Source organism: Coturnix japonica, chromosome 2, assembly GCF_001577835.2.
Source record: "Coturnix japonica isolate 7356 chromosome 2, Coturnix japonica 2.1, whole genome shotgun sequence".
Classification (NCBI taxonomy): domain Eukaryota; kingdom Metazoa; phylum Chordata; class Aves; order Galliformes; family Phasianidae; genus Coturnix; species Coturnix japonica.
Genome location: NC_029517.1, coordinates 28645535 through 28715961, shown reverse-complemented (window position 1 = coordinate 28715961; position 70427 = coordinate 28645535). Strand labels below are relative to the sequence as shown.

General features: G+C 41.8%; 4 protein-coding genes across 12 annotated transcripts in view; 1 reads left to right on the top strand and 3 right to left on the bottom strand.

Moving 5' to 3' along the window:
• The window catches only part of STK31 (serine/threonine kinase 31), a 29814-nt gene extending 11125 nt beyond the window's left edge, over positions 1-18689 (bottom strand). Inside the window, exons 1-16 of one of the 4 annotated variants that reach the window (XM_015853874.2) lie at positions 18595-18689; positions 18352-18411; positions 17852-17904; positions 16355-16453; positions 15364-15438; positions 14488-14646; positions 13118-13461; positions 11239-11425; positions 10525-10649; positions 9837-9996; positions 6077-6199; positions 3543-3722; positions 2032-2148; positions 1426-1545; positions 800-931; positions 189-290 (exon numbers count right to left, since the gene is read on the bottom strand). In XM_015853874.2, the coding sequence (XP_015709360.1) occupies positions 189-290; positions 800-931; positions 1426-1545; positions 2032-2148; positions 3543-3722; positions 6077-6199; positions 9837-9996; positions 10525-10649; positions 11239-11425; positions 13118-13461; positions 14488-14646; positions 15364-15438; positions 16355-16453; positions 17852-17904; positions 18352-18403 (2028 nt within the window). In that variant the 5' untranslated portion in view covers positions 18404-18411; positions 18595-18689. Of the gene's footprint in view, positions 1-188; positions 291-799; positions 932-1425; positions 1546-2031; positions 2149-3542; positions 3723-6076; positions 6200-9836; positions 9997-10524; positions 10650-11238; positions 11426-13117; positions 13462-14487; positions 14647-15363; positions 15439-16354; positions 16454-17851; positions 17905-18351; positions 18412-18520 lie in introns of all 4 variants that reach the window. The other 3 variants (XM_015853873.2, XM_015853875.2, XM_032443185.1) reach the window with 3 other exon arrangements.
• Positions 18690-19681: 992 nt separating this feature from the next.
• On the bottom strand, positions 19682-25554 carry FAM221A (family with sequence similarity 221 member A). Its single transcript, XM_015853894.2, has 7 exons — positions 25139-25554; positions 24223-24396; positions 23529-23719; positions 22542-22748; positions 22066-22176; positions 21515-21603; positions 19682-20160 (listed from the first exon to the last, which is right to left on the bottom strand). Exons 1-7 carry the CDS (start codon positions 25471-25473, stop codon positions 20098-20100), a joined length of 1170 nt encoding a protein of 389 aa, XP_015709380.1. The 5' UTR covers positions 25474-25554; the 3' UTR covers positions 19682-20097.
• A 4410-nt stretch (positions 25555-29964) lies between these two features.
• CCDC126 (coiled-coil domain containing 126) lies at positions 29965-39896 on the bottom strand. Of its 4 annotated transcripts, none has more exons than XM_015853860.2 (5): positions 39770-39875; positions 35210-35313; positions 33254-33383; positions 32345-32741; positions 29965-31632 (listed from the first exon to the last, which is right to left on the bottom strand). In XM_015853860.2, exons 4-5 carry the CDS (start codon positions 32580-32582, stop codon positions 31451-31453), a joined length of 420 nt encoding a protein of 139 aa, XP_015709346.1. In that variant the 5' UTR covers positions 32583-32741; positions 33254-33383; positions 35210-35313; positions 39770-39875; the 3' UTR covers positions 29965-31450. The 4 variants fall into 4 exon arrangements, with proteins under 4 accessions (XP_015709346.1, XP_015709347.1, XP_015709345.1 ...); XM_015853861.2 differs by having other exon boundaries at positions 35214-35313; XM_015853859.1 differs by lacking the exon at positions 35210-35313 and having other exon boundaries at positions 39770-39896.
• A 2862-nt stretch (positions 39897-42758) lies between these two features.
• On the top strand, positions 42759-64437 carry TRA2A (transformer 2 alpha homolog). Of its 3 annotated transcripts, none has more exons than XM_015853733.1 (8): positions 42759-42998; positions 51015-51148; positions 52008-52179; positions 54933-55121; positions 61772-61887; positions 62411-62518; positions 63238-63305; positions 63475-64437. In XM_015853733.1, the coding sequence occupies exons 1-8, from the start codon at positions 42963-42965 to the stop codon at positions 63483-63485; spliced, it is 834 nt and encodes a 277-aa protein (XP_015709219.1). In that variant the 5' UTR covers positions 42759-42962; the 3' UTR covers positions 63486-64437. The 3 variants fall into 3 exon arrangements, with proteins under 3 accessions (XP_015709219.1, XP_015709220.1, XP_015709221.1); XM_015853734.1 differs by having other exon boundaries at positions 42782-42998; positions 50424-51148; XM_015853735.1 differs by lacking the exon at positions 42759-42998 and adding an exon at positions 46228-50735.
• Positions 64438-70427: the final 5990 nt, after the last annotated feature.

Genomic DNA, 70427 nt, shown 5'->3' with positions numbered 1-70427 from the left:
CCCAAATACCTGCTTCCTTTCCTTCCCTCAGAGATTTTGCCAAGGAAGAGCAACCTTAACATTCAACACTAGAAAAAACACCTTTTTTTTTTTTTTCCTATTTTATCCACAACATAAAAAAAAAAAAATCATCTGAAAAGCAGATGGGGCTCAAATAGCTTTATTTTAGTTGCCTAACTAATACTTACATATTCTTCTTGTTCCTTATATATTTCCTGAAAAAGCTTATTTCGCAAAGCAGCAATTTCTTCTTTTATTCTTGTAATTTCAAGCTCACTGTAATCATCAGACTGCATCAGGAATAACAAAGTTAGTGTATAATTCTCATTCTGCTATTACACCAAACAACAGTTATCTACTATATTAGGATTAAAAAGCAGCTCCCATGTTACAGTTCTGGAGCCTAAAGTTTTAGTTTCTATCCTGGAAACCCGAAGGATTCTCTTAAAAGAATTGCTATCCTTCCTAGATGGGCTCCCTTCAGAGCCAGCCCAAGCTTCACAACAGCAGTATTTGGCGAGGGATTTCCTATGATTTCTACATAACTGTAGTTCCTAGCTTGACATGAAGGGAATGCAGGTTATTCAGCTCTAGTTAAAAGCAATGGTAGTGTGGCTGGGGAAAAAGAATGGCTATGCACAGTTACAAAAATCCAGATCAAGCAACTTCCTAAATGAAACTGAAGAACACATCTTCAAAGCACCAAAAGCACATTTTGTTCTGCCTAGTTGCCACTGATTTTAACAAAACTTGCATTTCTAAATAAACTTGGGAAAAAAGACCCCTAAGATTTTCATACTTCCTCAATGTTCTTTTTCTCAGTCAACTTCCATCTTAACTGGGCCTTCAAACTTTTCACTGTTTTTTTGATTGATAGTAAGTTGTCAGAATTAGGTCTTTTATTCAGCCATTTCTCAGCTTGTTTTTTGAACTAGGAAAAAAAAAGAGTAATTAAAAAATAAAAATCAGAAAACATTCAAGAATTCTATTTTAATATGCTTTAATCCGTGCACTAGAGAAACTGCCTGAAACTCATCTGAATTCAGCTTTTCAGAATGTTCCCTGCAAAAACGAGGTTTTAATTGTGTTTAATTTTAATTACATTTACAACCTGCTGGAAAACATCCTACTGGAAGTTCTCTTGAGTTACATACTACAGATTTGCAATGAATCCACAGATTCCAGCTCCCACTGCCTTAGCAAAGCAACACCATTCAAACCACCCAAACACACAACACTGTATTCATACAAAACAAAGCCTTTTCTAACTCTCTCAAACTTTAACTTAACCATCCTCTCACCACCAGCATACACTATAACTCCCATTGTAAGAGAGAAAAGATAAAAGGACATATTTTTTTAAGAGGTACATCAGAAAACATTACTAATGTAGAACAGCAAGGCACAAATAAGACAAGAGCTAACCTCAACACTGGCCAAGTATGTTTTTTGTATCACTGTGATCAGATTTTGCTCCTGACGAACTTCATGCATAACTTTACTGTATGCACTCTTAATTACTTCTTTCTCTTTCTCATCATGTTCCTAGATTGAATTACAAAGATTAAAGTTTAAGAGTCATTCGCTATTTATACGCACTAACATTTCATATGTAACAACATCACTTAAATTCTGCAGCTAATGGAAAAACTCGCATATTAGATTTTTCATCATAAAGATACTGAAAAAGGAAAGCTACTGAGTTTAAAAGATCAACCAGTAGTTTCAGTAAAATAAAGATAAATAGCACTTCTACACAGAGAATCCATTTCATGCTAAGAAAATAATTACTTCAATATAGAATATTAAGTACATATGGAGCACCAAAGTATACAACCATTCTTTCAAAGCAGACACTGGTTCTGTTGCAGGTAGCAGGCACAAGCTACAATCCTGTAACTCAAGGCTGCCCTCTGCCTGTTGCCTGGAAAACATTCTTTTTTCTCCAAGGAACAAGCGGAGTGATTTTTCATCGCATCCCCCCATTCCCCGGCCCAATAAAGAAAAACAAAATTAAGAAAGAAAACATACCGTTAAGTCTGTCTTCAGCTCTTTGCAAATACACAACTCGGCTTCTTTGAGAGCTTCATCCACATTACCAGGAATTTCCTCTGTATTAGAAGACTCTTCTGAGCTCAGGTCAAAACACTTCAAAAGAGGGGGGAAAAAAAAAAAATAAGCTCAGCCTTGCTATCTCCTTGCTGTATTTTAGCTTTTAATTACAAGAACAGACAAAAGAATACAGAAGTCATCACTAATGGAGATCTAATCAGAATGTATGTCAAATATCACCTTTAACTGCCTGACTCTTCAGTGATACACCAATTTCTAGAACTAACATAACTGCAAATTCTCCAAGAAAAGTTGACTCTTGCCTTGATCATGTTTTACTTTCCTAATCTCACTATGACTAAGGAAAAAAAGAAATATAGTAGACAAATCCTAATCCTCACACTATTGGGTCTAATGTGCAAAGCAAACGTTAGTGCTGCCCACAGAGTGACACACAAAATGTTGACAGCAAAGCTCAGTGTGGCACTCTCAGTGCTGAGTGGGTTTTGTGTTTTTTTTAATACACAGCTGCTTGAGATAAAGATGCACCTTGAGATCTATTTCACTGCTGATAAACAGAGATGTAAAGTTTAAGATTACCACAAAGAAACCTTGGATGTTTCCATACAAGACGGAACTAACAGCTTTGAAATAAAGACGTAGATAACACTAGATGGAGTAAGATCAGTTTATAATCACATTGGACGTTGTTTTTGGCAAAAATTTATTACTCTCATCTACACAAGAGATAGTACATCGGCAACCAAAACTGCAATGAAAATTTGTTTCTGAATTTAATGTGCAATATACACCATCATAATCGGAGGCAGTAAACTCTTCCTCATTCATTTACCTGTCAAGCATGGGTATTTTACTACAGATCACAAAAATACTTTGTTGTCTTAAATAAACAAAAACTTCTATAGTCATGTTCAAATGGTATATTGCTTCCAAAACCTTTGAGTTACACAGTGGAAAGGAACCATTCATTCTCTAAAAACGAAAACCATTATCATTCACTGATCCTATTCCATTTTAGATTTTGATGGATGTTACTCCTGATTACACACATTAATAGAATCACAAAATGGCTTTGGTTGGAAGGGACCTCAAGGATCATGGAGCTTCAACCCCCCTGCTACAGGCAGGGCCTCCAACTTCCACATTTAAAATAGGACATGCTTCTATCCAAAGGCTACTTTAATCCTTTAAAGTATTTCAGTCACAAAAGGATTAGACAGTGCACACACAAGATACACAGAAGCACTTCGCTTAATGGAAAAGATGTCCTCTCATACGAAAGCATAAACCCTTGCTTTGTATGTGTTCCTCAAGGTACATCTTCTCCCTGTGTACTGTGGCTAAGGCTTTGTGTACATGAACAGTAGAACTAGCTCCCTCTCTGCTAATGACTACTGCACACAAGCTTGGTTACATACATCATACTTAATCTTCTTCAGGAACAAGAAAGACAGACTTGTTTGCTTTACCTTTAGGATGCCACTGAACAAGTCAGTGAGAATTTTCAAAGCAGCATCTGTATTATTTCTAATATCAATGAACTCCTCTATTTTAGCACACTTCCACTTAAGGAACTGTTGAAACACCTCTTCAGAATCATTCACTTCACAAACTTGACCATAAGTTGCCTCCAAAGAAACAGACAGTTCCTGTGCATTAAGCAAACAAAAACAGCATGTCAGCACATGAAAAGTACTTTTTTTTAACCACTATTTTATTTAAAACAAACAAAAAAAAACCAAAAAACACTTAATGCAGAAAGAGTAAGAAATAGCCTGATGTCAGCAAGCAGCACTATCACAAAATCCTCTTACAGTGAAGTTCTTTTCATATTCCACTTTCCTGACAAATTTCCTGGCAGCATGTCTATCAGGAAACACGACGCAGAAGAGAATCATGCATTACTGACTCTGATACTCCCTTCAAAATATGGAAGGGAAGGATCACAAAAAACAGATCTTAATATGACAAATGTTCCAGGGGCTTCTACTTACAGATTGGACTTCGACACCACATTCATCAAGACAAAAAGCAAGAACAGGTTCAGTTCACAACGCTCCTCAAAACAAATTGTACTTGTACTAAGGAGCAAGGTGAGCAGCCAAGTGTCCAATGAATGATTCTGGACACTGATACCTCCCATTAAGAGTCATTAGGCAAATCTTTTCTGACACACTTTCATCACCACATTGATCTCCAGATGCAACCAAACCCATCTGTGTGTCCAGTATCTCCAAGGACCTATAAAGTTATTTTCACTGTCTAGAAACATTTACTTCCACCTAGATGCCAAGTTTTAAACACCTCCTTTTGATTTGCATTGGAAAACATATCAGTGGCACACATACAGGAAAGGCACAACAGGTAAAGCTCAGGGCAAACAGAAATAAGACCAGTCGAATGACCTCAACAACAAGCAGGTCATTATGTCAGTCAGCACTTGAGATAACTACTTTACAGAAGGCAGCCTTCCTTGTATCCAAGTAGAAAGTCATGCAGAAAAACACTTGAGCTACAAAGATGTTTAAAACACTATTTGCCACAGCTCAAAAGGTTGAATTCTCTCTGAAGGATGGGATTTGACCCATGTCTACCAGGACCCTGAATCTCTAGGTGAGAGTAAGGAGAGCAGATTCCATCTGAACAAGTTCAAACAAGTCAAAGACCTCCTCATGCAATTGAATGTGTGCAAGTCCACAGGACCAGATGATAACCATTGTAGGGTTCTGACAGAGATGGCTGATGTGGTTTCTAAGCTGCTCTCAATCATATCTGAAAAATCATAGCTGTCCAGTGAAGTCCTCGGTGACCGGAAAAAGGGAAACATTACTCCTGTTTCTAAGAAAGGGAGAAAGGATGACCTGGGAAACTACAGACCAGTGAGCCTCACCTCCATGCCTGGGATGATGATGGAGCAAATCCCCCTAGAAGAGGGGTCTCATGAGTCCTATTTCTTCCCATTTATCTGTTTTTTATAAACACACTTTTCTAAAGCATTAGCAGCTTTACTGGCAGGAGGATATGGGAACAGATTTCAGAATAACAAGCTGCCAACCAAAGACTGTTCAATGGCCCACAAACATTGAAACCAGCCACTATATGCACACATGGAATTGAAAGGGCAGAATTCCAAGGGAGAGGAATATACTACCAGAAATTAACCACGTGCTTTTGGACAGGTTAACATGGAAAAGCTCACAACTGTTCAGCTCATCCTGGCCTACTGTAAAGTAACATACAATATGTATGCCTACACATCTTGTTTTTCTCAACCAATGCAGTTTTACCGCTTAGAAAGCAGGGATCTAAAAAACAACTGTTTATTTGGATCAGCTGGATTCAGCTGAGGTGGAAGCTGTTTGAATTTGTCTGTCAGAAACCCAGTTCTGTACATTTGGGGAAGAATCATAGAATGGCTTGAGTCAAAGGGGCCTCAAAGATCATGAGGCTCCAACTCCCAGGAAGCATCCAGGATTTGTACAAGCTGTCAAACTAACAACCTTTTTTCCTGTCCAAATACATCCGCACAGTCAAAACGAAAGTAGTATTTCTGCAGTTAAAAAGAAGAAAATAGATTATTTCCAGTAATAAAATCCCCAATACCAGTTTGGTAGTACTTCCATTAGTAATTTTCAAGAGTTCCTACTGCATCTATGAAGATTAATTCCTCCCTTATAACTTCCTTGAATTGTAGGTTTTTATCAGCGCTTGTCTTTTGTGTTCTCTGTGCTTTGTGAATTCCTGTTAGTCACCAAACACAGTATGTTAAGATAAAACCCTTGCCCAAACCCAGGATCAACATTATTTGCTTCTAGAAACAAAACATCCCAAAGACCAGGGTAGCAAGAAATGCTGAGAACCACAAGTGTCAGATGTACAGCTTAGCTCAGAAGTGAGATCTTAAGCTTCAGCTTCTGCTTCGGTCTACAACCATAAAATGTTTAAGAAGCATTCCCAAAGGTTCTCAGTGTTTCAGACTCAGTAATTAGACGCCCTGCCATACCTGTAATACGTCTGAGCGCTCACAGATGAACAGCTGATCCACTTCCAAAATAAATTCTTTAACTGCAGAATACAAGTCTTGCTGCACTCCATTTCTTTTCGTAATCAACTCATCTCTTTCATCCTATGCAGAAAGAAAAGCACATCAGGAACTTGCTCACAAATGCCACGCACAGTAGTGATAATAAAGAAAATACTAAGTTTTCTAGGAAATGAAAAGCTCTGTCTGGAGGACTGGCAGCATTAGTTCTGCTGTTGGAAGAAGAATCCCGCATTCCTATCAGACAAGGTACCTAACAGACTAATCAATATCGAATCTCTTGAAATGGCACTGCATAATAATGTCGAAGGACACCTCATCATAAAGAATACTTTCCAAGAAAAGATTCCTGAAAAATACTGCTTTAGAAATGGGAACAATAGAGACTTAAGTGCAGCAAGATTCCACCAAGCAACCAAACTCCAACTAATGCCAGCTCAAGCACCGTCAATTCAACAGTCTACACAGGACAGAGCCCAGGAAGTCAATACATTGTTCAGGAGCCACAAGTCCCCTTCCTTCCCATGTCTGCCATGTCACTGGGTACATACAGAAGTGCACGCCTCAGGAAATGCCTGTTATTTAACTCCAGAAAGCATTAACTGTTTTAAAAGCTGACATTACAAAGACTTAAGCTCATCACCACAGCAGACAGTGGAATTGACTGAGGGTGAAAACTCCTCAAACTACACCTAGAAAAGTGATTTATCCATCTCATACTTCAAACAGACACATACAAAAACCCCAGCACCCCATTGGGCTCAGTCACACCAAACACCAGTACTCTTCAGCAACTTGTTTCCAACAACAGCAATCTTTATTATTAAAGAATGTGAGAGCAGGATAAAATAGTGCAACAACTTCATCAATGCCTTCTCGCCTTAGTGACCCCATAAGCAAGAGGAAAATGCATCCCTTTCCATGGATACTTTTTAATCCATGTTTTCAGCCCCTTCCTACTTTTGGCATCAGATTTTGGCTTTTTTAGTGCAAATTATTAACTTGCAGGATGTGAAATAGTTAAAACTAGCACTGGAATCAGCATCTTCATTAAACTGCTCTATTTATCCCACCTTCAAAATGCAAATCTTGAATCTATTTCTAATACCAAAACAAAAATTAAGCAACACTCCATAGAACAATGGCTACAGTGTCTGAGTATGCGATGCTTGCATTCCAATGTTACACTATAAGCATGCATTGCAATCAGAGCAACTTCTAATTATCCATTCCTTTACCTGTAGAGCTACCACTCTCTCAGAAGTTTCACTCAAGAGCTGCTTAAGTAACCAGCATCAGCATCCTTTCTATTTCAGTCTATCCCTTCCCATGTTGAGCAGACAGTTTACATCCAATTCTACAATGACTTTCACATACATTTTCAAGCCCTTCCACTCCAGATGAGCAACCTACACTATTTTTATGCAAATCATACCTCAGTACCATCTCAGTTCACTAACCGTTATGTTTTCAAGATATCCATTACATAATCACCTTATTCAAGATCAAATAATTCCACCATGCATCTTCATTTGAGGATATTTAAACTAAGCAAAAAAAGTATTAAAAAACAAGGACAAATCAGAAGTGACCAAGTTAAATCAGCAAAAATTAACTATTAAACTAAAGAATGTGAATACTGAAACACCACTTACTCTACATTCAAATTCTACTGGGCTTACACACCTGTAATGCTGTTCAAGATGTACTAGGTTTCTCCAAAAGCAAGATAACACATTTACTTTCAAGTGCTGACAAACCTGATTTGTTACAGGGAGAGAGGAAAGTTAAAGGAAGAGCACACTGCTCAGGTGACCTAATAGCAAAAGCTATCTTTATAAAACTAATTTTGATAGCAAAGTTAACAGCCAAAGCAAATAGAGTTAAAACCATCTGTTATAGCTCAATAGGCAGCTATTTCTTCCATCTATTTGGGTTCAGTGGGCTTCCCGTGCATTGGTATCTCATTTCCACTAAATGGGAAACAAAATGCAACTGAGTATGCTGATGTTGCTGGCTATTAAAAATATTTGTTAAAATACTTAATTCATCATCAAGCAGAATAACACACAGACCATTTTACTGTGAGCTTCTTGGACATTTCTTATGTCTGCAGGTAAATTCTACAAGAGCCTTGGAATATCCCGCTTCCAGCAATTCATCTTAAAAACTAAATAAACCCTTCAGGGAGCTCTGCTCCTCAGCACACATTCCCAGTCACACACCCTGTGCAGTTCTCAGGCACTCTAGAGGACACCTGACACTTAGAGATCCTGTCATTTCTCCTTTTCCCCTATTTAAAATATGAGTGACACTGCCATGACAACCTTCCATAGCAGGAATCTTTGAAAGCCACAGAAGGCTCTTGAGAAGTCATAAGAGTTTGTGCCACTGTTCATTAATGCCTTAGTTTAAGCAATTAGGAACAACGCCAAAAAGGAAGACGGGGGTTTCATTTCTGAACAGAACTGGTTTTCAGACTGTTGCGAGGCCACACTTTGCCAACACAGAACATGGGGCTGAACAAACAACTGGAAGATCACAGTGCAGTCTGACCATAGCATTTCAACTGCTTTAACAGTTGAACACTACCATGCATCCTGTAGACAACATCATTGTTAGCCATTCACAACTAAAAACAACCAGCACTGTCAAGATGGCCAAACATATTCCAGTAAATTCATTCCTATATATATATATATATCCTGAAGCACTTGTCATAATTGAGACCTCTTCTCACGAAGAAGTATCTTCCTGCTGCTTCCTGGGGTTGGTGACTCAAGAGGAGAGAAAAGAAGAGGCAGCAGCTATTCTTTGATGTTGCCAGCCTATACAAAGCAAGCCCAAACTGCTGTATGTTTATTAACACTTATCTTAGACATCTGACTAAGTTTTCAGTAAATAAATGAATCGCTTCTCACCTACAGCAACTGAATGTGTGCTGTGCTACAGATGTTCTACTTCTTGCCCCAGCACAGAAACAGAATGTATTTTATTCAACCAGAAGGCTTATTGTTTTTCAGTCAAATTTCATAAGCTATTAAATTCACTGAAGCGCTGCAACATCTCTTCAGCAAAGACATTTAAAAAGGTTTCAGGTTATATATATGAGAATACAACATGTTTGCTGCCATCTTCCCAGGGTGCTGCTACCTTCCCAGCCCCATCACACCACACCACTTGCCCCAGAGCACAGAACCCTCCTGTTCCCAAAAGCAGCACCTCCACTGAGAGGCAGTACATAAGCATATTTATCATCACAGCCGCTTGTACATACTCAGGCAGGCTCTCACTGATTGTAACAGCTGAGAAGTTGCACTAGATGGCATATTTCCCCCGTAGAAGCCCATCTTCCTGCACTGTTGCTATTTGCATACCAATTTCCCTACACACCCCCGCGGGAGGGACTTGCATAATACTGTAGTGGCATAACGCTTCAGGAAAGGTTTTAAAGACACATAAGCTGCTCAGCTAAAGTGGTTTGCAATTATTACAGAATAGAAGCCCTTTAGTTAATGTGTTCTGACATCTTCAGATGTCTTCATAAATACCAACGGTGTCAAAGAAGTCTACATTAACAGAAAAATAACGCTTCATAAATATACCAGCTGCAGCAGGTAACAAAGCTCTGATGTCTGCCTTTTGCCAGGTAGCGTTTCCTTTCTGTGCTCATGACACCCCGGTACACTTACAAGACTAAAACACTCTTGTCAAAACTTACCTCGTTTTTGCATAACTGAATCATCTCCTGAGCCAAGTCATGCTCTGTCCAAAGCTTCTGCAATTTTTCCAAGGAACATGGAACGGTGATATTTCCTTCTGTAACCAGTTTTATGGCTTGTGAAAGCTGCTCCCCAAAACCAGCGTTCTTTTTCGCATGCCTGAATATTAAGGAAGAAACAGACTTTTTAATCCAGAAAATATTTATGTCTCCCCGGAACTCAAAGCATTTTAGAACTCAATGCTATTCACACACCTTTGACATACGGAGCTTGACAACTATCATGTTAACCTAGTTTCTACCACAAGGCAGTAGCAGAAGCGTGCCTCCCTCAGCTGTTAAATCCCAATTTGAGGAAGAAGGCAGTAACAAGAATATGTTCATTATACCACAAAATTCTGCTTTTAATTTCTCCTGTTTTATTTCACCCCTTTACATTTTCTTTACTCAACTGTTACAAACATGTGAGTATATATTATATATGCTCCTTCTTACCAGCACTGACAGTCATTTCTATGTCTCAGTCCCACTGCAGCTTTGTTCCTTCTTTTAATACTAGAGAGGTAACTTCAACTACCCAATGAAATGTATCTCTACCAGAAATAAAGATACCTAAACTAAATCGTTTAGTACACTTTCAGGGGATAAACAGGGCAATAATAAAAAGTATTAGTTTTGAAACAAATACCTTGTTTCTTTCAACACCTTCACGTTAGCAGCCAAATCTTTCATTTTTGTTCCAACGTACTTATGCAGGGTTTCCTCAAGATATTCAGCTCTTTTCCTGGATGCTTCCTTCTCTTGATTAATCATCTGTCAATTTTGAAGTAGCATTTCAGACAGCAAGATAGAATCAGCTGGTATGACTAATATACAGACCACAGATTAGACCTTAATAAGCCTAGCTGTTATTGAAACACTAACTAAATGTGTGGGGTATTTGCATCTTCTCTATTAAGCAGCAATTAAGAAAACATTTTCCTCCAGTCCTAAAATTCAACAGCTGCTATGATTCCATGATGCTTTGGAGTTTTCAGCCTAGTATACAGAGTTTTATGTAGCCTTTAAGCGAGGAGAAAAAAGCATGACAACATCCTTAGAAACAAAGCACATTTTTAAATCACAAAATGCAAAACTCAAAGCTCAAACTGCATGAAGCGCAGCAGCAAGCTGGTACGTGCACCCAAGGGAGTGATGGTGCAGCCTGGACCACAGTGCACATGACAGTGCTGCCAGCATGCCCTGCACTGGAGGAAACCAAGTCTCTGTCTAAAGACTGTGATACTGCTGTATTTCAGCACTGCCCTGAACTGCAGCCCAAAGAAACTACAAGACAGAAGCACCATGAAAAACACCTGAAACCAGGGAAATAGTCTATTTTTTTTTTTTAATGTCCACACACCTGAAGTTCACCTTTCAGATGCTCAACTTCCAGTTCTAGTTCCTTCTGTTTTCTCAATAGATTGACATTCTCCTTTCTGTTAGTTTCTTTCTCCTCTTCAAAGACACCATTCTCTTCAGCCAGGTTCTCATCTCTTACACGTGTAAAACCTCTGTTAAACACTGGGGCAGAAGCTGGTGGTTTTTCCCTTTAAAAAAAAATTAAGGGGAATTAAAAAGGCAAAAGCCACCACGATGTGCATTCTTTCATGCTATCACAGTTTCAGTAATGATTACGAAACACCCCCCAAAAGAGACTATAAAAGCATCTTAATCATGCTTTACTTCTTCACAATTTATAACACTCTCCACTGCAGTCTTCAAAGACTGTTACAGAACACCGAAGAAGAAAACAAACAAGAAGCACAACACACACACATCCTTTGAAGAGAACCCTTTATATGTTTTACTATCACCAACTCAAAGGCCTTCCCTTGAGGGAAAAAAAAAATCCTGCTGTATCACACATCAGACCCAGAATAGCCAAGGTCCACCATAATTCCAATTTTATACCTACAGAATAGGCTGAAGTACTTTAACAGAAGCATTTTGTATCTCTACCCCTGCAAAGTATTAGTTACATCACAGCTTTTCTTTCCACTTCATTCACCTTCATGATTACGTCCCTCCTGCAACATACGAACATCACCAGAATATGTGGAAATGGAATAAGGGACCTGCAGCTGCTCAGACCAGACAGGATTCTTTGGGGTACAGTGCCAGCTCAACAGTGGAGACATATGTTATAACAACAATATTAAATAATGATTATTATCTCTATTTTAAAAATTAGATTTGGAGTGTATATAACTCAGAAAACAGGCCAGATTACTTGATTCATGATAAAACACTACATTATAAATTCACACTCCTTTGAAGAGCACTTCATCTCGTGTTAGTATTTTTGATTAGCAGCACAGAATCACCCAGGAGATTTAAATGTAATTTTAAACAACTCGGGGTGTTTGGGGTTGGGTTGTTTTGGTTTGTTTTTCCGGAAGAACAGAATTTCTTACATCACTGCAGCTCTGAATGAGAAATACCATCTTTTCCACCCACAAACATCTTCCCCAGCAGCCTGTTGCCATGGCAATCCGAGCAATTGTAGGACAAGTTTATTTTAAAAGATTTCTGACAACTCTAAGTGCCAAGTTACCACTAGCTCTTGTCAATGTAATTACAAGCTTCAGACATCACTACCCCCTAAAGCTCACATCAGATTGCAATAGATGCTTTATTTCCTATAAGCACACACAGTTGAGCTCCCGCACAAATAAATAACCAAAGTATGTTTGTCCTGCCAGGTGAACGTACTTTCACATTCCACATTTGAGTCCGATGAGCTTTTAATACATGTAAATAAACAGGGAGTAGCGACAAAGAGTCTCAAGGACAAGCACGTAGCAATTACGCAAATACATAAATGAACATCACTGTCAGTGCAGAATCTCAAAGAAGCCCAATATCCTGCAACCTTCACTTCCAACTATGGTTCACTGTTTAACAGATGTTACACTTCCTACGTTTTCAGAAGTCTCACATTAAGATACAATCAAAATTCTCTGTGGAAAGTAAATGAAGAACAACATGCAACAACAGTAACCAACAGGTTTTGTACAGATTTCTGTCCTAACTCCCATCACCACAGCACACCACACACATCTTGTATACATACTCTCCTTCCACTCAGTACCAGCATTATTGGGTGCTGGGAAGACAGGAGAAGAACCTTTCATTTTAGATACTCATTTACCCCGCTGCTTTCTCATATAAACATATCCCAACAACTACACCCATCACAACACTCACACAACCCTTTCCCTGATATCCCATTGCCTTACTTTGTAAGAACCATATGGTTTCCAGCAAAAACCTCATTCCTCGCAGTGGGACCCACAGGGTCCAAGAAAGCTCTGGGATGGTTGCACAGCGCATGACCAGGTCTGTTCAGCCACAGCTGGGCAGGAGACTTCATCTTCTTACGCTGGTTTTGCAAGGCATCTTCCACATCTTCAGTGCTTCCTGGAGATCTGTTCTTTTCAGCAAATCCCGCCTTAGCCACCTCTTCTCCAATGTCTACTTTTTCACATTCAGCCTGGACAAGAATGGTATCACCCTTCTGCTTGGCCTTCTCTCGGACTTTTATTGCCTTTTCAAAAACTAGGCTACCCAAGAACGTCTTCCCCTGTGAAGTGAAATATACAGATATTGTGAACTGCTCATTTTGAGAACTTACAACTCAATTTAGACAACTTCCTGCTACGAAACCAAAACAAAACAGAATTTAAGTCTAAAACCCAAAGAGAAACACAAATAAAGCTTCTTATGTTTAACACACTTATTCTGAAACAATAGTGCACCTATACAACTCTGACTGCACTCGATCTAATCCCTGTTAATGCCAGACTGGACATCAACACCAACATTTCTCCCTCATTATTCAACTTTGAAGAATTTGGTATCATTCATGGATAACAAGTCCAAAATGCCATCAACTAACAGGTTTTATTTTTGTTCAGCCACGTCTGAACATAAGTTGCTGCCACTTAAAAATTGAGACTGGAAGAGACTGAAGGAAGGAAGGAGGTATAGTTTCAACACACAGCAAGCATAGAAAGCTTTACTGCAAGAAATACAAAGTGATGGAAAGACAAGCAAACAAAAACCAAACAGAAATCATAACAGATTTTCACATTTTCATCACATTAAGCAACGTGAACAGGACCACGGAGAAAAAATTCTATACACAAGCAGTCTCAGTATCTCCTCTGAATGGCACAGAGGTACAATGCAAACAAGACGGCCATTCCCTGCTCTCAAAGCAGCTGCTGGTGAAGCGCTGGCAGCACCAGCAACAAGAGCATAATTCCAAGAGTGCAGAATGAGTGGTGTCCACAAGAGAGAGATCACCACTCAAAACTGGATCGACCGGTGCCACTCAGAACAGCTCTGAGCTGTTATCAGTCCTGTTGGTAACAGCTGCTGAGCACGCAGAACTCAAAAGCACAAATGCATACTCTTAAAATCATTCCCTCCCAACACACCATGAACCAGACCATTTTAGCTTCTGCAGTTAGTTCAGGGCAAGCAACCAGTGCTTCTCAGCATGTCCTGCTATCACAACTGAGCACTTGGCTCGTCAAAAACTCCTCAAGACACTACGTAGATATTTGGCACCATCTGTTCCAGGCACATCATATCTGCCACTCACCTGGTCAAACATGTTTAAGTTCTGGTCAGCTGGTAACTGCAGTCCCCAGAGTCTGTACTTCTTGGCAACACCTGGATATTGCAAGTTTTCGGGAATTTCAACTATTTCTGATCTATTTATGATCTCAGAATTTCCATAGTCAATGTATAACACCTGACACTGTAACAATGATACAAAACATAATTAAGCAGAAGTTGTGTGAACCTCCTACCAAAACATGAACTGAAAACAACTACAGCACAAGCATTTTAACATGTGTGACACAGCGCTACGCCTGACATCAGACCCTCTCATACTATGTCTAACAAACCCTTCAAAGAAAGGCAGTTGAGTTGAACAAAAACTGAGAAAACTTGGAGTTTTCATATTTACTGGTGACATCCTTTAACCCCTCCAGGAACTACAGTTTGGAAGTAATATAGAAGACTTCCTTCCATAGGCAATCTAAGGTGCTCAGAAATCATCACTTTAAAAAGGACCTACAAACCTTCTGGGTCAGCCACCCAAAAGCAACAAACAACCCTTTGAGTGCAACTGGATCAGTGCTAACACAACACACAACAGCTACCATTTTCACCTCTCAGCAGCCTGAAATTAAACTGCATCGTTTAACAACATTAACTATCGCTTGTGATCTTCTTTTTTCCCCAAGACATCCCAACAGCACTTTGCAAGTACGTCACATCAGTCTTCTCATCAGCAACATTCAAAATTGCAGGTTGCTTGGATTTGTGTCACACATCCATATTCATTGGTTTTTCTATTTATTCAGACAGGGAGGTTAGGAGGAGGATGGAGGAGTCGCTTTTATTTCCTGCAAGAGTGTAGAAAAGTTGATATATTTTTAAAACTGGAGGGGAAAAAAATGGTTCCTGCCTTTTCGTTGTTGATCATACGCTGCACCATACATCTGTACCAACATCTGTCTTCAGAAAAACAGCCACCATAGATCTGAAAAGTAGGAAAAAAAAGATCAAGAACAGCATTTTGAAAATACAAGCACAGATCAAAATGATATTCCTAACACACTGCAAATCTTACTTTCACTCTGCTAGAATGATCTCAGCAGCACTATGAAAACAAAGGGATGCATTTGATGTCCCACCTCTCATAACAACATACACTGCTTCAAAAACTATAAACCTCTACTCCACAAACAATAGCTCAAAGATAATCCTCTAACTATAAAAACTGAAGTTTTACACAGCGGGTTCATACATTTTTTTTGTCTACAAACATGTCGCTACAACATTTTATTGGCATTGACAGCTCAGTAAGCTGAGCTAAGGAACAGACGGTCACACCACAAATGTGATGAGTTTGCTGTCGATGTGCTTTCTTCAAGAGGAATGCAGATGGCCATTTACCTGCACACAAAAAACAGCTCAAAGATAGACTGCTTTATTAAATCTTCTTTAGCAGTAAGCCATTAGCGGCTCACACAAAGGTTGCTACCACTCTTTATAGGCTGAACTCACCATAAAACTGCTACTAAACATATTCTTGTTACTTTCCTAAGACCACTTTGTACAGCCCAGTAAGCACTACAGATTTTCACCTGATCTTCCATATTTTCTCAGAGGCAGCAAAGAACCCCTTCTCTAGAAAAGCATTACTCTTTAGTTATAGACCATAATCTTATATCAATGCATACATGCACACACGGTTGCATAATTTAACTGAGATCTGAAGTAAAGAAAGAAAGAAAATTTGCTCTTCTTTAGGATTAACAGCAGTTCTTAAATAGATTTGGAGAGCACAGACCCAAAACATAGAGACCAATAAAACAGCAAAGAAAATGGCTGCATTCAATTAAAGCTTTTACATCCAAGGGGAAAACAACTTTTACATACAAATGCCTACATACCTTATTAAAATCAAGCTTGCCAAATGCTGCTTGAGCCCGAGGACAAGCTTCTGCCAGAGCACAACTTAATTTCAAGAGGTCATTACAGCTACTGATATTCTAGGTGTGGAGAGAGGGCATGAATTACTGTCATTTTTAATTGCTGTTTGATGGATTACAACAGACAAAAAATAAGACAGAACAGTTGTGCAGCTGCTGAAGTAAGTAATGCCCCACCTTAAACTTCAGAACCTCATGGTTCTAGCTGTACTTCTCAGCCTGCTCTTATCTTTCAAAACTTCATGGAGAGGTAGACAAACAATCCCAGATGAACAGTCCTCAAAGAGCACTTTTAACAGTTTAATTACCAGATTCTTCAAGAAATACACAGGTCCATGTATCAATCCTGCATCATAAACTTTTGTGTGTTCAGTGTTCTTTGTATCTCTCTCCATAAACACAAGAGACAACAGCTCTAGCACACCCCTCATCTCCTTACTTTGAAGACTTAGGGTTTGGTTTAGCTAAGCAATGCAGATACTTTCTAGTTACAGCTTGGTTATGTGAACCACTGAGAGGCTTGGTCAGATCCAGAAGCGTGGTATACATTCAATGTCAATTTCACATGTAATTCAAAGCAAAACATTCAGAGCTCAGAAAGAAAACATCAGTGCAGCTAAACATTGTCATCCTCAGAAGTACACTCCTAACTTCTACACCTTACAGAATGAAATAAGACACCATAACTGAGACTCAGAACACAAGGGTAAGAACCCAAAGGAGAATGAACTACTAGATCTACTTTTATTTTAAAGGGGAAGCTGTTATATAAACAGTACAAGCAAAGCTTGCTCTCACTCCCCGCTAGCTCTTATTAACACAGCCAGTGCCTGCTGTGCCCACGGGGCTTGCAGTGAGAAAGGTGCTGACAACACACACTCCATCAGTCAACAGCAGCCAACAGACCAACCAGACAATGTAAACCCAGAACCACCTGGATCTCTCTTCTCCCTTCTGCACCCAATTAATTAAAGCTGCTGTTTTTCATCTCATTCACACCTCTCTCCTGCCCACATAGCCCAAAAGGGAAAGAACCTGTTGCCTCAAACAGAGCAGAGGACACCCACCCACCCCCCAGCTGCCTGCTGAGGTGCTCCCGTTGCCTCCTATGGTACTTTGCAAGTAATATCAAAAATACTTTATTTTTTACATAATGACTACCAAACATTTGTGGAACAAGCTGCCCAAGGAGGTGCTGGAGTCACCATCGTGGTGATGTTCAAGAAATGCATATGTGTGGCACTAAGAGACATGGCTCAGTGGGTGTGGTGGTGATGGGCTGATAGCTAGACTTGATCTTAGTCGCTTCTTCCAACCAGTGATTCCATGAAAACCTGGCTACAGCTCAAACAGATAGGCATTACTTTTGACTTTTTAAAGGAGTGACTGATTTCAGTTTTCAATGACACGGTGCTCGTGAGTATGAGATCTAAATTAACCTTTTTTGTTTACACCCACCTGTGCCCAAAACGTTATGGCATCTTCAACATGGCAGCCCACAACATCCTCAGCTTGAAGGAGAAAGAAAAAGGTTAGTATACCAAACAAGTGCTACACAAAGCAATTGCTCACCACCTGCTGACCAATACCAGACAGTCCCCATGCAAGCAGCTCCTCAGCTCTGCAGTTCTACCACAGGATGGCACAGGGCAGGAATACCCCTGTGAGCAGCTCAGCTCAGCTGCTGTGGTTCTGGCCCTCTCACCCCTCACTGGCAGGACAGCAGAAGCAAAGAAAACTGACAGGTTGGTGGCTCTGTGCAGGGCTACTCAGCAACAACTGAAACATCACTGTGTTACCAACACTGTTTTTCTCCTACAAACACAACACAGCATCACACCAGACACTGTGAAGCAAAACAACTCTGTCCCAGGCAAAACCAGGCTGACTTCATTCTCAAACGTAAGGTTACATTGTTTGTAGAAAAAAAAGAAGATAAAAAAACAACCTCGCATTACCTTTTCCATACTCCGTGCCTTCATCCGTGCAGCCACTCGTGACAGAATTCATGACAGCCCCTGAAACACCACAGACTGCCCTTAGCTGAGGCAAGGCAGCACTATCACCTGAACAGCCACCAGACCCCTCTGAGGCTAAAAGCAAGACCTCAGCACCTCCTACTCTCACCTTACCCACAGATCAGACCCCGCTGAGGGAGCTCAAACCGCATTTAACCACAAACCCCCTCCTTGTTGCACCACCTCCTCACACCCGACGACTGCACACACTGCCGCCTTTCGTCCAGCTTCCCGCCGCCCGCCCTGCGCATGCGCGCACCGCGCCGGGCCGCAAAGTGCGGGAGAGGGGGGCTGAGGGGAACGGGGTCGTGAGGGATGAGGGCGGGAGGAGGGTGCGGGTAGTGCTTCGTGTGCTTAATTAGTGCTTAATTCACACAGTTCCCTTCCCCCAAAAACTGAGAAGGACACGTATATTTAGCGTCAGAGAAGCACAGGGTCAGAAGGAACCCTTTCTCCTTCCCTTATCGCTGGCCATTCTTTAGTGTCGTGAATACCACACCTCAGTTCTTCCACAGGAGGATGAGAATGAGGGGAAAAAACTATCTTCTACTCTGAGCGTTGTAGTAATGGCAAATATTCGTTTGAAAGCCAATTGTTCTAAACACGAAAAGTGGCTAAATGCCACCTCAGACCTATGCAATTACATTTTAATAGGTTAGAGCACTCTATTTATGACAAATCCTCATATCCTATGCCTGACTCCTTGGATCACAGTCAGGAATGGTTAATGTGTGCAGCTGAATGACAGACGGATGCCCACAAATAAATCATAAAGTGAAACTTCTCTGCCCTCTGACACCCTGCTCAGAGTCCAGGACCTCTCTCAGGAAACAAGTCATCAACAAGCTCACACAAAATTTAGCTCCTTACTGACCACTGTCACTGGCTGACACTAGGGCATCTGATCTCTGCTTTTGCCTTTAACAAAATTCCTCTTCTCATACAAGTACAAAAATGATACTTGAAGCATATTGTTGCTATACATCTCATCTTTGTATTGTACACATACATCTCTGGGACTGTGTTCTCCAACAGCTACAGCCATAGGGATAAATACAGAACGTCTGGAATAAGTTTCTCACTTTACTTTGTAGCAATCTCTTGGAGGAACAGAAACCAAATTATTTTTCTATATTTTTTATTTGCCATTTTTTAAAGTGTCATCTACATGTGTGTGTTTTTTTGTTGTTGTTTCTTGTAATTCTGCTGTGAAACCGCACAAGTAGAGGTACTATAGAAATGATTGCTTATAAGGACCAGAAGAGGGAGCTCAAATTAGTATTTTTATTTATTAAGATAAAACCGTATGTAACAGCATAGAATTTAAAGGTAAAGATATGTTTTAAACATTTGGTATGTATTTTGATATATCATGCATTCCAACAAAGGTAATAGGTTAAGCTCTAGAACTCTTAAAGACAAACAGCTTTACATCTCTGTGTTCAGGCAAGCCTACAAAGTTAACTCAGGTGTTATTTTTCCAGTGATTAGAAACGCTTGGATTAAAGTACCAAATTTATTACAAGATAATTAAAAATTAACTTCGGTAGAAGAACAGAACCAAATAAAGAAGGGAAGAAAGAAGTAAACAAACACATACAGGGACAAAATATTCTTACACATGTAATTAACTTGTAATCAACAAGTAATAAATGATTAACCACAGTTAATATTTATTCGTTAATGTCATGGTTTCTTTGATGGCACCAGGCTTTTCTCTCTTCTTTTAGCAGCCTTCTCCGCTTTCAGCTGTAACAGAGAAAGTCACGTCAGTGGTTCAAGAGTTAATTTGCAAGTAGGCTAACAGTGCCATACTGAGCCTCTAGAACCAGTCACAAATTTAGCAGTGATTTAGGGACAGAGAGAGGTAGAGATTATTCTTAGTTCAACCCAGAAGTGCTCACTTTTGAATCAAGGGACAAAGGAGCGCTTTTGTAGCTCTGCATCTCCTTTGCTATTCAAGCCAGGACTGCCTTTATTTCTGGAAAAGGCAATGTAGGTATTCACGTATCCCTCGAGGCCAAAGTCCTTCAATTCATGGATTAATCTTAATCTCAATGAAAATTAAAGGTGTCTTATCACAGCTGTGTAACAAACACAGAACAACCGCCATACACAAAAGCACAATGAAATTTTGTTGCTGAAGTAGAGGTTAAAGCTGCATCTCCCCATCTCCCTGCTGAGCACAAGGTCACCTCCTCCTCAGCAGGCTTTTTCACATAGTAGGCTCTTAGAGCACGGTCTGATCTGCCAACACACACCTATTTTAACTCATCCATTTTGTCGCAAGGCTTATTAATTAGTCCAAACAAAGATAACTGTTGGTTTCAGAAGCAACAATTTTTCTTGTGTATTATTACAAGTGACTGAAATCCTCTTTAGAGCAATTATATGAAAGGGATATATAGCTATCAGAAATGCAGGGGAAAAGAAAACTGTATTTTTAACATGCTTTTTTTTTCTTCCTATACATATGTTATATGTATAAGAAAGCAAAGGATGTTATAGAAGCAAACGGACTGCTAACTATTCCTGTAGATGTCTACACAGGAGCTCGCTTTAAAACATCTTTCCCTTATTTGGAGTTGTGAGGTCTGTAACTGAAATCCCTCCTAACTTTTGCACAGAACAGAAGCTCTTGGCATGGAGAAAAGGCTTTGAAATTTGAATGTCATGATAACATTTTCTCCTGTAAATTGATCCCATATTTGCAACACTTGACCACATTCTGTAATGATTTCCAAAATAAAGAAAATGATTCAAAGGTTCACACAGCTCCAACAGCTTGCTCAGTAACAAACACACCTTGTTGCAAAGAGCAAGCGTAACAGCAGTTAAGCTTTTAGGAGATTCTTTTTAATGTAATGGAGAGTTAGCACAATAAAAATCCATGTGTTTAAGGCAAATACCATCCAGACATAACTGACCGCTGCCGTCCTGCAATAGCACATAATCTTATTTCAACCCTCGTATTAATAGGCTGGTTTTTCACATGGAGAGATGACATCATATATTTATATGCCACTTAAACTGGATGCTTAACTTTCTTAGCCATCTCTTTGCGAGAATATATTTAAATTAAGCATTAAATACGACAACTTGCCCGCTCCTGATAACGCTTTTCAAAATAAGCCATGTCGTCTTCTTCTGAGCGCCTGTCATGAGAAGCTGGTGCTGTGGCACTAGAACCACCTACAGAGAGAAAAAAACAAAAAACCATTTTCATTAATGTTACTCTCTATTCCACAGTACTGGCAAAACTAGTTTAAAAATGAGATGTAGTATGGGTGTAGTAAAACACAAGTAATGAACCCCAGAAGCTGAACTAATGAGTATCCCTTTTAGTTTAAGGCTAGCGGCTATGAGAAACAGGAATAAAACAGCAATATTAATCGCTTAATACTCCTTCAAAAGAAGGGATACAAAGCAAGCATAACAGATCCGTAATTCCATGCAGGAAAGACTTTCTGGCAGGAGGCATTCTTACTGGATTGAGCTAAACAGCTGCACTAACTTCCAGATAAGTTGGCATCAACACTTGTTTTAGCATAGAACTTTGATTCTTATCCCTAAACACACTACAGCTCAGAAGTAAATTAGGTTTTATATGATACATCTACTGTAAGAGGTATAACTAATATACTAATATACCACCTGCGATCTGCGAGATGCTCTGGGCAGAGGAAGAAGGTCCCTGAAATGCCTTTAGAAACGGATGATCCATGCTGGTTATAGGGGATTCTAACAGCTCAGCAGGAGGAGCCCCTGTTAAAAAATAAGTTGAATGAAAACAAAAATTCACTTTGCAAGATGCATTAAAAACATAGATACTGGTGTTTTAATAAGAAGCTGCAGGATTATCTTTAAATACACACTGCAATTCAACTAGAAGCTACTGTGCTGAACACTGAAATTACTGATAGAACATCATTTGGATCATTTCACTACGGGAAGTTGGAGAGGACAGTGATCTCCTCACACATAAGGACTGCTGGAAAAGAATCTGTCTTTAAGTCCTACTCCTGTTGATCCCGTTCACCTTCAGACTCTTTAAGCCCCTGCTGAACGACTGCTTCACAACAACACCCAGTTGGAGCACTCCAGTTTAATCTTCAGTCAGCTGCACTCACCTATTCCGCTGTCATCAAGTCTCATGTAGCCTTCTGCCAGTGAACTGAAACCAGTCAGTCCCCCCATAGCAGCATAGGGAACATCCTGCCCCACTGGCTTTCCCTGGGCTAACCGCTCTTCTTTAGTTTCCACTACTGTTTCATGTGCATGTGTTGGCTGACCACATCCACAGGTAAAGCAACTGTGAAATCCCGAACATGTGGAACCTAATTAACAAGTAAATAAAAGTTGTGAGTGAGATGATAATGGAATTTAGACCTCGTAGCAGACAAAACACAATTTTGATCAATAAACTGATCTTGTCAAAAACTAGAGTTTCCTCACCGCAAAAGCATCCAGCCACATTTTCTATAGGGCAGCTTCTACATGATTTGGTCTTTGCTAAAAGCATTTCAGCCTCATTTCATCACAGTATGAAACAGATACAGGGCAGAGGTGTATCTGCCCTAAGAAAGGCTCAGAGCAAATATCATAAAGCCCTGTGGGAGAGAGATCAGGACAAGAAATGGAAGAACTACAAACGTTTCATTATTCTTTTTGGACTGCACTACTTCCACACTGAACAACCCGACTGCACATTTAGGTCTTACACATTACTCAGAACAAACTCTTGACAGCAAAAGCTGATGATGGTTTTTTATTGTACACATTGAATAGATTTCAAGAAAGAAATTATCAAATATTACAGAAATCTAAGAAAAAACATCTTCAGCTTATACAATTTGAGGCTCCAACAAAGAAGTAGTTTGTGCATTCTTTAATTTCTATAGTTATTACCGCTGTTTCGTTACAATAACCTCGATCATGTGAAGCCAAAAGCTCCCCCTGAATGCTTTCCCAAACCTTTTGTGTGGGATTCTGCTGCTATTTGCATTTCTGGACCAACTATCACCATCTTCAGGATCTGCTTTGTTACAGTATTAACAGTGCTCTGGGCAGACACAGCTCCCCACCAGTTCACTGATGGGAAGCTGATGGGAACTCACACGAGTTGCAGGAGAATCCAGGAGCTGCGCTGTGCTGATCAGCAAAGTGTTTGCACCTACAGCGGATGGGCTGCGTGCCATTGAGAGGGACGTAGTGGTAGGACTGGCATGGACAGCGGCTCACTCTGCACGGCACGCAGATGGGACGGTCTTTGGGAATCACTTCATAATCTGTTTTGTGTTGTTTATACCTGAAATGGGCAAAAACAAAAGCTTTTATAACCTTGTTGGCATGTGAGATAAAACTAGTTTGGAAGACTTGTAATTTAGCTTACAACTCCTGAGTTGAAGCATCTTTAATTATCATAATTACTGTTAATTAATGATGTTTAATTAGATACTTAATATCAGGCATATTTACATCCGTCTATTTTATAAATGTTGCAGATCATTATGTTTCATTTTGACAACAATGTTGGAATCGATCCCACCTATAGATAACGCCAACACAATCAATCTGATCTACAGTAACTTGTGCCTTGAAGCTGAATTAATTGATGGCCATAGAACTGCTCCTGTCTGCATGAAAGTTAGTGGGATTAAGGTTCTTTAAAAAAAAATTCTTATGATTCAAAACCTGATTTTCCAGAACAGACCTTAAATTAACATGCCTGTGCCTGGATCTAGAAAACTGTACATTTCTTCTATGTAAAAAGAACACAAAAGGTACAGGGAAAAAAGCAAGGAACCCCACCGGTGAGTACAGAAGCACGGCGTCTCAGGTCCCACCAGCTTGCAGTCCATGCCCGTGGGGGATCTCCAGCTGACGTACAGCCTGTTCTGCAGCCGGATGGGCAGCACCTTCCTTTTATACTCCTCGTATTCCTCAGGGGTAAAAAGCTTTCCTCCATCGTCATCACCTACAATTCTATAAGTACGTTGTTAACAAGTCAAAAAGGAGAAAGTAAAAGGTTTCCCAATGTATTTCTTTCAAACAATACATAACAGTATCTTTGCTGTAAAAGCAAAAAACTGCATATTACAGAGCACTATCCCAGTAATATGTTGGGTCCGCTCCAACAGTAATGCCTCTCATTTCATTATACCGGCCCACAACATCAGAGGCAGATGTTGGTGGTGTAGCAGCACACGTTGAACCTTCCCACCAATATCCCATTACACATCAATGTAATTCCCCACACAGACAGAGTTAACTCTGCAGACTGAGCTGAAGGCTCCGATTGCCAGTCAGGCCACAGAAGAAGACAGCCTTCCCCTTCCAACACTATAACACCAGGTCACAGCGCACTGAGAGGGCTGTGGAGCTGATGTTGGCTGGGCTCTCCTACCACACCCATCATACAGCACAGACATGGTGCCTTCTCTTTGTGCCGATGATGCTGTTTGCCATAGCGGCTGTAAGGCAGGGGGACACTCCGCTGGTTCAGATTCTTAGGAGAGCAGCACACAGGCTCCCATTCATTGCGGATGACTGGTTGGAAAGTAGTGTCTTGTGGCTGAGGATTTGCTCTGTCAAATACCGTTATTGCGCTCCCTCTATCTGCTGTAGTCCCCACGGCACTACACGGCAGGCATTACTATCGGTCAGACCCACACACGTTTCCCTCACTCCCCTCCCGTCGTGCTGCCGGTCCCGGTCCCGCTCTCACCGCCGATACTCCGCGTACTCGTCCAAGGCCGCCGCGTCCGCCCGGAGCCGCTCCATGCCCGGACCGCCGTGCAGCGGCCGCCCCGCGCGCACCCGAGCCTGGCAGGGAGAGGCCCCTGCTGCACACAGCCCCGGGCTGCTGCCGATACAGCCCTGCTTGCTTCTCGTCCTGCTGCCGTGCACTGTAAACAGATGCCCTGGAAACGCTGTGTATGAAATAAAGGCTAACACAGCCCCACGCGGCTTGGCTTCCACCGCTTGCTCCTGCAGTACCGCAGAAACCATGGGCGTTGTTCGAGATGGGAGCGTCCAAGAAGCTGTCAGAGCTGCCTTCATACATCGTGTAACTCTTGATGCTGAGGATAACTATTTTGACTCATCCCACAATGTAGACATTTAACAAAGAGCCCACCTTCCCCACCCTCCACCAGTCCTGAATGAATTTTTCTATGTCCTGAACCTAAAGGTTCCTCTGGTGGTGAGCTCAGACCTTATGGAGCATTTCATTCTGGTGAATGAAGGAATCTACACAGGACGCAGAGGATGTGGCCCAGCTGCAGCATTTGCTGTACATCTTTGTAGAGCACAGTTCCCATCACCATGAAAGAATCCAGAGCTGTTGGTCCTGAAAGAGCACTTGCCATTTACCCAGAACAGCTCGGAAGATCTATTTCATGCTATTATCACAGCAGGATAAATAGCATGAAGATAAATAAATTATCATAGCATGATAATAGCATGATAAATAGCAGGAAGATATATTTCAACACCAAAGCTGCCCCCTAAAATCATTAATGTGACCTTCAACTCACTGATGTTCTTTGAAAGCTCATCCTTTGTGGAATAAATTGTCCATAGTTCAAGACAAAAAGAGAAACTGAGGGAACAGCCCATAGCCACAGGTGGTTCTGGCAACCTGCAGTTCCCCTCTAGCTCTTGGTGTGCCACAAAAGCCTTCAGCACAACTCCTCCTGCAATAGGCAGACCACAGTGATAGCTTCTGATACTGCATTGTCCATGAACTGACCGCCTGATACAATCAGATACACCCTCACACTTCACACACAGCAACTGAAGCAGAGCACGGGGTGTAGTGTGTGTCTCTGAACTGAGCTTTAGGAAACTGATGTTTAAATTGCACAACAACATAAGCCATGAGCTCATACCCAGGCTGTCACAGCGAGATCCAAGAGGGAAAGCTTTTCCAAACAGCGAAGTGACAGATCCCTGTTGAAAAATGTACAGCCATTCAAAGTAATCTCTGAATTAATTGCTTTGCACTTGGCAAGGCACCAGCAAGGAAACAGAAGGTGAAGAGATGTCACAAGGACCAAGGCAGCGCTTCGCCAGCACTTCCCATGGAGAGCTGAAACCACAGGGACACCACCAGCTTTCCAGCAGGATCTGAGCAAAGTGCAGGGGCATATGGTTGGGCTGTTACTCCTGTGGCTACGCCCTGTGTATAAGTATAAGCACTGAAGCACAGATCAGCAGCTGCTAACGTTGATTATTTGCAGATATTGTGAGCTGAAATATAGTATGGTTGAACTGTGAATAGTCAGTGTGAAGGTTCTGAGAGTAAGAAACAATTTTCCGTTCCTGCCCCAAAACTACCAGTCCTCCACCTTAAAAAAATCAAGGTTTTATTAACAGGTTTGATCCCAGCAAGTGATCTTTGTGACAGAGAGCCAGCATTCAGCTCAGCAGTGTCCCAGTGTCTGCTTGGATCCAAATCTGTGCTCACCGATTTCTTTGGGAATGGACATAAAAAGTCAAAGACTTCAGCAAAGAAATCCACCTCTAAAATTATAAATGGCTATTTCAAGCACCCAGTGCTCCTGTGTCATAGCAAAACTACTGGAATAAAATTTGGATTCAGAAAATCTTATCTCCCACTCCTAAGAGATTGTTTAGTGGACACCTGAAATCACAACCATTAAATTCCAAGCCAAATCAGACTTTACACAGTAAACTATCAGATCAGTGTATGCGTAGTGCCACAAGGTATGTTCAAGAAACACAAGGCCAGGCTGGATGTGGCTCTGGGCAGCCTGGTCTGGTGGTTGGTGACCCTGCACATAGCAGGGGGATTGAAACTGGATGATCATTGTGGTCCTTTTCAACCCAGGCCATTATGTGATTCCATGCATCTATATAGTCCAGATGGCTGTTCTACCTCCTGTGTCTGCCATGCAGCATACGGGCACTGCCGGCCCAAGCTCTCAGAACATATCAAAGTGGGCTGAACATATGGACACTCACCCACAGGATGGTTCTGGGAGATCTGAGGTGCCACCTACACATCATTGGCAACAGATTAAAGCTGCACGAGGTGTTGACGCTCCCCATTAACACCCTCTGTGAACAATGAAATGTGCAACTCAATACTTCTTTTTTGTTTAAATCCTTCCAAGCTTGTTAAGTGCTTTAGAAATCATCTTAGTAGAACACCCATGTAAATAGAAAATAGCTGATTTATTAATGCAATAATAAATTCATTAGAAATAACTGAACTTCAGACTCTTTTAAGGTACTAACCAGCCATTCTATTTCTATTAAGTGATTAATAGCTGATTAGCTGCTCCAAAAATGAGAAGAATTAGGGCAGCATAAAGAATAATGGAAGCACTCTCCACCCAATTGTTTCTTCCCTCCACATTTGTTACCAATATTCTGAAATACTTAAAAGCACGCAAAATTCTCCATGAGCTTCTAACGGCAACCATACAATATGCTACAATTTAAAAAGCACAGCTTACAATTAGCTCTGGCTCACAGGCACCTATAAGACGTCAACGTGTTTCAGTTTTGCCATCAGAGAAACAGACCATGATTAGACAACTACTGAGCGACCACAGGAAGTTGATGAATGCTTCAGGGTATATGCAAGTTCATACACAACTGAGGGCCAATTAATAATGAAAGGTTTTTACTGGAGGTGCTGAGAAAAGGAGTTGGGAAATTTGCAGTAATTGCATCGTGTGCTGATAGTTCTGCAGCATGTGATGCCACTGGTGATTACAAAGATGTATATCGTGAATTTTCTTCCTCCAGCTTGGGCTGTAGAATCTTTATGATATTTTAATCAGATACAAAATGTACATCTGCATCACTGCGGAGAACCTGAGGCTTTGTGAAGCATCAATTCAGTAACAGTCCACTCCATGGGTGTCCAACATTTTGGGGGGCCTAGACTTGAAGATTCCAGGGGTCTTCTCCAACCTTAAAGATTCTGATTGCATGAAGAGGAATTGTCTTGGGCCATACAACATATATAGTTAATGCTTAAACATAACAAAACTTTATCTTTTATGAAGCTATTAAACAAAAACAAGGCAACAAAAACAAAACGAGTGGGATACAACATTGCAAAAAGTCTGATTCACCATTTTAGTTGCTATAAAATTAAAACGTGCCTCTGAAAGAAAACCTTTTCCATACGGTCAAATATATTAGCTCAAATCCTGCAGACAGCCAATCCGTTGTGCAGCATAAACTAATCAAAGTCCCGGGTAAGAAGGTCATATTTGGGTTAATTGTTAAATACATCCATTGACACTCTGTAGCATCTTAAAAATAAACCTATTAACTGGGGTTTAGAAATTGAGCTCATTCCATGAATTTGAGGGTTTTGAAGAAGCTTTAAGAAAACATAATAAACTTAGATTTCAAAGTTCATGTATTTATTTTTCCCAGTTGTTTACCTGTGGCAGTTATTTCCACAGTAAGTATCTACACAAGGAAGCACTTGGTCCCTTGGGCAACTTGCCCCCTTCATGAGTCTGACGATGCCATCTGGAATTGTCAGCATTAGATAATCCTGCTTGAAAATATTTGCGTCTATCCAGCCAGACCTCACAAATGACTGCATTAGAAAAACAAATATTGAGCAGATACTTGGAAAAATAGACAACTGTGCAGCATATTACTGGATGCCAAGAAGATGGATGTTCCAGCACAGTGCCTACAAAGACCCCTACGTTCTTGTGCTATGCTGCTGTATTACTACTTTTCATTTCACTGAAAACAGATCAGTAAAATTCTATGATCCCAACAGTAGATGAATAGATTTGCTTCGAGCAGTCTTGGTGGGTGTCAGTGGAGTATCTGTTCATCCAAAGTCTGGGACCACTCAGCACCAAACAGGACTGGCCACAAAGAAAGGAGTAAGACGCATCTTGGATATAGATATAATGCTATATATGCCATAGCAACTGTTCACTAATGGAACCATGAATTACTACAAGGGGTACATAACTGCATTTAAGTCAATATGTGTCTGTTTCCAAAATCCTGCACATGTGCACACAGAGACAAATACACACCCGGCATCCTTTGTTAGCCTTGTTTAGCAATCCTCAAACTTGTTTTTGACTTCATGTACCCTTAAGAGGAAAAGACACTTTACATACACAAGCAAAATCACTTGCATTACTCTTTATGGTGACAAGGGGCACCACCACCAAGGTTTCTATTGCTACAGATCAAATACCCAGGGAATAAAAAGCACAGATAGACATAAAAACCTGCCTCCACATTACAAACTTGCAGATGGTGCTTGTATTCCTCGCTTTTCACTTAAGAGTGGGGTCTTCGTGATTACAGATTTAAAACAATCTGTTTTACTATATTTCAGTATCTTTCTCCACTCACCTCTAGACTGAAAGTTTCCCAAACATTCGACACTAAGAGGATCCGGTGATTCAGCTGCAAGTAGTAGATATTACTACTAAACCTCAGAGACATAGAACTTTCCTGAAACACCTGGAGCACATTAAGTAAGAATAACAGCGCTGTTAAAAGAACCCACAACACACAGAACAGGAGTCTTTGTAAGTACAATTAGAAATTTATTTTTCTGCAAGGAAGCACAACTTCACATACAGTTTGACAGGAAAAAAAACCAAAACAAAACATTGTCTGTCTGCTATGGTTTTAACTATATTTTCCAATGTACAAATGCAGAGGGGAAAAAGAAAAGACACATAGCTTTGGATGGTATGCCATCCAGCACCGCCATTTTTACTGCATGTTCTTCCTTAATTAAAATTAGACCACTGCTAAAAAAAACAAAGCAAAGAAATAGGGTCCACTCACCTTATAAGATAAATAACGAACACACGTTTGGCTAAAGTCCCTGAATGCAGCCTTCCCCTCCCTGCAAAACATTCACTATTCACTACGTTTTATAAAAGCAGGCTCAGTGGCACTTGAATATGACTTCTGTAACATTTTGAAATACAGTGCATCCACACTGCAATTCGCTTTGCTATAAGGCTAACTTAGACATAAGGCAAGTACTACCTTAGCTCTGAAATATTCAATAAGACACCTTTAGTACAGTATCTCTGTTAAAGGCAGAGATGCCTTGTCTCCCTTCGTTGCTCTCCCTCCTGATCAGGGAAGCATTTCAGGGAGATGGTGTGCTGCTCTCATCACAAATCACAAGTTACTCAAGAGTTAAAATGAAACAGCAGTGAATAAAAATAAACAGTATTCACATATCTAAAACTTATTTCCATCAATTAAATAGTTTCATCTGCGTTTAAAAAATACTTACACTTAAATATCTTAGTAAGAAACAATCGTGAGATATCACAGATTATGTTTGCTTTTGGTAATCTAACTGCCCTAAGTCTGACACAAGCATACACCTGAACAGTGTAACTACCTAAGATGTTTTCCTATTAGAACTGATTTTCTTAAATATACAGTAAATTCTCTCTAGCTATTCTGATAGTGCAAATAAAGACATTCTTTGGGTCACAACTCTAAAACATTATCCCCCCCAAAGCGCTATCCTCAACTTAATATTTTAATAAGTGAGTAACAAAATACTGTTAAGTATACACATTTTCTAACATATTTAAACAATGTTCTCCTCAGTTACCTGTTTAATGCAGATCACAAATATGAATAAGCTACAACGCTGCTCACCTATCCAAAAGATATGCTATATTTATATTTAAATAAATACATTTATAAACCTACCCCTAAGTTCCTCATTGCTGTCCATTTACTGTTATTATCCAAGGGCATACTATATCAAATGATGATATCAAAATACCTTTCAAGACAACAAATATCACTTTAGAAGCACTGCTCAAAGGCAATGAAATAGTGCTTTAAGAACCTTGTACCTTATGACCATAAGTTAGGCCTATATATATATATATATATATCCAAGGCATTCTTCAACAGAATAGCATATGCTTCATTTAGAATCAGCTGCTGCTTTACCCTAGCCAGAGATAAAAAGCTTATCTTAATTACGATCTATCATACATGTAGCAACACAACACAGCCTGCTTTGCTATCTAATGTTGCCTGCTGCTTTTGCACGTTTACTTGAATTTACTGATACTTGGTTGCTAGTTCCATTAGTGGTATTCGTTGCTGAGCCATTCACAATGATGTAATCCACTTTGTTCTCCAATTTCACAAGACGCTGTAAGATGTCATCCAGAAGAACAGCAATTGTTCGCTTAAGATCCGCTAAAAGGCAATGAAAAAAAATCCCATTATTTACTCTATGCAGACAATAACTGCTATTACAAAATATTCATATCTTAGTTTGTTACCCCATCTAATATTCTATTTCAAAAAGAGAACAGACTCCGGGGGGAGGGGGAGAACTAGAAGTTTTTGTGTTGGTTTTCTGTGTTGTTTTTTTTAAATATAATTTCTTTGATACTTTCCTAAAGGAAGATACCCCCACAACACCAAGATGTGAAACAAGGCAGCTAAATATTAAGACGGTAAGAACGAAACTTCAAACAGAACGGTGGTGATTCTTCAAAGGCAGTGTTTCAAATTTCACCCAGATAACATCCACCTGTGACACCATTCAGCCTCACAGTGTGACAGAATATTTTCAAATACCTTCCAACATAAAAGAGTAGTTATTAAACACTCTAAGTAACAGAAAAACTGTTGTTAAAATATATCATTTCTTACACAAGCTATAAAGCACGCCACTATCTTCTCTCAAATTTGAGACAAAGATGACATTTAAACTTACCTGGTTTTACAAGGTCTAACACATCTCAAATTTCAATTTTGGTCAATAAACTAAAACCCAAATAATTAGTACACTGAGATATTTTCTCTTAAAGAGCAATCAAGATGTATTACTTAAAGGAGTACAGCCTTGCAGATTCCATTTAAAAAGTTATCTGAACAATCAGCATGCTTTTTTTCCTCTTACCATATCCTGCTACAGAGGCTCCACTGCCACCATTCATTAAATTCTTATTTTCTTCTGCCAGCGCTTTGACGTATCTTTTACTTAGGTCTAAGATCTGACCACGCAGCTCAGCACTGCTTTGACGCCTTGGATACTGAAAAGTGTAGCGTAGCAACATCAAACCCCAAATGATTCCAAAAACCAGTAAAAACATGCTTAGTTTTTGGGACATGTTTTTTCTTGAAAATGTTAGAAACATTTCTGATGAAGGCCACGGGTGTCGTAATTTGAAGAAAAATAAGTGAACTTAGGTTAGTCAAATGATATTACATATTAAATGAACTCAGAATTTCTATAAAGTAAGAATTCTTCTGGCTGGATCATCAACACATCTTCTTGGTTCAGCTGGCCTCGATTCCTGAAACATGTAAAACATTACTCAGTTAATCAAAATTGCTCTAGTTGAGGTCAAGGACAAACACAATTTTCCAAATGCAATACTACAGCCAAAGACTTGCATCTGCTCAGAGCTACATTCATCCTTCCATCTCATCTGCTTTTACAGGGTTTCCTCTTTTTATTTTTGTTCTTCAAAACTTCCATGCTTTTACAAGTTACCTTAAATATTTTAAATACCAGTAAGCCCAAATGCAACATCTAGAATTGACTTGTGAAATGATTCGCTTGATCTTAATTGCTTGTGTAGAAGCACTGGGCAATACAAAGAGAAAAAACAAGGCTTCTTGGTTTGTTAGTTTCAAGTTGGCTGCTATCTGCTTTTGTACAGTACTGTTGTTTTGATTTGTTTGTTTTTCTTGCTTCCTTTTGGGGGCCTTGCTCAGAAATAAAACCAAAACAGAGATGCACACTGCACACACTTCTAGCAGTTTGCTACTACTACCAACAAAGGAAAACAAAACAGAAACTCACCATAGCAGCCACTTCTGACAACTTGATAGATTAAGGATTCAGGAGAACAAGCAGGAGGAAAACTTCAGCAGTTCAACAGGAAATAGCCAGGCAGATTGAAGTAAAATGAGCCAGACATCTTCAAGGAGCCCTGTATTGGAAGAAAAAAATTTACTCAAACAAGACAAAGTGCAGGACTAAAAGACCTTAATCTTCCCATGTAGTAGCTGAAATTGATCTCTTCGAGCCATGTATTTTTCAAAATGAAATACATTTTCAGTTTTAAAGCAACTGTTAGAGGAAATAGCAGAATCCAAATCCACTTTATTATAATATTTGAGCGTCCCAAAATTGATTTAAACACAGGAACTGAAAAAAGCCTTAAGAATCTCACTGAAATAACTCACTCTTCTTAGGCTACAGTAGACACGTACGTTTGCATACACACATATTTGTGTTCTTATTCATTTTTTCTCTTCAGATGAACCCAGTCATCATATTTCTCACCTCCCAGCTAACTCTAACACTTACTCTCGAAAAAGTACTGATAATTGAAAATTCCATCATTTAAGTCTGCCAAAAGCAACTGATTCTACCTAACAGTGCTTTTTCATGTTACTCTCCATTCTCTCCCACATGTAATCTGACATGAGTAGCTTTTAGATTGTAGATAGACATTCAGCAGAGCTCCTCACCAGACTTCGACCTCTGTTTTGAATAGACAATGTTAGTTCAGAATATTGAGACTACAGTCCTCATGCAGCTAAGCACCCACCCAAACTGAACTCAGACTCCACAGTGTGTTTCATCACCTCTGCTGAGTACTTCAACTGGCCTAACACCAACAAACCACAGCCTACTGCAAATCCAAGTGTTACCATCAGCAGTGCTCTGAGGTGTGCTGATTGCCTCTTAACCTTCATCCTTCAGATGACATATCAACATTACTCCGAAAACTTTAAACCCCAACTGGGGGCAAGATGAGGATTTGAACAACAAAGTTGCTGAGAAATCACGAGGTATTTTGTCAGTACACAAAATCTTACTTTTGATATTGGGTGTACTGAAATAAGAGGTACACAGAACTCTGTGAATCAGGAATAGGTTACTGCACCTATGTTAGGTAGGTAACATAACCCCTGCACAGCAACAAACAGGATGGAAAACATTTACATATGATGTACCACAGTAGTGCATCCACTACTCTTAACAAACAATACCTCCCTCAAAGAGAAAGACCAGAAGTTCCACTCCCCCTTCTGAAAAGACCAAAGCTTGCAGATCTGATTTCATTCTGTTTGAAATAACACACACAGCTCTCGCAGAATTTTCATGAAATTCAGCTCTCCACAGATCCCCACTCAAATCCCAGCCTGAACCGCTTTACTAGACAGTATCACCAGAGAGCTTTGGAATAGCAATAACTCTGCCATTACACTGTAAATAAGACCACAAGCCAAGATAAGAATCCTGGCCAAGATGAACAGATTGAATAAACTCTTGCCAAAGAGCAGTAGGAACTACAGACTGGGCCTTTGCCACATGTATTTCATTCACAGTGCGCACGCTGACCACTGAAATGAACAGCCTCAACCTGCTGGGCAAATGGCCTAACGCCACACAAGTAACCCAGAGAAAGAAACAGGGAGTAAGGCACAGCTATTAAAAGCTGTCATTTTTCCTATGCTATAAAGGCATTTTTAAGAGGCGCTTCCCCCTTATTAAAATTCCAGTGCAAGTTCAAGAGTTCTGGAGATGTGGCCTCTTACTTCTTCCTAGAACAGGTGCTTGCAGTGACCTGAAACCTGTTCTGGAGCGTGAACATTATAGATTAAATAAAAATACTCAGAATGGACCTTTCTTATTTTCCCCCCAATAACACAGAGGTAACACCTCATGAAATAACAGCACATTTGTACAAAGCAACCAACACTGATCCCTGGGATTCTTCCCCCCATTCTCTTAATTCCTCCTTACCTACCACTTCCTGCTGAAAGGGGAAAAAAAAGCAGCTGAGACTTCCTTCTTCACAGTGATTCAGCCTGCGTGGGAACCCAGGCTTAGAGCTCTCCCAGCCTCAGCTGAAGTGATTTCACGGCAAAGGAGGACAACAGGAAAACAACAGGAAAAAAGAACACAGAATTACACACTGCTGGAGCTCCTACCATCCCTACTGAACACAAAGCAAAGATCATGAAGACAGAAGTACAGACAAGACAAACCTTAAAGTTCCATGGAGGAAAAAGAAAGAACAAAAAAAACTAAGTAACCATATAGACACCTCCATCCTCTCAACTGTGTGCTGGCTCTGAAGTCACGTGTAAATTGTATCACGAGTGTGTGAAACGAAAGAAACTGGGACCAAAGAAAAAGACAGGTAAAATCCATTGTATGTTCTATAACAAAGCAAAGCTCTACTCTCTGATGCTACTTAAACAATAGCATTAGACTTCAATCTGGATACTGACTCTGCTCCATGGAAACCAAGCCGTACTTAAAACCATGATAGCTGAATCGTGCTGCAGTTTTCCTTAGATTCTGCCTTATTTATTCCTGGCAAAACCCAGAGATGACATCCATGAACCTCACAAGAAACACAACAGTTTATGAGACAAAGGTACACCTCATACATCCTCATAAACAACATGAGATGGGACATACCTCCTGGCTTTGAAAAAAGGACAGAACAGATGTTGAGTATAAGAGCATAAGAAAGGAGCGGGCAATTATCAGGTGCTTCTGGTAATGACTAGTAAGCAGCTTTAGTTAAAAAGGTAAACAGTGTCAATAGGGGGAGAGGGAGGGGCTGGAACAGAAGCCTCTGAATCACTCTGCTTTCCAGGATGAAGCCAGGAAAAATGCCCTCAATATTGTATTATTAACACACAGTCTGATTCAATCACCTTTTGGTCATATATTTGAAAGACAGAATGCCAAATACTGAAGCAGAAATTCCTCAGCAGTACCCAAGAGATCTATCTATATAGGTCTCAAACTAATACATGAAGGAAGCGACCTTGATAAACAGCAATTTTATTCAATATATTACATGCTGTGATCACACTTCTGTTTCTGATTGATAAATCAGAAACTTTTCCCAGAACAGTAAGGCCAAAACTGATGCTTGTATTCTGCTTATTTGTGTTTTTATCTGGCTATCTGCTTGGCAGAAGGACAGAAGTCTGCATAGCGTGCTGCTGACAAATAGATGTCCAAAGAAATTACATACATCCTGTTACACAGGACTGTGACTCCTGGTGAGAATCAGGAGAAAATAATTATTTATATATATACACATATATATAAAACACAAGCATATACATTATATATTTCTCCATCTGTTACTTAATTCAAGTATGATGGGATAACAGAGAGCTGAGATAAGAAAAGAGAGCTGCATAGCTCCATAAAAGACCTGGATGTTCTACTAGGCAGCAAAAAATTACTTGCAAAGTGTGCCCTAAGATAAATAAAATCACATTCAGGCTTGTTTTTGACAGGACCAACCCTCAGCACATCCAGTTTTCCTTTCACTGCTGGCGTAAAATCTGGTCAATGGAGAAGTTCCACCAACAGGGATGAGAAAGAAAAAAGATACCTTATGGCCAAAAGCCTCAGCAATGCCTGGCACAAAGTCCTTCAAAATATTACACCTGGATGCTGATACAGCCTCAGGGTCTTTTCAACCTGTGGCACAGATCAGTCAATAGAAAGAATTAATACTAATGTCTGCTGGGTTCAACTACAAAGAACAGCACTCAGTAATGAGTAAGAAGGTAAGCAGCAGATTTATCTCCTACGCGCCCCTGAGAACAGCACACAACTTTCAATTCAGAAAGTAATAAAAAAATAAAATAAAATAAAATAAACCTTTAGACTTGAAGATCCACCCATCAAGTTTGCAGAGCCTCCGTGACCGAACTCATCTGAGCACCCAAACGCTACACAACACTTAGAATAGCAGAATCTGAGAAATTCTGGGGACTTGTTTCAATTTCGAATGCAGCCCAGTTTGTACTGTTCTTATTTTGCATTTTCTGCCGATGACTCTTCTTACTTTGCATTAGCCTAAGGAGTCTGCTGAATACCTTTCAGTTTCTGTAAAGTATCCTAAGCTTGCCTCTCTTTCCTTCCTCCCCTCCCCCTTGTTTTGCCGGCCACTGTCAGCAAACGCTTCTAAAATCAACCAACAGAAATTCTTTGTTCCTTGTCTGCAGGCAGTCAGCCAAGGTTTTGAGAGGGGAAATGACTTGGCAAGTGCTAGGAAGAAAGCTAAAGCAAGCAAATATCAATGGAGACAGTATATTATATCCTACTAGGTCCATCTGGGCCTCAAAGCATTCCTACAGCTTCTTCACTTCATCTGGTACACTTTTGTCTGTATGCTTTGCCACTGTGGTTCAGTCCATCATAGTGGGACACCCGCAACCAAGAACCACAGCTAGAGCAGAGCAGGAGGTACCGCCCTGCCTTCTCCTGGTAGTTTTGCCCCAGTATTTTCAGCACAGTTGAATACCGGGCTATAAAAAACACTTCCTTGACAACTTCCTCCGTGAAATTTCACAGCTATGTTCGCACCCCGTCTTCAAAACCCAAAACTTCCTTCTGCAATGTTAACGTTTGGCTAATTTTAGCTAGTTATACCAGCAGTCATCATTTCAAGACTATCAGCGTGGGCTACTGAGAGAGATTTTCACTGAATGTTTTAAAAATAACAGGATGTGGGGAGGGGGTTAAAAGCCAACTAGTAAAGTGACTGCCACACTATAATTCTTGTATATCTCATAATCATACAAGAAAAGTTAAGAGACTATTACTAACGCTTGGTTCAGGAAACCCAGCCCACCTGACGGTGCTAGATTTCAGTCACAGCTGAAAGAGCTTTTCAAATAACAAATACCTTATAAAGCACATTTCAGCAGTAAATTTCCACCAGGACAAAACACATTCATCCGAATGACTGAGATGCACAGCGGATTTTTTGACAGCTACTGTAAACAACGCGTATTTCTGATGCTTACTTGTCTGTAGATATGGAGTCTACACAGCTGACAATGGAAGCTGACAGCATGCAGTTATCCCACATTACGTGGGCAAGATGCAAAAACCAGTGTGTGCAGCCATTCTCAACAAGGTACGAGTGCTCATGAACTCCAGGGGAAATATTTTACTTGTAGCAGTTTAGTGGCATCCAATCTCCCAGCTAAAAAGCATGGGATTAGTTTACACCAGTGCCTCCTTCATAAAGCCAGAAGCCACAAGGGATGAAGAAGAGGTTAAAAGAACTGGAAGTAGCTACATCTTTACCTGAAAAAGCATTAAGAGAGAGACCTATTTATTGGATTGAACGAATTTAATAATTGCTTAATTCCCTGGAGTTCTCAAGTATCTGAATTAAATTAAAAGCATATTGAAATGCATGGAATAACATAAAGAGGATGCAGACACCTCTGTTTTATACACAGGTATCTCTAGCAGTCAAACTGGGATCAAAGGGAGCAATTAATGTGATCAAAAAGCACAATCTCTGCACATAAAACACCAGAACAAGATGCTGCTCACAATGCGTTGCTATCGCCATCAGCCCATGTCTTTGATATTCTCACAAGGATGAAATAGCAATTCACGACACTTGCAGCAGAACAACACATCACAATTAGTCAGAGCAAGTCTCATGAATTGTTAGCTCATATTCTGAAGGCTTTGTTACAAAGTACGTAAAAATCCCAAGAGAAAAGCCGTCTCCAGCACCAGTAAGTCACCCACAGAGGGGAATAAAGCTGGGAGCATTTGTTAGTTTGCTGTAGACAACACTGAAGAACCGCACCTCTATATAAGAAACACCACACATCCTTCTCCGTGCTGCCCTGGTGCACCAACCCAGAACTCGCGCTCCCTTCCACCCATCACTACCATTCAGAGACACGTTATATAAAGAGAATTTACAGATGCTAACACGTTGGACTAGGATAGCAAAAATGAGTGATTAACTAATAGATACACGACGGAAACGAGGAAGGGAGCCGTCAGCGCATTACCATTGCTAATGATCCCACTCCTGCTCACACACGGGCTAAGCAAACTGCCGTCCTTCCTCCTTATAAGTCCCACTGCAGCGCTGTGAGCTCGCCCGGCCCCTCCATAAGCCGGGTGAGCAGAGCAGCACCGCACAGCCGTCAGACCTGCAGAGTCACGGCACTCAGCGCTGTGACACAGCGGGCACCGAGTGCGAGCAACGGAGCCACGAAGGATTTCTGCAAGTTCACAGCAACTTCCACACCTGCTTAGGCTACGTGCGGTGTTTCAATCCCTCACCGGGTGCTTCCACACAAATCACTTGAAAACAATCACAAATACCGCACGACCGACCCCACAGGAAGGAAAGCAAGAAAATAAAACTACGATGCCGAACCCGAAGCAGAACAAAGCGGGCGCCGACAGGCGGAAGGCCGGGTCCTGCAGGCCGCAGCCGCCCGCTCGCCCCTCCCCACCCCCCCACGGCCCCTACGCGTTATCCCCGCTGCCACCCGCACCCACCTCACAACATCCCGCTGCCACCGACCGCACCACGCCGAACAACGCTCACCCCACAGCCCGCCCCTTCCCCTCCCCGCCGGGAGGGCTGCCGCAACGCCTCGGCGGCGCATGCACAGAGAGCCGCTTCTGCCCGCCCCCTGCGCGGCCGCCATGTTGGCGGGGGGAGGGGTTCGTAGGGTCCTCAGTGCAGGAGGGACATAGAGCTGATAGTGTGAGCAGAGATAGGCCACAAAAATAAGGCAAGGGTTGGAACGCCTCACCTGTGAGAACAGGCTGAGAGCTGTTCAGCTTGAGTGCAGCCTTTCTGTTTCTAAATGGGGGCTGTAAGAAAGAAGGGGACAGACTCTTCAGAAGCAGGGTCTGCTGTGATAGAACAAGGGGAAATGGTTTCAAACTAGAAGAGGGGAGATTTAGGCTAATATGAAGGATGCAGATTTTTACAGTAATGGTAGTGAAGCACTGCAACAAGTTGCCCAGAGAGGTGGTGGATGCCCCATTCCTTGGGACATTCAGATGAGGCTGATCAGGGCACCGAACAACATGATCTAGCTGTAGGTGTCCCTGTTAATTACATTGGTCTAGATGGGTCCTTTCCAGCTCACTCCTGTGATTTGGATGAAGTCAGGGTGTCTTTACAAAAATGGGAAAGGTGTCATTTCTGCCCTCTACTGGTGTAAATGAGTTTTGACAGTGAGCACAGAAGCAAGCCCTATCCATCAGGTTTGGCATGTGGTTAGTGTGCTGTTACGTGCAGTTCGGTTCTGATAACAGGCTGCAGAAGCCACTCACAGCTTTGGCACTCTGACACTGTAGTATTCAAGTATCCACGTAAGTCAGCTGTGTGCACAGAGCTGTGCCAGCAAGTCACATCGTATTTTTCACCCTTCTACATGGATTAAACACAGGAAAATTCTGCATTTAAATCTGTTGCTCCAACAGGAAGAAGAAAAGGATATTAATGCATCAGAGGGGTTGGTGGCCTAGACCCAAAAAAACCAAACAAAACCGGGGGAGGTGGTATCCCAACAGACAGCAAATCAGATGTGTATGCAAATATTTACTTGTATGAGTCTTATGATGCTAAATAGTCTGCAGTGCCTTATTTTAGTCTTCCTAGCAAGACCTACTGAGGAAAAATGATGTTTTTCTTGCTGGTGCAAATAAATAAATAAATAAATAAATAAATAATGTTGGTGTTCACCCAAAGGCCCATTTCAGTTTGGAAAATGATGCAGTTATTGAGCTAGATAGATGCTGTATTCCCACAGAGGAATCACAAGAAGCTGTGCTAAAGGAATGCTTTTATTATTTTTGATTACACAATCCATCCCATGGGGAAAAAAAGAAAAAAAGTCTTGCTAAATTACACAACACTGAGGAGAGGCAGAAATGAAGACATGAAATATTTCATTAGCCAGCTTTTGAGTGAACAGACTGATTCTACATTGTGCAGCACCAATAAATTTGTTGGGAGAATTCTTTTCCAAAGGCAAATAACCTCATCAGTTTCTGTAAGCATTTTCTCATTAATAATTCCTCTCCTAATATCAAGAAAAGATCAAAAGCAACATCTGAAATGGACTTCATGTAACACATGTACCACAGCTACTTGCTGCCATTTATTGCTGTACTACTTGCCCTGTGATTAATCCTTTATTTTCACAGTGAGCAGTTGTAATATCTTTGCAAATGTAAATTATATGATATTTAGAGCTTACAAGAGAAAAAGAGAAATCTGTCAATAGTGTAAGCGCAGGATTTGCTGGTGGGGTTGGAGAATTAAGATATCTGTCTCTGTTATAAATGTATCCTCTGTTTACAGGAACTCTCAACTAATATTAACATTCTTAATTCCTGTTGCCCCAAGGCCTCGTGCATTTGGTTATCCTTCATGAACATGCATCTCATCATACACTCTTTCTTCTTATGCTCACCACCTTATAGATTGTGAAAGCTGAACCTGAAATATACAGGTAACATCAAGTAATTATCAGTTTTATTCTCAGGGAAGCTGTGGTGATATTACTGTAGGAAATAATGAAGTTTGATTATATTATATATATTATTTTCTCTATGTTCTTGGTTCCCTTTTTTTTCCCACTGATCCACCTGGTGGTAGAAGACTGCTAAGCATCTTCGTGTTAGAATTTAAACGTGGCTTTTGCGTCTTTCCCTTTTGTTCCCTCTGCTTATAGGCATCATCAGCTAGGACCAGGATCAGATTGTGCCAGAACAGAATGCAATCTTGTAGGATATATGCTTATTAATAGAGTTACACTGGGAAAGGGAAATGAGCAAACCTATCTACCAGAACTGAATGGAGCAGAGATGATATAAAAGACATTATGATGTGGACTAAGACCACCTGCCAACCCTTAAATGAGGTCTGAGAAGGGATGGATCCTTGTTCCACCCCTTTTGGTCACTCAGGTGCATTGCACGTGGTTAAGCTGGTCGTTTCTGGGTTACCACTGTGGTGAACTGAAGTTGCAGCGTAGAGATGACGGCAGAACTGATTCTCAGCAGCTCTGGGAAGCTCTTAGTCTGCAGTAGCAACCAAACACTAATCCTGACCCACTCTCACAGCTATCTGGTACAAGCAAAAGCATGTTGAGCTATTTTGTCAGCTTTACAAAGTATGAAGGAACTACCTGTGTGGCATTGGTGTTGAGCCATGGTTCTGAAGGGATCACTGCAGCGGGGAATGGCTGTGCACTGGGACAGGGGAGGTGTAGGTTGGATATGAGGAGGAAGCTTTTCACTCAGATGGTGGTGACGCACTGGCACAGGTTGCCATAGAGGCTGTGGCTGCCCCATCCCTGGAGGCATTCAGGGCCAGGCGGGATGAGGCACCAGGCGGGACTCAGCCCTCGGCGGCACGAGGCTGGGGCCGCGCATGCGTGGCGGCCTCACTCGGAGCCCATCGCAGCCGCTCGTTGTCCGCCGGCGGCGCCTCCTTTGTGGCGGGCGGGCCGAGCCCCACCCCCGAGCCGTGTCGGGCGCAGACGAAGCGGAGGCGCCATTTTGCGCTGCTGCGGGAGACGGGCTGGGCGGCTTTGGCGGGAGGGAGGGAGGCAGGCGGCGGTAGGGTTGGCATTAACCGCGGTAACCGTAGCGGTAAGGCGGCGGGTGCGGTCGCTGTTCGGGACTAGCGTCCCCGTTCGCCCGGCCCCGCGGTCAGGACTTTGCCGACATGAGCGACGTGGAGGAGAACAACTTCGAGGGGAGGGTGAGTGGCCGTCCCTGCCGGGGCCGTGCTGGGGCCGGCCGGGCTCGGGCGGGGGCGCCCGGTGCGACTCGGGCGGAGGTGGCGGCGCGGTCGTGTCTAAAATGGCTCCTTGGGGAGTCCGGGTTCTGGCGGGGCCTGGCCGCCTCTCGGCCCCCTCGCCCTGTTGTCCTCGTTTATTTTATTTTTCTTATGACGACTTGCTGCGGAACAGCGGGTTGAGGCTCGGCCTGGCACGGACTGAGCCCCACCGCCTCGGTCTTCGCCCGCTTCCTTCTCCCTTCAGGGCTCCGTCCCATCCCCCTGCCCGGGCTGTGGGCGCTGCCGCCCCGCTCCTCCCTCTCTCCCTCTCTCCCTCCTTCTCTCCTTTCCTCCCCGGCCCGGGCTCGCCGAGCCCCGTGCTTTCGCCCCGCTCCCCCCTTATTTCTATCCCTGCCCATCGTTCCGAGCCGTCCGCTCCCCGTTCACCCCTGCTCGGCCTTGGCCGTGCCGGCCCGGTCCCTTTGTGATCCCCGGGGGCACGGGCTTTCTCGAGCCGCGTAGCCCAGGGCCTTATCTGAGCGCAACGCGGCGGTTTGGTAACACTGTTAGGCCCGTGTCTGCTCTAACACCCACCCCACCCCCCCATCGGTGCAGTTTCTACGCTTATAACAGAGCCCTGCCATTTTCTGTTTCTTTTTCTTAGTGATGTTCAGGATAAGCAGCAATTAGAAGCTGCTTGAAGCAGAAATGAAACGTGTGTTACCCTCGCTCCTTCACTGCTTACTTCTTTTAATTTTGCAGATTTTGTTTGTTTGCTCCCTAGGAATTGCTTTAGAAGAACACCTGAGCATCCTTTTGGTGACTTTTTCTGATGAACCAGCGGTAGCAGCTTTTTGTTCCTATCAGGTCGTTGCCTGGGGAAACAAACGTTTTAAAAGAGCAGTGTCTTATTCCAGTAACGATCTCTATAGAAATGTGCTCGTGCTTTTGCAATGTTAAACCAAAAACAACCCAAAAAAACAAACCCAAGTCCCCAGGCTGGGTGTGTTGTACCTGGCTGTGCAGTCACTGCTGCTGGTTCCTCAGGTGAGGTGAACAAAATCTGTTCTTGTGTTAATTGCTACGCAGAGGTGGCCACATACCTGTGCTCTTTGCTGTTAAATAAGTTAATCTCAGGGGGAAGGCAGCCAGCTCTGAGAAAGCTGAGCACCGTGTGTTCTTTGTTGTTCGTTTTTTAAGGTTTTTACTCCAGTCTTGTAGTTTGCAGCAAGATTTAGATTTTTTTTTAGCAAATATTCTTTGTATGCCAGAAGTTCTTGCTCTTTGATTGAAATATTTCTACTATACCCTTTGTGGGCCTCTTGTTAGTGCTAAAGGACCAAATAGAGCTGAGGATTTCTGCATACATTCTGCCAAAGGTAGAAGCACAACAGCATTTTGACACTATGTGAGCTATGAGCAGTCCCACGTAGCAGTTTTTCTGGTACTTCTCAGTTGGCCTATGCTGTTTTGTTCTTTCTGAGGTTGAAAATCTACCTGTTGGAAAGAACTGCTGGCCCCATTGGGTTTTCCTTTGGAAAACTTGCATTCTTTTCACTCCCCAATACTGGAGTTTATGAAACGTTAACATATGAGTGTCCCATTTCTTAAATGTAGCTGCACGTAATGGCAGGTAATTGATTCCCTCACAGCATTTTTTTTTGTTCTCATTAAGAACGTTCCTAAGCAGTTCTTTATCAAAAATGCATTCCTGAAATAATGCTATTAAAATACTTAGACAACCTTGCAGCCCGATAGACATATATGTATTTTTATTTTCACTGCAAATAATTGCAGGCATAAAATTAAACGTGTAAATTTGTGGGCAGGGGGACTTGGTGGGGGGCTGTGATGTTACTGATCAGACCAGAACTCTTCAGCTCTTGGATGTCCTGGTGCTTTAGTGTACGATGTGCAGGCACATGGTGTGGGGGTTGTGTGGCCTGAGTGTTCAGCAGGAGAAGGAAACAGAAGAACTGGGGTGGGGTCAGGGGATGGGGGAGTGTTTGTGAAGAGCCTGCTTTCCTCACGCTTAGCACAAAAGAGATGGGACCTTTGGAGCTCCCCCCACCTCCCTCAGTACTGGGTTTCAGTACTACTAGAGTGGTGTTTAAGGAGGCCTAGTTCTTGTAAGTAGCCATGGTCTGATACTGAGCTAAAGGTACTGATTGAAAGTGTTCATTGAGAGCAGGTTAGGCAGATGAGGCTTTTTATCCTGTTGGTAGGTAGCAGGCAACTTTAAACAAGGATTTAGGTATTATTTCCTTTCTTCTTTGTCCTTATTTGTAAGAACATGTTGTTCATATTCTATGATGCAGCTTCATTGAAAGCTTTCTCTGAGCAGTGAAGGGCTGGCAGTCTGAACAGAGCAGGGCAGAAGCTCCAGTTGCAGTATCTCAATGAAGGCAGAACTCGGGATTGATTGCCCTTGATTCTCAGGAGATGCCTCTTGCTGCTCTGTACGATCACAGTGATCTTCTATAAAAGCACTTGGAGTTTATATCACTGCTGAAGGAAGTATATATGTAGTTCCTATGTGAGTGGCTTTTAGACCAGCTAATCTGTAGTTGTCTTGTATTTTTTGTATACAAGTTTCACAAAGAAAATACTAAAGTTATCATATGTTCTGGTGTTAATTACCTAAACCTGATCAAGCTCGCAGTCACTTGGATTCAGACTAACGTGATGGCAGTCTGTTATCTGAGCAGCAAGGAGAGTGCACTGCTTACTGTGGGTCTACAGGTACAGGTGTGGCTGTGCTCGTGCTGTGTAGTTCAGCTTTAGCTTGGAGAAAGCTGCGATGGTGTTCCTAATGACAGGCATGGGAAGGAGACTTCTTAGGCAAGTTGATTACTGTTTTGTTTAATCAAGCTTAAAGTTTAGGCCGGTACCTGGGCATGAGACTGCCTACAGAACCCTGCCCTGAGCAGCTGTATATAACATCTACAGAAGAATGACAGAATGACCCGGGTTGGAAGGGACCTCAAGGATCATGTAGTTCCAACCCCCCTGCCTGGCAGGGCCACCAAACATACACATTTACTAGATCAGGTTGCTCAGGGCCCCGTCCAACCTGGTCTTGAACACCTCCAAGGACGGGGCATCCACAACCTCCCTGGGCAGCCTGGTCCAGGACCTAACCACTCTCCTAGTGAAGAACTTCCCCCTAACATCCAACCTAAATCTTCCCTCTTTCAACTTAAAACCATTTCCCCGTGTCCTGCTATTCTCAGCCCTTTCGAAGAGTTTACTCCCCTCCTGGGTGTAGGTTCCCTTCAGGTATTGAAAGGCTGCAAAAGAAGAGCTAATAAAGGGATTAGTCTGCGTATAGAGTGGCAGGTCATAGAATTAAACAAATACTGTTTAACTTCTGTTGTGAACTTCAGGTTGGTAGGCTCCTGTCAGAGCAGTAGCTGAAAGGTAATTGTCTCATCTCATAAAGCTTTGCTACTGAATTGATGGATTCATCCAGTGAATGTAGGATGCTATTGATTTTGTTTATTTTCAGACTACTTGTGCTTTTCTGCCCCCTTATAAAGTTGGAGTTCATTAATTTTTGGCATTTGGGCAGGAGTTTTTTAGCAAGATTTTGATTAACTCTGAGCTTTAGTTTTGCTACCTCAGTGGTGTTGCTGGGCCACTTGTGTCCTGTCTGCTTCCATCCCTCACATGCTGTTGCTGCTTCCTAAGGTTAAATGAAGTACAGCTGATATTTGTGTGATTTTTGTGGGGTTTTTTTCCTTCCTATCTTCCTTCCCATATTTTGTTAACAGAAAGCCAAGCATAAGCCTCATCAACTCTTCTCATTTAGTCTCACTTTAAATTTTGATAGCCTGGTGATAAACCTGTTCTGTCATACTCGGAAGCGATGACACCTGAGGTGAGGTAAGACATGACACAGTGAGGGTGGAAGAGTGGCTTAAAACAACTATTTTTGCCATCTTGCTGTCTTTATTATATTCTCTGATGGTAGCTGGAAACCTAAAAACACATCTTGAAGGCTTTTGGGGTTCTACTAAGTGTAGAACTGTTTTGAATGCTTTTTTATTTTTGAGGAATAACTATTTGAAAGCAGCGTTTCTGTTGAAGGATGTGAGGAAGACAAATGATAGATAGATGTACCAGTATGGATGAAATGCATTGACATCTTGCTCAGCAGCTGCTGGGAAGCTCTCGATGAGTTACTCAATGCCTAAGTATATGTGATCATTAGCTAATGATAGGAAAGGGCTTTTCCTGTCCATACTGCTTGGTTTCACATTGGTCTTTCTGGAATGAAGAGGGTGTGAAGAATGGGAAATACTCTTTGGCTTTGGAGTTGTCATCGAAAAAAACAGGAGCTGGAGCTGCAGTCTCCAGATTGCATTCACCTACAGCAATTTATTTGGCTCCTTGTTCTACTTCTTGTTGAATCATTAATCCAATTTCCCACTGTACACTGAGGGAATTGCAGTGTGACGTTCTTAGGAAGCTTCTTGTTTTGTTTTGTTTTGTTTTTTTTCCTTTTGCAATGGGTTTCTTGCACATGTGTTCCTTCTGAAAGGGAAACTTGATCCAAGGAATATTAGTTAGCTGACTCTCTTTGCTGCAGGCTGTAGTGACAGCAAATCTGGATACTTGGAAATGGTGACAGAGAGGAACTGCCTTGTAAGTTAGTGAGGGTGAGAGTGGTGGCTGGATGGTCGTCCAACAAAGTAGAGGATGCTGCTGTCATTTGTGAGATTGGTGCAGGGTGAGAAGCTGCGATGAAAGAAATACAGTCTGATCTATGGCCCTCAGGTGGCTGAGGATCTTCAGAGCAGAAAGGGAAGTAAATGTTGAAGCAGGCAGAAAGTGTAGCTTATTCTCTTGTAGTAATTAAATTCATTTTTGGGTAAATATGGAGCAAAGATCAGAGTTTGTAAATTGCTTGAACAGTAGTAAGGGATTTGAATGCTTTGGTTAGTAGAGGTGTCTCTTTGCTGTTGTTAAAGATGACATAATAAGAAGAAATGTTCAACGTGGCATTCTTTTTGATACTGCAGAATGGATATAAATTGTTAATGCAGAACTGTTGGATCTGCCTGACACAGACAAAGAAATACCTGGATTATTTCCTTATGGGGAAACAAAGGAGGAAAGTTCTTTCAAATCTCACTTTGTGACACCTTGAAGCTCTGAATCTCTTAATCCCTACCTGTAGTCTTGCTAATATAAATCTTATTAGGTGCTTTTTCAGCGTCTTCCTTAAGTCCTTCAACTCTTGCAGTTTGTTATGATTCTCTTAGTCTCTCCTGTTGAAGAGCACTGTAGGAGATATAACTAGGTGATCAGTGTTGCATCAGAAGATGAGATGTAATTGCCTGCCAATGCCAGACACAGTATGCAACTTCTACCAGGTAATCTCTCTTTAGCTGCAGTTTACACCTACAGTAAAGCTGAGGAAGTTTGAAATGTATATGGTCTTATGCTGTCACCTCTGTCGCTCCACTTGTAAAGTGATGTGTTTGCAAATGCAGCCTATAAAGGGCTGAAGCAACATCTTCTGAATGAATGTGACCTACGTGGAATGATGTAGTATTTGCTTCTGGCAACTTCAGGTGGACTCACTGTCACAACCCATGCTATTAGAAAGAGCTGTGGGTGGTGTCAGAAGATGCTGCAGGTGAATAGATAAGAATGCTAAGCTAACTTTTATCACATATGGGAGTTACCAGGTCCTTAATTTTTTGGTACCTTCCAGCAGATCTGTGACATTTTATTTTGTATTTTTTCTGCTGCTGTTGTTCTTTTTGTTGTTTCTATCATTTTTATTATTCAAGAAGTGATCTTCCAAATATAAGAAGAGTGGGCAATTTAATATCCTCACTTCTTCGCCTTTTTATTGGAAGTTCTCATTTAAATCTTGACATGTGTTAAATGCTGTATTGCTGATCACTTTTACTGGGGGAGGGAAGGGGGGCTGGTAGAATTAACTCCCAGAGAAAATGAGAGCTGCTGCTGGGGATTAAGTGTGAGGGGAAGATTGAGGAGAGGCACTTAAAAAGCACATTAGTGCCCCTATAAAAGGATATATATGTGTGTGTGTGTGTGTATATATATATACTTTTGTGAACGGTCCATTTTAGATGTAATAAATAGAGACATCCAAATTCAGTATGATCGAAGTGTGCATCCTTCCTCCTATTTCTGTGACAGTCTTGTAGCTAGATCAGCAGTTAGCTGGTTTAATAGGGGTAACCTCTAACGGTGGTTCACGTGTCACAGCCAGGCTTTGAATGCAGCCTTTGCTGGTAAGTTTAACGTGCCTATCATCTCATAGGTGACGTTCTCCATAAATCCTTTGTCCTTTTCATTGAGGTGAAGGGCAGCAGGTAGCATAGCTGTTCCATTTTATGCGTTTCATTGTCTAGAAATACGAGGAAGGAGCCCTTTGAAAAAGGACTTGGGTTCAGAGTGCTGAGGAATTCAACTGTGAAAGGAAATACAAAGCTGAATTGAAATGGAATAGTAAATAAATTGAGAAATCTGTTCTGTGGACAAGCAGGAGGGGAAACAATGAAAATAAGAGTGAAATGTCATGCTTGTGGGAGGGGAACTTGCTATGCTTTTTTCAAGGGTTCCACACAATTTTTTGTGATAATACAGATATTATAGATACATGCAGATTATATGCGTAGTGTTGCCATAGTTCTTTTTTATTGCTGAGCTCCCTAGAAATGCTGCTTACTAAAGTGCGAGGATATCCTAACCTGCTCTTTGTTTTACTTGTTTTCTTAGTTTTTCTCGCGTGCGTTATACAAGAAAACAAAGTTGCGTATCTCATTGGATTGCTTTGAACTGCTGTATTATGTCTTTTTGTTTTTGTGGATTAAGTTGTATGCAAGAAAAACAGGATAACAATGAGGAAGAGAAAGTAGGAAGAAAATTTTGTCTTGCGTATATCTATGTGCATGTACTGTGCGAGTAAGTATGTGCATAGATAGATTTTGACTGGAAACTGTTGGCCATTCTATTGAACTGAGAGTGTCTTAGTAATAATGTGTAGGGGTAGAATTTGGGATATTGAATACTGAGAAAACATAGTTGCTGTTTTAGGGGGGAAAATCAGTTGCCGGTATCGATATTTTAATATATTTGTGCTAAGTAGTCTTATAGTTCATTTGTGTATCTTACAAAGAGTAACGAGTTTGCAAGGGGAGGAGGGTAGCTTTGAAAATACAGTAAACACTGAGAACTCAGTAAGCTTATTGTTAGACTGTAGACACGTATACAGTTTTAAAGCTTTTTTATAAAAAAGTTGTTTTATAAAGTAGTTTCTTGCACTTTACCTGCTGGCTTTTCAATTTGGTAGATAACAGCTGAACTCCAGCAGAGTTTTATAATCCCCACGTGCTTAAATATACTAAATGTTCTTTTTCCATTAAGGTTAATGTTCGTGAAGAAATTGAAGAGTTTTTTCCAAGAATGTGGAAGATAAATCAAGATAAAAGAAGGCTAATGAAAAGTATTAAAGATCAGAAAATTAAAATTGAATGGGGGAAAAAATTGAACAGAAGATTGGTCAGATAGAAGCACTTGAATGTTTTTTTAAGGCTTTAATGAATTGTTTGAATTGGGGAAGAATACACGAAGTATGAAAAATGAAAAACTCAATGAAGAATGAAGAAAAGTAGAAAGCAAGAGTGAAGTAGAATTAAAAGAATCTGGAAGAATGAATGGGTCCTAGGTTAAGTAAATGTATGGTTTATGTTCCAGTGTCTGTATGATCAAGTTGTAGATGAATTTGCATGATTACTTAGTTAATAGAGAATTGGTGATCTGGTTCGAGCAGGGATCTATTTGAGGAAAGCATCCAATATTAACAGTGGGCTAGCAAAATGAAATTTGTTCTGGAGGGTATTCCCTAACCATTTGTTTTTCAGGAGCAATCAATATAATAGAATTACTGTACATTAAATGTTAGGAGTTAGGCATTTATACAACCAATACCATTTGTAATACTGTTCTTTTTGTTAGGAGTCTCGCTCCCAGTCAAAATCTCCAGCTGGGAGTCCTGCTCGTGTAAAATCGGAGAGCAGGTCAGGATCTCGCAGTCCATCGAGAGCTTCCAAACATTCTGAATCACACTCTAGGTCAAGATCAAAATCGAGGTATGTCTGGGAAGTAGTTCTAGTTGGTTCATTGTTATTGCTCGTGTTTGTTCTTTTCTTACATTACTGACTTTATTTTTCTCTTGTAAAAGTTATAAGCCTTTTAGAGGGTGTTGAGAGGGCTGTGTTAATTTGCATGTTGGTGGAAAAGGCTGGGTGGAGATTCCAGAAGTAATAAGGCGTATGTGCGTAAAGAGAAAGTAATGTTAATAGGTATAGTTGTGTAGAAGTCGCTGCTGAAGTAAATAGATTTAATTATTCCTGAGAAGGGAGAAGAGGTTACAGTTCAGTTATTTAAAATGTAATGTCCTCTTCCCCCAAAAATCTTCGAGGAGGGTTTTGTGTGTGGACCCTTCATGCAGGTAAGAAGGAAGACTCGAGCGAGAACCACAGCAAAGGTAGTGTGTTAGGTAAGGGTTAGCTCTGTATTGGAACTACTGGAAATGTGGAAGGATAATTGCTTGGGGCAGTTCTTGACATTTCTTCACTGAAGCACCGAGTCTTTCTAAAAACAAAATCTGAAAGCTACACATAGAGTTGGGCATGGATAGCTTCTTGATTTACGTGCGTTCTAAGATTTGAATCCATTTTTGGAGCACTTTGTGTCAGTGTGTACCTGTGCAGGCAAAGTTCTGTAGCTCTCCCTTCTAAGGAAGCTGTAAGACAGGGAGCTCAGAGCACAGGAGGACTCTTTTCTCTAAACGTATCTTAAAATATTTTTCAGCTCAAACAACTATTTTAATTGTAGTGAGCCTCAGAAAAAATGAATTTGAGTTTTTTTTCTCTGGGAAAAGTAAGGCTTACAATTCTATATGCGTGTGTACATATGATCTAACTAAAAACTTTATCTTTGTTGAAGATCCAGGTCCAGAAGACACTCGCACAGACGTTACACTCGCTCCAGATCCCATTCCCATTCTCATTCCCATAGGAGACGTTCTCGAAGCAGATCGTACACGCCAGAATATCGTCGTCGAAGGAGCCGTAGTCATTCTCCAATGTCCAACAGGAGAAGGCACACAGGCAGCAGAGTATGTCGTGTTCAAGGCTGAGTATTAACAATATGGTTGCTGCTTACACACCAGTATAATCCAAGTCAACTGCAGGCTGAATGTGACTTACTGTCTTGTCGGTGGAGGATAGGGAAAATGGGTTTTGAGTGGAAGAAGCACTTGGAAACAGTAGAGTCTTTCCACTGGGAACTGTCTCTTGTTGCTTAGGTTGCACAGACTGATTCTCTTGCCTCAGGAAAGATAATTGGATTTAATTTTGGGTGGGGATGTATAAGAGGGCAATACTGAGGAGTACCGTGTGTAGGGGCTTGTCTGAGCAATGATTTAAAAGACTGTGAGGTCTCATTGAGCTTGTGTTTCAGTGGATGTTAGTGCCACTAAATTATTAAATAGCTTTAAATGAAAGGGAATAAAATAAGAAATTGAAACTTTAAAGTGGCGAGCTGCCAGTTCTTGTCGTGCCATGTAATGTAATGAGGAGCTGTATGAAGTTCATGTCCTAAAACTGAAGCTCGAAATTCAGCAAATGGGAAAGCGAATACACAGGTATTTTGGATGCTGTGTTTTACAGTGGACTCCTGAACACTGAAAGTGGAAAAATCTGCACCAATTTGAAACATAGCCTTACAAAAATAAGGAAGGGTAGGAGGGGGGTGTAGGTAAATCACATTCTTCATCTGTCTTCTGTGTTTTGGTAGAAGATGAGGAGAGTTTGTGTCAGCAAGCTGTGGGGTTTTTTGGTCAGTTTTAAAATTGCTTCGAAGTGTGCTCCTGTTTAAGAAAATAAGAGTCAGCTGGACCGTTTTGCTGTAGCAGTGCTCAGGGGATGCTTAATTGATGTGTCATCCAGACCTCTTCCCTGATGAGAATTCCTTGGCTGAACCTACACTCTGCTCTTAATAGCAAGTGGAGTGGCTTGGAATACAGTTTGTTTACTGAACTTTGTATGTGATAATTTTTTTCTCTGTTCACAGTCTTTTCTATTTATGGTGAGGGAGAATCCATGTAAAAGAAAGTTGAGTTAAATCTTGATTGTTGCAACAAGAGCTAAGCTAGGTTGCAGATCTCCTGATAGGAGAAACTGATGGGCCTATTGAATGTGCTCAGATGAAAGCCTGTAAGCAGAGTTTTTAGTGTTATTCAACACCCTTGTGAAAATAACTGTTTGTGATGACCCTGTTTTTACTTGGGAAAATACTATCCAAATGTTTTTTACCTCCTGCATATGAAGATGTGCTTTTCTCAATCACAGCTGGCAAGATAATGCTGTGTTTTTCCAGAAAAGGAGTTCAAACCCTAAGCATTTCCTTACAGAGCCTAGTAGGGTAAATTTGAGCATACCGGTCATAGGCATATTTGTTTTATGTTTTGCATGCAGACTTCCTGAGCTCTTTATTTCAAAATCTACGTGTTGGATGCCTATATGCATACTCCACAATTTTGATTTAACTTAATTTTTAAGTTTAGATTTCAGCTAGGCACCATGGAATACTTTTGCTCAGCCCTTAGTCTCAGCTTGCTTCCTACCTGTGCTTTAAAATAGTTTTCCTTTGTTATGGAAGTTTTGGAATTGAAAGCTTTACTTCAGAATTGTCATCTAAAAACTGTCATCTTGGTATCCGGAACTACAGAGTAGAGTTTGTAAAAGAGCATGAGAGAAGGGCAAAGCCTGTTCGTTCTTCAAGTCACGATGAAGGGGAAGCTCTGAGGCATAAATTACTGTGCAACAGAGGCTCTGAAAATCTGAAACTGAAAGGCAAATTTCAGCTGTTAAATTCCCGTTACTATTTCAGCAAGAAAAAATGAAATCCCTATGCCTGGTGCTGTTATTTTAAAGTGTTGTTGTGTTGCAGGTGCCAGGAATGTTAAGGGGAAAAAAAAGGTAACAGAAGACCTCTGCTTATAGAGCTACATTTATCAATATAAAAGGAATTGGCTTAATGTGAACTCTTGAGGCTTGTAGAGAAACTTTGAACCTACTAGAAAAATGAATTACGTTACCTTGAACAATTGTACAATTCCATATTTGAGTGACTTCAGTTGAAGTGAACAAATAGTTCAATCTCTCACATCATGTTAAAGGTGTCTAGAGTCTTGTTCTAGACAAGCGTGCTTGCTTCTGAATTAGTTTCATAGAACTAGTATTTGTTTCTATGTAGTGAAGTTGGCGATTTTGATCCAGTTTCATGGGGCAGAGAGAATATTTTCATTTTAAACATTAACCTTCACTGTATCCGAAGGGCAAGTGTTGAGGTGGGAAGGAAGTACATAGTTCTGGTAGAAAGCAAGTTAAAGTTCAGCGGTTCATAGTGATAAGCTCAGGTGCGTTTATTGTGCAAAAGCAGAGGTGCAGCATCCAGCATTTGGTACCAGTGGTGACCTTATGGGAATGCTAAAGATGGGAGGGAGTTTGGGATAACCAGCCTGTTCTTAGCACCCTTAAATGTCCTGTGTGCATCTTGTTGGTGATTTGAGTGAGAAACGCTAGTATAGCAGTTTCCTGTTAGCTGCATCTTTTCTGTAGTTGTAATACTTCATGTTTCTGAATTGTACCATCAGTACAGTTGTGAAATTTACCCTTGTTTTTTTCTGAAATGAATATCAGGAAATAAGTCACATTTTGAAAGTATCTTAAGATTGGAATGTTAACTCTTGAAGTATTAAAATGTGTAATGAACTATATTTCACTTTCTTCATAAAGTTGAGAAATGTATATGTGTAAACACTTGTTTTTTATTAACTTCATTGGTGTTTACCTCTTATCTTACCAGGCTAATCCAGATCCAAATACATGTCTTGGAGTGTTTGGTCTCAGTTTATACACCACTGAGAGAGATTTGCGCGAAGTCTTTTCTCGTTATGGACCTTTGACTGGTGTCAATGTTGTTTATGACCAGCGGACTGGACGATCAAGAGGATTTGCTTTCGTTTATTTTGAGAGAATTGATGATTCTAAAGAGGTAAATTCATCTCTTACTACTTAAAAATGAGTGTGCTATTTGTGTATTGGCTTCGTAAGTATCTTAGTAAAAAGCTGGGTGTGTGTTCACTAAAATGAATCTCACTGAGAGCTTTCCAAGTGCTTTCTTCAAACCACGTGGCACTTCTAAACAGATGAAGAACACTAATTCAATGTTCAGATGCTCAAGTGAAGTTCGAGGCTGGACTGTTTGTACTGAATCACTAACAAATATGACAGTTTGATTTCTTAATCTGTTACTTCAAGATAAAAATCTACAGACAGACGTGGAAGTCTTACAAGATTTTTCTTTTACCATTCTCTTTGTATGTGTGTTGTTGTGCATTTTGGAGTCTGTTTATGTCTTGAGTTAGTGGCTAGTTGGACAAATAGCTGTTTGTGTCTGGACTAAGTGTCCATTAGTGTAATTGATGCATAGGGAAGCAATCAAAGAATCTAAGCAGCAGTCTGTGTTATGGTTCACTGTATTAGGATTTTTTTTTAACTTTTGTTAGGATGCAGCAAGCCCAACTAATTTAATAAGACTGCAAGAGCTTGCTGTTAAATAAATAGGTGTATTCTGTTTGTTCTAACAGAATAAAAAAGTGCTTGTATTTCAAACATCCAGGGCATTTCATTGTGCACTTTTCTGTTTAGTAACAGTGCAGATGCTGACATGAATGTTATGCCTTTTCCATGAGGATATCTCTTCCTTTCTTAAGGGCAGACTAAAAACATGTTTGTGGGCAGACGTTTCAGATATGGCGTTTGATTCTGTTTGCACTGGGTAAAAGTATATTCACGATACTTGGGAATGACTTCTCTCACTTAGCACTGCAGGATGGGAGGGTGACAGCTGCGGACCTACTGTCAGTAGCTCAAAAATGAAAACTGCTGATGGGAGTTGATGTGACTTGAATGAAAAAGAGTCATGAATGAGTTAGTTGGGCTAGATGTAGTTTTGAACTTAACTCATTTCTGGTATGATCCTACAAGCAATTCTGATAGAGCAAGCAGCTGTAGAAGGCGATTAAACAAGATTTTCATAGAACCGGTTTATGACAAGAATAGTGGTTGTGTATGTGTGATTGCTGCAGGTTATAGGAGAGTAGCAAGTAAAAAGAGCTGGAAGCTTCCTTCGGTTTCCCTTTGTTTTCCCATTATCACCTTGACAGGTTGAGAGGGGTGTTATTGGGATGGATTGCTGACTATGCATTTTTAGTAGACACCCAAAGAGACCACTTCTTAGTCTCGTGTTTCTTTGCAGCCTGGTGGGATCTGAAGCTGTGACTGTTCTGAAGCACAGTCAGTATCCAAAACTCCTGCACATTGTTTTGTACCATCACGTGCTTGTTTTGTCTGTTTGGAAGCTTGATGTCTTTAGAAGTACTTGTTTCTAGCAGTCTTTGGCAGTGGTCATGCATGACACGATACACTTCTTAAAATGTTCCGTGTAAATACCATGAAGTAATTTGTTTAGTATGGAGCTGCTTTGGCAGAATCTACAAAATTGGAATGCAAAGGAAAAAAAAAAAAAAGGGATATTACGTGGAGAAGCAAAAATGCATTAATAAAGATGAGTACTCTAAGTAGGAACTAAAGTAACTGGGAATGTAAACAAACTTCCAGTATTATCTCAGTTCTGTGAGTTCCAAGTGGTGGGAGGTTTTTTGTCCCTCCTCTTCCCTACGCCAGCTCACTGGGGAGAAAAAAATGGCTTTATTTGAATTAATTTTACAGACTGTGAAGACAGATTTGAAGTGGCACTAAGCAGGAAAAGAGGATATAGCTATAGGCGTGAAACTGGCGGGCCCTGGAGGAGAGCTAAGAGGAGTGATACAAATCCCTGGGGAAGATGGGCCAGATCTGGAAAGCTGGATATGCTAACAGTAATGTTAGTTGAGCTGCTTCTGTTTTAGGTAAATAGATTTCCTCTTTAAAGAAACAATGAAATAAACCAAGCCTCTGAGTTAAGGCAATGTAAAACTGTAGGTAAGAAGTGGCGTGGAATTCTGATCTTAAAGCAGCCGTAGATGATTAAATAGATGTAGAGGAACCCTGGGAAGAAGGGACCATCACTAAGATGTCACATCATCTTTACTTTTACCCTCCTGAGAGGTGCTCCAGAAAGCCTCTTAGCTGGCCTGCTTTGAAACACTATTGATACTTAGGACACCAAAGGAGTTGGGAATGGTTGTCTTTAAACTTTGTAATTTGGTCAGCTGTGTATTGTGTGGGTTCCCTTGCCCATGAAATCCTGTTGGGACCTTTGTTGTCAGTAGTAACCTTCCTTAAAAATCACGTAACATATTGAGCTGGTTAAAATGTTACTGTTTTGCTTTTTTTATGAAGTTACATTTTTGTTTCTTGAAAGTTAGAGAAGTAATATTAGGTACTAATTTTGGCAGGGTCTTTTGTTATCATCCTTCTGCTAAGACTTCAGAACCACACCAGTACAGCATCTCTGTGCAAAGAGCCAGACCTCTCTAATCTTCTGTTGGAGGCCTGTTTCTGAAGATTGGTGTACTTGGTTTTGCAACACTAGCACCGAACTGTCTGTTTTGTAATGTGTCAGCTAAGTTATTCACATGTCCATCGCATTAGTGGTTTAGGATTTTTTTTGTTTCTTCCTCTTACAGCAGTGATACATGCTGTGTTGCAAACTATGTACTAGAATGGGAAAAAAACAACCACCTTTGAGGCAGATTGATTATGTTGGGGTTAATAATAAGAGGATCACAAGTAAAAGGTTTGGTGTTGTGGGGATGTGATTCTATGTTTACCGGGGATTTCCTTCCAGCATTTCAGTAACTTGTACAATAAACTAATAGTTGTTAAAACTGAGGCTACTGGAAATGCACTGTGTGTATAAAGAACTCATCTGTGAAGCATTAACTACAACAGCTGTTGGCAATACAGAATTTCCAGTTTCTCATGCTACTTACATGCTATTTACAGTTTTGACTCCATTTCAGAATGCTTTTCTGAAGTTGTGTATATTGACAATTAAGACAAACCTGACACAGACCAACTGAACTGCTGACATAATTTGTTGCCTAAGACTGTAATATTTCCAAGTTTGTGTGTTTCTTTGTTTTTGCAAGACATTCTGTGGTGCAGGCAGAGCAATTTAGAACCGTGGTCATTGACCAACTTCTCCTGCTGCCTTAAGTGATGTTTTCAGCATCAGATGGACTCCTGATAAACCAGAAAAGGACATGAGGATGTTTCCAGGGTTTGGAGTTGAGTTACAGGCTTCTGGAGTCCATTCATTACCATGAAATTGTAGTGATAGTTAGGGAAATATACCCGGCTACTCAGGGTGATGCTCCAAAATCTTGTTTCTCTTTCCAGCTCTAAGGTATGCTTTAAAAAGAATCCCTGTAATAACAGATGTTACAGCTCAGAATAGTTGCCAGTATTTTGATTCCATGTGAAAACAAAAAGCAGCAATGATGTCTGTGTATCCTGTGCTTCACCTGCGATTCAATAGAGATGATAGTTTTACTGTTGATGTTAAGTACAACGTAGGAAGGATTTGGGGGTTTAAAAAAAAAAAGATTTTTAAGCTCTCGAACATGATTTTCTTTAAAATGAGTCATAACATAAATTGTTCATGTTTGGCTATTTAAATACGTTCAGTCCACTTTCTGTAAGCTCTTGGCCTTTTACGGAATGACGTGTACTGTAATATACATCAAATGAGTTGAAATCTGTTCAATTTAATGTTTGCTGTTTGTAGCCAATGGAGGTTATGACCCAGTGGTTTAGAATCTGCTCATCTTGACAGACCTTCCAAGTCGTAATTGAGAAGACCTTTGTTGTTAAGGGTAGATTGTTCTAGGTTTAAAACTGTAATCTAAGACTGAGTTCCTGCTTGTGGCACTGCCAAGTCTTATTCTGTTCCCGACCCTCCATGTGCAGGTATATAATCTGGTGTATGAAGTCAGTCTTTGTGCATTTTGCGGCCAATGCTAATAGTGTATGTTCATGTGAATCCTGCTTGCTTACTGTCCTCTTGCAAAAGCTGTGCCAGTCTTTTAACAGTGCTGAGATATTTGGAAGAAAACCTAGGCTGGAATAAAAATAGACTTGTCAGTTAAAGGCTCCTGAGAGGGTATTATATGCCTTTAAATCCCAATGTAATTTGATTTTTTTCTTTGGCATGTTTTATTTGATGATCTGGAAAATATACTTGTGGCTTGTAGACAGCGTTTGAAAATGCTTCTTGCATTGTTAACCCAGGTGTGCAATGTCTTTTCACTTATATCTAAATACTCTTAGCATTCACGCGTGTACAAAACCAGCAGGAAAAGCAAACACAGATTGGTTCTGAATGAAACAAGCGACTCTAACAAAGCTGTGAAATCTCAGATTTGATTATCAGGTGCTCTTAGTTCAAGGAGAAAATGAAAATGTCAGTAATTGTCAGTCACGTTTGTGATTCTGGTCTGTGCACAAAACAAATAGTGTGGTGTCGCTTGTCTGAAATGGTTGTAAAATACCGGTGCTGGTAGGAACAGTCATTAGCCAGGAAGCGCTTTGCTTCAGAGCATTAAGGGCTGTGAGCTGCAGTTGTGAAGGACTGAATGTGAGCGGTGGTATCAGTATTGGTGCTTTCCTGCAATTTGATGAAAATAAGTGTGGAAGGCTTCACCTGCCTACATATCTGTTACCAGATTTTGGCTAACTTAAACTTTATAGTTAGCAGATATTGCTAAGAGCTCTGAAAGCAAATCCAGTGGAAGTTTTAGCATTGAGTGAGATGTCAGGCACGGTGACCAGGGCTTCTGGCTTCCTTGCAGCCTGGGAGCTATCAGCTAGTCTTTATCTGTTGCAATGTAATACATTCCTCAGTACTTTCAAGACAGTCTATCAAATTTTATTATCAGAAGGAACTTGTTGGCTGTCCTGCTCTTCTCTGCGCTGCTCCTTATGTCTGAGAACTGTTTTTCCTTTTACTCTAAAGGAGGCACTTGTTCTCTTGATTAAATGAAACCAGTGCCAAATGGTCTGGATTTGGGGATCAGACGTGAAAGCGCCACAAAGCAGAACATTCCTTTCTTTTTAAGACGCATCATGTATGGCCAAACTTCCAGAAAGATGCTTGTAATCATAAAGCTCATATTTCTAGCAGCTTGTTTGCAGATTTGTTTTGGATTTGTGATAACTCGCAGTATGTGTGCGCAGAATGACTTTAATTTCATTCATCCTTGTGCAGCAAGATCCGAAAGATTAAAGACTAGAAAACTGGAGTTAATGGGCATGTTTTGTTGAGAAAACATTTCAGTGTATGTTGAGATGTGATGTGCACTTGGCTGATGTGATGTTGCTGTGTAGGAACAGCCCTCACTAGGTGGCGATATAGCACAGATATAAGCGGGGCTCTTAAAGTACAATGAGTGCAGCTCATTAGGCCAGTGATAGCTCGGTCACTTCCAGTTCTGAGCCACAAAGTGAAATCATGTGGGTGTTATTTCCTCCTCTACATAGATAGGTGTTAATCCAGTGCGGTTCCTGTTATGGAACTGGGAAGAAGTTAACTTCTGAACAGCTGGTAAACTCGTTGTTGTTGTTGTTGTAGAAAAAGGGAAAACCTGCAGTGCTTAGAGACACGTTTGTAAGCTGGGGTTGTGTATTGTGTCTCCCAGCTAAATAATGTAAAAAAAAATCTTGAGTTAAACTGAAGATTGCAGGAGTACATCTGTCCCAGAAATGAAAATAATCCATACGGGGCAAGCTGCCTTGTGAGGCAGGATTTTGGAGATGGTAGGGCAGTGGTAGATGGAAGGTGTGAAACAAAAAAGTACTTTGAAAATGTTAAGAACTCTCAGGTCCAACCTTAATTATGTGTGAAATCGGTAATTACTTGTTTTTCAAGTTAGCATTCCTTCTGTGTAATTCTCAAAAGTTTGCTGTGGTCCTTAGGAAAACTGCTTGCATGATTTGGAGTTAGTGAAAGGCCATTGTATTGATTCGGAGATGAAAGGAGCGGGGTAGAACCCCCCGCGAGCGCGTGCACGGGCTGTGAGCAGCTCTGAAGGCGCGGGCTCCTGAGGCGCAGCCCCCTGTGCGTATCGCTTTGGCTGGCCGCTATTGTGAGAGCGAGTGGGGAGGAAGGTTGTAATTAGGTATCCATGTAGGCTGAACCCGCCATTTTACTAAGCTGGAGTAGGTCCTTGTAAGGGAGATGGCAGGAGGCTGGGAGAGCATGAAATGGCAGCCGACTAGCAGTAATCCGGCCATATGCACCCTACAGGAAGCCACTGTTTTGCACAGCCTTTGAATCCGCCCATCCCCTCTGGGTCAGAGCCGATGGTAGGAAAGATGTGGTTTTCAGGAAAAGCTGTTTTGACTTTGTTTACCTTTTTGATGGGTAGAAGGCAAAGTCTACTACAAGGGAAGCGATTGTGCTACTGGATGGTCCTGTGCTTTCTTAACAAGGGATCGATTGCGTGAGCCCTGAAAGCGCTGCCGACGAGCGGGCTGGGGGCTGGGGCTGAGCCACCACAGTGGGGCACTAGTAACCAGCTTGAGTAGAACCAGCCTGGGGCTTGTTGGTCCGGGTCTGGCAGAAATCAGTGTGGTTTGTGCCTGGCTTTCCATAGGAGGTCGAAGGCTTCACATCCTCATTCCTTCTCTTCCCCGCAGGCAATGGAGCATGCAAACGGAATGGAGCTGGATGGCAGGAGGATTCGGGTGGATTACTCCATCACCAAGAGAGCGCATACACCCACCCCAGGCATCTACATGGGCAGGCCAACGCAGTAAGGAGTCCTCATTTCCTGTGGTGGGACTAAAATTGATTTAAATGGAAAGACTGAAGTCTGGTTGAAGAAACTGTACTGCAGACTACTTCCTATTTTACTTTCACATTTTAGAATTAAACGTTTTTTCGCACAAAGGTATTAATGTAAAGTGTGTTGCTGTGATTCAGATTTAAGTCCTTCTGCGGTTGCTTGGATTTTTATTTAAAAAAATTGAGTATGTTGTTATTTTTTTCCAAGTTTCATCCAGTGCATCAGCTGGTGCACCCTGAGCTTTCTGAAATACCAGGGTGCCCATTTGCCTTCAATTTTTATGAGATCTAGGCTGAAAGTCTTGATGGTGTTTTGCATTTTTGGGAGGGGAGGAGGTGTTAAGGGTTATTTATTTGGAAGGTGTTTAAATGTTTAATGAGATTGTTTAAGGGCTTAGTCTTCAGGGTCTGATTTACAACACTGAAAAAGGTTTTTGAATGATTTCATTTGATGAAGAGTGTAACCTGAAGTACTTATTTCTTCCTAACAGCAGTGGAGGAGGTGGTGGTGGTGGAGCAGGTCGGCGCCGTGATTCTTACTACGATAGGGGGTATGATAGAGGATATGACAGATACGAAGAATACGACTACAGATACAGGTAAATAATTGTCGTATTTCTCTAAGAGCAGTGGAATTGGGAGAAAAGAAATTTCTCAGTTATAGATGGTACAAATGGAATAACATTTATATCGAGACTTTTTGTGCATGCTTGCTTTGTTTAAATCCACCTTACAGTAGATTTTGTAATACAAGATTACGAGTACTTTAATCCTCAGTGTTTCTGTAGTGCAGTTACATGTTAATGGGTTGCATGAGAGGTTAATTTTGCTGTCTGGAGAAGATGTGGAACGTAGGCCCTCCAAACGTAGCAGACAGGAATAAAGGGAACTCTTTTTTTTCCATACTTTATATATAACCAGGAACAGCTGACAAACAGCGCTGCTGAAGAAGGGGTTATTTGTAGATGGGGGTTTTTAATGCTTGACATTTCACAGCTATCTGACCATTTTGAAAGTTATCTAGTTTCAGAGAATGTCGTACAGTGAGAATCGTAGGCATCTCTAAAAGCTCTTAGGTGTTTACGGAGCTAGTGAGAGTTTATTAAGTAGTGCTGTAGAGATACATCAGGTTTTAAACACATCAGATAGAGAAATGTAAAAGCGTCTGTTAAATAACTGTAAGCCACAGCCAAATGAAGCTGGAGTCATTCATGCAGGCCAGGTCTTTAAGTGCTAAGGAAATGATTCTGTTCTGTAGAAGTAATGTGAATGAGGCTGCTTTCATTATGGTTATTTTCTTTTTTAATTCCCTTTAAAGGAGACGATCGCCATCGCCTTACTATAGCAGGTACCGGTCACGGTCAAGATCCCGCTCCTATAGTCCAAGTGAGTAAACACATGTGAATGAACAGAATCAGGCTGGTGTGACCCTTGTTAAAATATTACTTGATCAGTGAGAGTTCTGAATGTGGAAGCAAAAAAACTGGGCACTGCAATGCCCAAGTCTGCGTGTGCTCTTAGCTCACAGTAATGATGTTGTCTTTCTTTTTTTCAGGGCGCTACTGAAGATCAGAAGAAGGAACAGTTGAGGACTTGATTTTTAAATAAAAAGTTTAGATCTTAGCTTCCCTCTTGTTTCCCCTCCTTTTCTTCCCTTCCTTGTCCTCCATCCAGCTATTTTAGAAATCCTGGGTTCATTTAGAATGTCCATATCTTCCGTTGAAGTACTCCTGTTTTCCATCCCTCCTTATGTAATCCTCTTAAATATTGTAATTGTAGTTTTTGTGTAGTATAACATCTTAAGCAATGTTAAATAGAAAAACCCAAAGTGTTGATACATTTTGGAAGTCATTCCTATTTTGTTTTTAAAACGATCGGACTCCTGGCTAATCAAAAGAGAGCAGTGATATTTTTAAAGCTTGCATGTCACTTGTAATGCGCACACTCGGATTCTTTGATATCAGCCTGCATTTCCAAGTAACTCGTTAATCTTTCTGTTAAAAGACAAACATTTTACTTTGATAAACAAGTAATGACTTCGAGCCTTTACTGTAAAGACAAATTTATTTAGGTAGTGATGAACCAGAGGAGGGTTTCTTTTATTTTGGTCAGGTAGTTGCTTTGAGTGTAGAATATTTGAGCTAGAGAAAAAATGGATATTTGGCTGACCGGGAAGGCAGATCCTTGTACACTGAAAATACAGGCTGTGTTTTATACATTTCTGGATAGCTACACAGTGGAAAATATTTGGAGTTTAAACCATAGAAGTCCTGGGATATTTTTTTTTTCTTATTGTGCTTGGTTAAATATTTCCCCTTAAAAAGCGCAGGAGAGAACATCTATTTATTGAACATAGCAATTAGTTCTATAATTTGCTGTTCACTTAAAAACAAACAAAACCCCAGACTTTTGGTATTGCAATAACGATGAAGTTTTGTTTCCAGTCCTTTTGAAAGCATGGATGGAAAACCTGTAACAACTTGTAAACTTTTCTTTCAATAAAAGTAAATTCCACTGAGATGTGCTTGCATCTTGTCTGTCCTGTGTCACCTTGGTGGACAGGTTAAGCAGGACACAGTGCTGCCCTGTGGGTAATAATAAAGTCAGCATTTATCAGTTTGCTTGGGAACTCTGCCTTCCCTCAGGACTGGCAGCAGTGGGATGAGAAGCACAGTGGGTTGGCCAAGCCTTTCCTGGCTGTTTGGTGGAATCATGGTGAGATGGTTTAAGGAGAGGAAACACTGTTGACTTTGTTTGGATTTCTGGCGAGTTCTGCCCTCTGAAACAACTCGCCATGTGGCTGCCTCAGTGCTGGTGTTGGCACGGCAAGAGGAACGGGACTACTGAGCTCCCAGCAAAAATCATTGCATCCTGATTGTCATGGAATGCCACCAAAAGCATTTGTCATCATTCTGAGAGGGTAAGCGTATGGAGCAATTGTAACTGTTTCTGAATGGTGCCAGGAACTATTTACAACTAATTAAAAGAAACAAACACCCACATGTTTTTAAGAGATTTGATAGAACACACGGGGAGCAACATGTTGGATCTTCCTGCTACTGCTCAGTAGTTATCTGTTAGGTTTATCCCTAAATTGCGATTGAAAGCCCTCAGTAAAATGAGCCTGTGTTCAGCCCGGAGAGGAGAACTTTCCTTTAGGGTTGGTGTTAAATGGATTGAGGGGCATCACTGATGTCAGCTACCAATACTGTGTGTGAAAGCAAACGGGCTGGGTAAGGCAGTGTCTGCAGGGCCTTGCAAGGCAGTGGTTGCTCAGGAAGTGCTTCCTCTTGCCACTCTGGAGCTGTGCAGCTCTGATGGTACACAGAAGTTTTGCAACAAGGTCCGATGAAGTCAACCTAAGTAACAAACCTTGGGAAAAGTGTTGCTTTGTGCTGCTACCCGGGAAGCTGAATTTCACCGCAGGATTCAATAAGTATTGACTAAGGGAAAGCCCAGTGGTTCACCTTGGTTCTCCTATGGCTCTAATTGAAAGCTTAGCATATAGAATGCAAGATAATACTCCCAACAGCTGCTGTGCAGGCCAGCCCAGGGCTGTAACGGAAAGCCTGCAACTGATGGCAGCAGTTAAGGGAAATACTGCTTTGTGCATTGGGTCAGAATAACTTGAGTCTGCGTGTGCGAAGCCAAGATATGTGCGTAAGGTGCAGTGAGCTTATGAAGGCTATAGTTGGATGTCACTTATGCTATAGCTGCCCTCTGAAACTGTGACGGCACAAAAGCTGCTGTCCTGTGGTACTGACTGAGTGCTTGGCTGCCACTGTGTGATACCAAGAGCTTGTGACCTGTTCTGCTGAGTAATGCTTCCAGGCAGAAGCACCTTCTGTTGCGTGGCTTTGCTAAGGAGCCATAGTTACGTATTCTTACCCTTTCCTTGATATGTACATATTAGAAGATAGGGACAAGCCGAGGCTGAGTGAATAAACCACGTCATTACAGCTCTGCACTGTTTCCTCCTGTGGAAGAGGCTCCAGTTCTTACCCAGCTGCCTGCTGTAGAGCTTACAGGACCTCTCAGGGCTGCAGTCTGGCACAGCCAGTCTGTATGGCTTCCTATGGTGAGAGCTGGGTGAATGATGTGACCAAACTCCTTGTGCACGCAGTCAGCATCCTTCTAAACAGAAGCGTGATGGAGAGCACCATGTTCTCAAGGCACACTGTGCAGTATCCAGACCTCTCCCATGGTGCTGTGTTTGGCTCCTGGGTGAGGTGTTCCAGGTGGCACTACCTGTGTCTGCAGCCAGAGGAGGAGCGCTGCTTTCAGAAGTTATGTCGTGTTTCATCAAGTTTGTATTGTACTGAGCTGGAAGTACAGCACCAGCACCAGCACCCAGTCCAGGTAGGAAGCACTATTTCCCATGAGTAGAGCAGTACTATGTGTGGACAGCATGAGAGTGCTGTCATCACACTTCTTTGGCTTGTGTGGAAAGTATCATCAAACAAGAGCGAATAAGCTTAATGGTTTTTCTTTACTTTAGACACGAGCTGTGGATAAAGGATGTTACGTGTTTGTTGTACAGAAATCACAGCTCTGTGTGCGCCCTAGAGAAGGCTGTAGACTGCTGCTGTAGGGAGGCGTGATGGTGAGAGAGATCACCTTATGCAGAATGACTTCTTAGCCCTTGTGACACTTACTGGCAGTTGCATCATTGATAGCAGATAGATTTTCATTTTCAAATCAACCATTAAACGTATTTGGCTGAACACTGGAGGTGAATAATTAGGTCACGGGTACCTGTGCTTAAATCAGGGCTTGGAAAAAATGGGTGGCTACGATGAAGATGGAAGTTTCCCTAAGTGAGCAAAGGCTTGTAGTGCTTCCTGTGTGAGACTGCTTGCCAAGGCTGTGCTGCCACTTCTTTGTCCCTCTCCTCACTTGTTTGGTGCCTGGCTTTTTGTTGGGCTGTTCCCAGATGTGGGGCATTTAATACACTGGGGATGGAGAAGAGAGAACAGCTGTGGTCACAGAAGGAAACAAGCCTGGCTGTAAATGTTCCTCACATCCCACCTGTGACCACAGTCTGACCCTTCCAGGACTGGGATGCACGTTCTTTGAACAGCTCAAATCCTGTAGTTTGCGAGCTGTCAAAACTTCCAGGCTGATTCTTTCCTCTTGCAAACCCACTCCCTTATTACATGCAATATGCCATTACAAGTAAGCACTGCCAAGCATGTGACAGCCTTCCAGGCTGCTTCAGTGGCTGTGGCTTTCAAGATGTACCCCAAGGGGAGGTACTGATGGCGTTCCTTAAGTTGCACAGGGATGCATCACAGCCGTGGGGTGGAGCTTTTGTGTGTCTTTGTCTTAAGAGGAAAATAGATAGGTGCTCCTCTAGACTTGCTGGGGTGGAGCAGTGTGTCGCTGCTATTAGAATGTGGAGAAACCACGGGCTGTTTGGGCCCATTTGTTGTACTGCTCCACGTTTGCTCGCATTCTCAGCGTAGTGGTAATGAAGCAGGGTTAGGAAAATGAGATGCTTAATTACTGTACTGCAATATCTGTCAGCTGGCCCTCTCTGTCTTGTGGTGGAAACGTAAGGATACAGAAAACCCAAAGGACAGCTAAAGATAACTGATGTCTGTACCCTCTATGCTGCTGGTTTCTAATAATCTGCAATAGTCCACCTGTCTTCCACAGGGCTGTGTGGCAATGGGCACCCAGCTCTCACTGCAGTCACTCATGTAGGAAGAAAAAGCTGCTGGCTGTTGTTGACAAGCATGATTTGTGATATGCGATTCAAGATCCTTATGAATATAAGCAATATAAAGCATCTGATTCCCTACGAATGCGCACAGATATTTACAGCAGGAAGAATTCAACCTCTAATGGTGCTCTCACACACACTGGAATACATTGGCACGATCTGGGCTGCACACGTGAAGGCCTTTCCTTGTGTGTGTGTATGTAGGGCCGAACAGTAAAGCTGCCAGCTTCTTTCTGGTCTGTATTGGGACTGAGAGTAATAGCTGGCACGCAGGCAGAGAAGGGTGATGGCTGAGCAGGACCTGCAGCACGGTCCAGCACTGCAGCTGGGGCGGGTGCTGCTTTCAGCTTGGCTGTGTTATCTGCTGATGTTCAAGGGAGAAGGCAGTGAGCACAAGGCTTTGCTACAAGCGAACATCCAGTTCTGGTCTCTCACTCACAGCGGAACATAAAAGTGCAGCGGTTTGTTCTGGGGTTAACATGCATCTCTCAAAGTCTTGACTTCCAGGCACTCATCTGTGGTGTATCTGACATCTGGCTGGAGCCCGGAAAGGAGTCAATGCAGCAAAGACCCCTGAGGGCTTCGCAGAAAGGAGACAAGAAAAACAGGTATTCGGAATACAAGATGACAGAGCCTGACTGGAGCTGACAGCTGGACCTGACTCTGGTCTGGCTGAGGATGTTCTCTGGTAAGTTTGTGCTGGGACACAGTCACACAATGGCTGTTTGGCTCCTGCCTCAGCCCGCTTTTGACCTCAGACAGAGCGCATCATCTTGCTTTTCTGGCTGTGAAGACAAGGATGAGAGTCTCCCTTCTCTCATCATCTTTTGTTTGGAAGACAATGGGCAATTTGTGAGAGGATCCGTGAAAAATCAAGCAGCTCCTCACCTAGCAGTGAGTGCAGACAGAGCAGGGCTGGGCCTTTGTGCCCCGGGGCTGCAGGTATGTCTGGAACCAGGCCGGACATGGGACTGGATACGGGGCTGGAACCAGGTCAGGCATTGGACTGGAGCTGGGCTGGATCAGGCTGAGAGCCAGACTAGACGGGGAGCTGGAGATGGGCTGAATGGGGGCCAGCAGGTGCTTTCCCCAGCCCCAACCCCATTCCCATGCAGTGATGCAATGAGGGAGAGGCAGAGGGACAGCTGCTCCCCAGTCTGCTGCTCGTGACTGTCCTCTGACAGTGAATATCATTAATCAGTTTAATTAACCGATGGGGGCAGGTAGCTGTGAGATGGCGAGCCCTGTGAAAGACATGCCTGTTTTTTAAATGAACTCCCCACAGCAGGCGAATGGTTGCCTCATTATTTCCTCCCTTAACTTCTTTACAGTCTTTCCATTGTGGACAACGTGTAGCTCTCCCCTGCTGAGGTCCTGGCTGAGGCTGTGGGTGCTGCTTCCTGGGCTCTTACCCTGCTGTGTGCAAAGGGGAATGTGAGCATGGTGTTCCTAAAGCTCAGGAGGAGTCAGGAAGTAGGAATAATGAGAATTAAGTAGATAATAGGGATGGAACATCCACAAAGCAGGCAGTGGTGAACTGGCTGTCTGAAGGCTTGGCAGAAGTGTGTTGTGAAATGGTCAAATCAGACCTTTCCTGAAACCAAAAGCTTCCAATCATGCTCCCATTCAGGGGATCCTGAGCCTGAGCCCCATGGAGAACCAGAACAAGAGCTGGTGGCCGTGTGCTGAGCTGCCTCTGACAACAGCGATTCCCACATCAAAAGGTGCATTTGGGGAGAGCACCGATACCAGCCTGGGAGCCGGGCAGGGAAAGGAAACAGGGAATAATGTGAGAGATTTTCAGTGAGGGGAGCACCACTGAGATCTGGAGAATCTCCTCCAGGCATTGTCGTGGAGAAGCCCCCTCCAGGAAGGCTGGCTACAAGGGGAGGTAAATTTGCCATAGGGAAATGCAGCAGCATCTTCTTGCCCTGTATGCTCAGGGAATGCACACAGTGTGTGCTGCAGTGTGGAGCAGCCTTTGAAGCACAGCCCTCCCCAGGTGTTGCAGGCATCGTGCTCTTCACAAAAGCCATCTGACTGCCAAATATACCCCTGGAGGCTCCAGGCGCCAGGGAGCAGCCCGCAGCCATGCGAGCAGCAGGAGGATTTCCACTCCAATCCCTCCCCACATAGCTCACGCCATCCTCTGCGGCATGTGGAAATGGAAACCTTCATTTTTCCCGCCCGCCGAAGCCACCTGCTGCTCTCTCCTCCTGCCTTCTACTTTTAGCTCATTAGTTCTGCCAGCAGTGCCCTGCAGCCCCGCTGCCCCCCACCGCAGGCACGACAGCCACTATGAATGGCCGCGGCAGCTGGGATGGGAGCAGCCACGGTGTGAGCTGAGCATCGGTCCCACATGAGGGGAGCCCTGAAACCACATGGCTGCACAGACACATCCCAGGCTGGGCTCCTCCCCAGCTCCTGCCTGAAGCCCTCTATGGCCGTCAATAGTTTTGTGAGTTGGCTGCCGAGCTGTCGGCTGGCTGAGGGACGCGGGCAGCTCGTGGTGATGATACCCGTGCAAAAAGTTGCTGTGATCTCCTACTGATCCTGAGGAATGCGAGAGGAAATCTGAAGAGCTGCACAAGAATGTCCCCAATTCCACCAGGTGCAACAGCTCACTCGGAGAAGGCTTTGCTTTCGTGTCTCCCCCGCTGGGGAGGCAGCCCTTCTCTGCAGCACTGCTGACATTGGCAATGGCTTGTTCTCTACATCCAGCTCCTACTTGACAAAGATGAGGGAGAAAAAGCATCCTGTAAATGGGGGAATGGGGGGAGTCA

What these genes read in the sequence shown, in the direction of transcription:
- TRA2A (XM_015853733.1), top strand. Translation starts at nt 42,963, where the DNA reads ATGAGCGACGTGGAGGAGAACAACTTCGAGGGGAGG. An exon ending in GAAGGCACACAGGCAGCAGA is followed by an intron (nt 52,180 to 54,932) that starts GTATGTCGTGTT and finishes TTATCTTACCAG; the next exon opens with GCTAATCCAGATCCAAATAC. An exon ending in GAATTGATGATTCTAAAGAG is followed by an intron (nt 55,122 to 61,771) that starts GTAAATTCATCT and finishes TCTTCCCCGCAG; the next exon opens with GCAATGGAGCATGCAAACGG.
- FAM221A (XM_015853894.2), bottom strand. Translation starts at nt 25,473, where the DNA reads ATGAAGGCAGCTCTGACAGCTTCTTGGACGCTCCCATCTCGAACAACG. An exon ending in TGGATTCTCCTGCAACTCGT is followed by an intron (nt 22,749 to 23,528) that starts GTGAGTTCCCAT and finishes CTTGTTAATTAG; the next exon opens with GTTCCACATGTTCGGGATTT. An exon ending in AAAAGCGTTATCAGGAGCGG is followed by an intron (nt 20,161 to 21,514) that starts GCAAGTTGTCGT and finishes TCTCTGTTACAG; the next exon opens with CTGAAAGCGGAGAAGGCTGC.
- CCDC126 (XM_015853859.1), bottom strand. Translation starts at nt 32,582, where the DNA reads ATGTTTCTAACATTTTCAAGAAAAAACATGTCCCAAAAACTAAGCATG. An exon ending in AGCCTCTGTAGCAGGATATG is followed by an intron (nt 31,633 to 32,344) that starts GTAAGAGGAAAA and finishes ATTGCCTTTTAG; the next exon opens with CGGATCTTAAGCGAACAATT.